Source organism: Rhinatrema bivittatum, chromosome 4 (genome assembly GCF_901001135.1).
Source record: "Rhinatrema bivittatum chromosome 4, aRhiBiv1.1, whole genome shotgun sequence".
Classification (NCBI taxonomy): Eukaryota; Metazoa; Chordata; class Amphibia; order Gymnophiona; family Rhinatrematidae; genus Rhinatrema; species Rhinatrema bivittatum.
Genome location: NC_042618.1, coordinates 148,931,692 through 149,003,780, shown reverse-complemented (window position 1 = coordinate 149,003,780; position 72,089 = coordinate 148,931,692). Strand labels below are relative to the sequence as shown.

General features: G+C 44.5%; 1 long non-coding RNA gene across 1 annotated transcript; it reads left to right on the top strand.

The window, feature by feature from the left end:
* Positions 1 to 30,287: 30,287 nt before the first annotated feature.
* Positions 30,288 to 63,601, top strand: LOC115089465. Its single transcript, XR_003856093.1, has 4 exons — positions 30,288 to 30,480; positions 32,316 to 32,427; positions 58,367 to 58,456; positions 61,202 to 63,601. It is a non-coding gene; the product is annotated as an uncharacterized LOC115089465 (long non-coding RNA).
* Positions 63,602 to 72,089: the final 8,488 nt, after the last annotated feature.

Here is a 72,089-nt window from a genome sequence, read left to right as displayed (position 1 = left end):
GCGAGCGCCGAGCCTATTTTGCATAGACCCGGCGACGCGCACAAGCCCCGGGATGCATGAATGTCCCGGAGCTTGAAAAAAGGGGCGGGGCGGGGGCATGGCCAGAGGCCTCCGTAGGGCCTCTAGGCCGGGGGATCATGCGCTGGCACTCGGCCGGAGCGGCCTCGGATGGAACAGGGAAAGCCATCGCGGCTCCCCTAGGGCTCGGCGCGCGCAAGGTGCACAAGTGTGCACCCCCTTGCACACGCCGACCCCAGATTTTATAACATGCGCGCGTATGTTATGCCGGGTTGCGCACACAAATCTACGCCCGCGCGTACCTCTTAAAATCCAGCCCATTGTGTTTTCACTAGAGTCACAGTACTTTAACTCTCTCGTGCTGCTGACTTGACTCTCTCCTGTGCTTCAAGAAGTTACTCAGACACCGAAACAAACTTTCAGGCAGATGCAGTATCATCGCATAAAAAATGTGCATCCAAACTGGGCGTACTTTTTTTCAATATACACACATCTACCTCTCCTGGGTGCTCGATGCAGCAGGCAAATGAGCTGCCATGCTAGAAGGGACATGCAATGGGTAATAATTTGTGCATCCCTAGCACCCTGCTTCAGGCACCCAGGAGATGTGGCTTTGCGCCCACAACAGTCTGGCCAGAGATCCCCCCTCCCCCAGCAGGGCTGTTATCGATTGGTCCTTTTCACTGACACTTGTCAGTGAAAAGGACCAATCCCCTTGAGGAACCACAGAAAGCCGATTTTTTTTTGTTGTTGTTGTTGAGCCCTTGAGCGTGGCATAATTCTGCGTTCCTATTAGTATTGTGGTTCCTCCCACTTAGTATCACAATACTAATAGGAGGAATCACAGAAAGCAGGATTTTTGTTTTTTCAGTGAGCCCTTGAGCACCTCATGCTTTAACGCCAGCTCCCAGGCAAGCATTAAATTTGCCATGTTAAAATGGGCGCCTTGGCCGCGTGGCAATTTTTGGCACCGCAAGATAATAGCTAATAGCCTCATCTATATGGAATTTGCATGTGATGAGCGCGATGAGCTTATGTGCTCAATTGGATGTGCATTTTGGATACACTAATCCCCGTATTGCATCGGGGATTAGTTTAGTGCGTCCAAAACGCTCGTCCAATAGAGTGTTGCCCGGTGCACTAGCCTGAGTGGAATATATTGCGTCAGCCTGTTTGTGCTGGTGGAACTCCACCATCTTGAAGGCACAGGAACCAATCCAAAGGCTTGCAAGAGGATAAAAAGAAAATTGAAACAGAAAATGCTTTATTCTACCAATCACAAGTAAGGCAAACATTCCCTTTGGAGAATTGCATAGCTCACTCTTCATTGCCAATGTTCAAAAGTAAAAGTAAAAAGACAAACTACAATGGGACCAAAAATGACTACTTATGTCCTCAAAAAAAACAAAAACGTGGCCAAAGGCACAAACAGAAAGGGAAAAAGGGGAGGAGATGAAGGGTATGAGGGGCAAGGCAAGAAGGTGAAAAAAAGGGGGAGGGGGAAGTGGAAGGAAAGGCAAAACACAGGCCTTGGGGGTCACACTTCAGGCTGATTATGCTTTCACAGGGTGCTGGAAACTTTAATTCCTAGTCAGAGGTAGTGTAAAGTTTCCAGGGCTAAGGTTAGCCTATAAGCGGAAGCTGGAGTTCTGCTGCTGGGACCTGTAGCTAGGATTTATGTGCACAAAAATGTTCTCAGTGCTAGAAACATATTTTGTGAACATAAACTAAACTTTATGGGCCTGATTTTAAAAAGCATTTACTCGAGTAAAAACCAGGTTTACTGGAGTAAATTCACTTTACTTGAGTAAGTGGGTTTTTGAAAATTGCTACAATATATGCCATTGACTTGTCTATAGGATTTACTCACATAAGTGCACTTTACTTGAGTAAATGGCTTTTGAAAATTGCTACAATAGTAGCTACATTTACGCATGTAACTCCTTTTGAAAATTACCCCCTATATGCAGAAAAAAACCCACAAACATGTTTTCTGTGCTTACAAAGAAGGGGAAAGTGGCTTTCCCTCTGCCTCATACTTTCTTTTCTTGCACTATGGGATCTTGTTTCTTCCCTATAAACTCTTTTCCTCTCCCCCTTTCTCAGTTAAAATGCATACTTAGCTTATGTAAAAAGATATGTGCACAATTTAACTTAGGTTTGCACACTTTTTAAACTTCTGATGTATTAGCATACCATTTACATTTTTTTTTTCCACGCTGAATTTCAGTGCACAGTTTTACCATTCATTTTATTACATCAGGCCTTTATGTGTCCTCATGAAAAGAATTCCATGCAGCGCTCCTCTGGAATTCAGTGTTACAGCTTCACTCTTGGGAGGATGCATGACTGAGGAACAATGCAGATGTGTTGAAATGATTTCCTTTTTGAAAGATGGCAAGGGCAATAACAAAAAAAAAAACTGTGGTAGTGATTCTAATTGCCCTAACCATCTTGCCATTGCGAAAAAAAAAAGAAATTTTCTGCTAAAATGGGCAATAAAAATTCCTTTAAAGTTTGCTAAAACTTTCATGCGTTCTCCTGTCATTTCTCATACTTTCCAAAGGCTCTGGGGTCTCGTACAGGGGTTCTTAACCCACTCCTTGGGACACACCTAAGCAGTCAGGCTTTCAGGATATCCACAATGAATACGTATGAAATAGATTTACATGTGCTGCCTCTTTGTATCCAAAGTTATTTCATACGTATTCATTGTGGATATCCTGAAAACCTGACTGGCTAGGTGAGTCCCAAGGACTGGTTTGAGGACTCTTAATCTAGACTATCCTCCAGAAGAATTCCTGAAACAGGGGTTCAAATCATACTTTGTTCTGTGTGCTTGGATAAGCCGCATATTACCTTGTGCCTCAGTTTCCTCACCTATAATGGGGGAAATAGGAATAATCACCTTTCTGCCCAGCAGAAAGTATCCTATATGTCAGAAAACCCCATGCTTCTTAAAGAGAGTCTCTTTAGATGTTTTTGCAACCTGCAACATAATGACTCCATATAGTGGTATGAAATATTTAATTTTACTCTTGGGAAGGAAAGGATAGCTCTACAGGGTTACAAGCAACTCTACCCAGCTGAATTGAATTTTAGAGCACACTTTGAGCAATTCGTTTTGAAAGCTGCATCCCGGTGAAGAATAGTCCCTGTTTTTCATCTCAGTAAAACGAGTTCTTCCGCACTGTCATCAGGGCAACAGAATCAAAACCTTCCTGGCTATGAGGCAGATATAGACTGGAGCAATATAAATTTGGGGCAATATAAACAAAGGCCCCTTTTGGCCCCAATCATTGTAGACTGTTTTCTGTAATTAGGAGTAGCCTAAGACATTCAGCCATCCAATGGTAATTTTTCTTGACACTACTGTTATTATCCCTCTCTGGGGGGTTTTGTGCACATCTGACTTTAGCAATAAGACTAAGTGAGGGGCAAAGATGTGATTAAAGAGTCTTTAATTATTCCTTAAGGTGGTAGTTACCGTCATGTCTCTGCCCACCCCTGTCACATAAAAGGACTGAGCTGCTTTTCCACAGCAGCTCTTCCAGGTCCCAGTACTGAATAGATATTAAGCAATGCAAAAATCAGCTTTTACTGTTCACTGGTAATCATGTATGTTTATACTGCTTACTCCCTAGCCTCACAATACACAATCAGGGCTATGAATCCCACTAATTGGGTGCTTTCTATGTCCAGCGGAGTCTGCAGAGGCAAACAAAAGAAGCCTTGAAAATGAGTTGTTTGTGGCAATTATTTTTTCAGCCAAATGCTTAACCCAGTCCAGAGAAGACCCTGGTTCACAAAGAAAGGAAGAAATAGAGCAATAAAGCTCTAAGTATCCAAGTTTATTAGTTGGCCAGAGAATAGCAAATTTACCTGAACCTTACATTGATTCAAGGCAGGGAGTGAAGCTGGAGGGGTTTTTTTTTCTTTATTAAATGATGATTATTACTACACCTTGGAAACACCTTATGGTGAATTTTCTTTAAAAAAAGAAAACAAAACTCTGTAATTCGTGATCCAGAGTAAATGAATGGGCTTTTCATTTGTGTTCAAAATCTGGGAATAATCAGATATTCTAGTTGTGTAGAACAAAAATCATATGTAGGCTTTGTTCTTGGTACTTGGGCTACTTAGGCAGAGGTAGGAAGGGACAGAAAGGGGAGACTGTATTATTTTTCATTAGACCAACCACAAGAAATTGTGTCAATAAGTTATAGTACTTTAGTTTTTGTGGCCTCAGTTGTTCCATCTGCAGAAAATAGGAAAGAAACTTTCAATCCTATATGAAATTTGGTCCTGCAGCTGTTTTGATGACAATTTTTTTTATTTTGAAATTTTGGATTCAAAATGATATGCCTCCAGTCTTGATATGGTATTAGACAGTATTTAATTGGATGCAACTAGAAAGACTAGGAGGTTGATAGTCAAAAGCCATTTAGACGGATAACTGAAAAGTTATCTGTCTAAATGGCTACCCGGCTATGTTCAAAGTCGTACGCGGCTAAATTCTAGCTGCATAAGTTGGGGGGTGTTCCAGCGGCAGGCAAGAGGCGTTTCTGGGTGGAGCAGAGTTAGTCACTTAACTTATGCGGCTAACTCTGGTCGCGCTGTAGGGTTGTCCTAAAGTTGGCCAGATATACTTATCCAGCTGACTTTAAGATAGCTTGGTATATTCAGCGGCACAGCTACACCACTGAATATCCCAGTTAGGTTAGCTGGATAGCTATATCCAGCTAACTTAACTAGCCGCCCCTCGGCTGAATATCTGCCCCTAAATGTTCTTTTTACACATCAGCTATTAGCTAAAGACTATATTTCCAGCTTGTTGTAAGCTTCCAAGTTCTCTCCCCCTGTTGATTGTAACTTTGACTTATTCCTACCTATTGTTATCTTTCGTTTACTTGAATTATTACTCTAGTTTTCCCTTTGTTAAACTGTAAACCGATCCGATATGGTTATTTACTATGAAGGTCGGTATAAAAAACTGTTAAATAAATAAATAAATAAAAATTTGTGCTTGTGAAAATTTTTATGATCTGCTACCCAAGTCGGTTCAAGATTTTGGGATATTTGGTTCAGCAGGCTTGATCCTGTGAAGCTACTTGTTATGTGAGTGTGGATGAATGGATGTCCTGTGGTGTGTTCATGCTTTGGTATCATCTGTTTTTCTAAATTTCAGACAGCTGAAATGTGTTTCATTCAGATACATTTACGGTTTGAATCTTATTAGTGCTGTGTGCTTTCTGAGTGGTTGCCAATGCATAATGTTACGAAGATTGTATTAAGCTACTGTTCTGTGTGTTTCACATCTTCATAAATAAAAAGAAAAAAATAAATGTTTAATTCATGCTAGAATAAAGAATACATACAGGAACTGCTATCTTTCTACCTCAATGTATCACAGTGTATAGAATACAGAATATACACAGGCATATCTGTCCTGTCTCTGTGCAAGAAAGTGATAGTCCTCCTGATACTTAACGTTTGGAAAAGCATTCATTACCAAAAAAAACTACCATATGAGATGTTCAAATACAGCAGTATAAAAGTCCAAGCAGCATTAGTATAAGGCCTCATTGGATCCTTACCTGGTGAATCTGTTTCTCTGTGTTGGTAAGTGGGTGCTAGTGGACTGAATCATGTTACTTAAATACTCCCATAAGTTGTGCTATACTTGTTCATTCCTTCAATGGATACAGTAATCCAAAGAAGGTTCTACAGTTAGTAGGAATCAGTAAGAACTAGAGAGAAAAAAGACCTCAGAAAGCACAAGAGCGATTGTGGGTCATCCTAGAAACTGAAGCTGCAAGGCTCAAAGAGGCTGTGCTTGCAGGCTTTTCTCCTATGTTGTGAAAATCAAGGTAGCAATGGAATCTGCCAAGCCAGAATCAACACTTACGATTCCAGAGTGTCCTTTCTTCACTGGCAAGAGAAATGCAACATCTCTACTGCTGAGACTGTGGTTTGCATGGCGCCTCTTACACAAACAGGAACCATTCACATGCAACATCTCTGCTGCTGGAAATAGAGAAGAAGGAGTCCTTGAGATAGAAGGGGGGGAAGGAAGGCTTGAGGAAGGAGTGAAAGATAGAGGCAGAGGGATAACAGAAAAGAGGGTAATGCATGTGGGAATCAAGGTATGAGGACCTGGATACAGAGGGGGGAAATGGGAGGTGAGTGTTGAGGAAGTGAGCACATGGGAGATTGGTGCAGGTAATTGCATTTGTGAGAGGGATGAGGGGTAGGGTTGGAGGACAGGTGAATGCAGGTGTGTAGGGGGTCTTGGTCCTTGACAAATTTGGTCCATCGTGGTGCCTAAATTTTGGAGGCAGTTGCTAGAACTGACCAAATTTATTCTGGCTTGATTTAACATGATTCTACATTCTGACCATTTTTCTGAGTCATAGTAACATAGTAGAAGATGATCCATTTAATTTGCCAAGCTGTCTTTCTCTCTGGTTCTCTACCACATTGGGTAGATAAGCATATAAATTCCATCCTTGGACCATCTCCAGTTAGTTTTCCCTTATTCTTTTACCCAGCTTCTCAACCCTAGTCCTACCACTGCACTCTGTATCTGTCCGAAACATGCTTAAATTATGTTACAGCACTCTTTTCCATTACCTCTGTTGATATGCTGGTGGTGGAGACTTGCACCGTAACAGGATCAGTGTAATGGAAACATGGTCAGAAGGATTATCTAATTGCACCAATCTACAAGCATGGGGATACCATAAATCAAAATAATTATACATGGATCTATGCCAACAGCAGTATTAATAAACCGTTTTGTAGTATTCTCAGTAAAAGAGTACTATAACGCCTAATGAACAGTAAAAGCCTGCACAGAATTCAGATTTTGTTCTTCCTCAAGCACTGATCCTTTGACCACATTTTGACCTCACAAAAACTAATTAATAAATATGGTTTTAAAAAAACACCACTTGGAGAAAATATTTGCATGTTTTATTGACTTTAAAAAAACCTACTTTGACACTATTTACTGCCCTGGCCTCAACCTAAAACTACTACAAACTGTAATTGGAGGCAGAGAGGAAAACCTTTAATATAATGTATTCTAATCTATATATTAATCCATCACTTGTAAGGTACTCAAGGTTTTATTTATTTATTTAATTTAAAGTCAAGTATTGTTTCAGAATATGTTCATATTACACCAGAGCTCCTGAAATTTCTAGGACCTCTAGTCCATGGTATACGTACATGCATTTCTTTGACACAAATGTGTAAAATTTCTTATTTATTTATTTATTTACTTACTTACTTATTTAAAAATATGTATATCCCACACAATTAGGCATTTACATGTCCGTCTAGGCAGTTTACAATCAAACAAGCACAATTTAAAACAAACTTAGCAAGACAAAATATGACAAATAAGTTCTATTTGTTGTATCCAAAACAAATGGATGTTGCCTCAGAAAATATCTGAAAATTTTCATTTCATTTGTTTTCAGATCCATTAAAGTCTGAGGCAAGCAAAAATGTATGGGGTTTTTTTCTCTTCAAGCCAGACATAGTGGGATCAGGATGAGAGGGAACAAGGAAGGAGCAAAACAAAACAGGGTAAAGCACCTTGTCATTTTTTTAACCTAAAACTGAAAGAAAACTTAATTTTTAGTAATCCCCAATTGGTTCATAGTCATTTCTCTGTTGGATTTCAGACAGAAAGGTTCTGACTTTCTTTGTCAGAGTGAAAGAAAACATTTATAAAAAGTTTAGATAAGAGAAAGCAAGGTAGGCTTTCACTTTTCGTCACTATTTCATAGAAGACACTGTATAATCTCTGTCTCTTGACTACTACAGGGTCTCAGTATCAACAGCGGTAAGAACACTGTAGACACTGTTTCACTGTGAGCAGTAGCATACAACAGTGATTGCGAAAGGCACACAGTAGCCTATGCTCGCTCTCTCTTTCTTTCTTTGTGTAAAAAGGAGTCCATTTACTTTGTGTGTGAATCTTCCGCAAAATGTCAGTTACTAATGTAAGTCTACATATAATAAGCAACCAGACAACAGTATGTAATACTGTGCTTTATTTCTAACAAAACTGACTGTATCTGGTCTGCTATCTGTGTGTGTCCACACTAGTACTGGGTGTATTGTAACACTATAAACCCCTAACCACTAGTGATTTATTTCAAATTCCACATTGCCACAGGTATCAAAAAGAGAGGAAGAGGGAACTGCTATTCCTCCACAGGGACCTAGGACCGGCATAAGCAGCACTTATGATAGTGATAGGATCAGGAGTCCCCCAACCAAGATATGGAGAGATGTTTTGAGGAGGGGAAGATCAGCTACAGGGGTAGGATTGGGTAATAAGCTGGAACAGCAGCTGCCTGCTCCCATCTCCACTGTTGCTATAGTGCAGGAGAAGAAGAAGGCAGAGTCAATGGAGGATATCAGCACCAATGGGGAGTAACTAGTAGTGGAGCAGCCATAACCAGCATAGTGCTCCGTACTGTTTCATCCTGAGCAACGCCTGTAGAAGATCTTTAGAGAAACTACTGATTCAAATGAATCATGTCTAGGATTTTCAGTTATGTAGAACTGAACTGGTGGAGTAAAATTCAGCTTTAAATAGTTGTAGAAGTAAATGTGATTGGTGTGCTATACATAACACTTGATATTTCAATTCAACAAAATGCAATGAAATTATGTAGAACATACAATTGTACTTTAAACTGATACTATCTTTAAATATCTTTACCAGAAGAGGCAATTTGAACTATGAAATAATTAGAACTGTTTCCCATAAAAGTTATAGAATTACTTCAGATAAGTATTAGTTTCTTATTGCCTGCTTCAGTTTTTTGTAAACCGGTGTGATTTGTGTCCACGAATATCGGTATAGTAAAAGTCCATAAATAAATAAATAAATAAATAGATAGATAGATAATTAGTTAATTAATTAATTAATATTCGTGCACACTGAAACATACGTGTGTACTTTCAGAGCACAACCACATGGTATTTTTATAAACTGTACATCTCCCACTGCACAGTTTATAAAATACTAGGATAAATCTCCACGTGTCCACTTATATATGAAATGCAGTACTGTGAATAGGCTTGAAAGTTAGAATGGGCTCTTCTGACACAGGCCATAGCTTTGGTGGCTAGCAGCAGAGCAGATTATCCTCCCCTAGCAAAAGTTTCAATCACTATCACAGAGGACATGGCCATAGATCCATTTACATATTGGGCACATAAGACTGCAGACTAACCAGACCTGGAAGGTGGCCCAGAATTTCCTTTCCTCCCACCAATCAGCAAGCAATGGGGTAGATTTTAATACATGCACGAACACACATGGATGCGCTGATTTTATAACATGCGTCGCCGGCGTGTGCATGTTATAAAATCATTGGGCTGCGCACATGCGTGGAGGATTTTGTAATCCACGTGCGCATGTGCGCGCAGCACCATAAGGGGGGGAATTATGCAAGTTTCACGTGGCAACGCATCGCGGCCTTCCCCAGTTCCCTCCCAGTCTGCTCCAGTTAAAGAGCGGACTGGGAGGGACCTTCCCTATCCCCTACCCTAACCTCCCTTCCCCTTCCCCTCTCCTCCTCACCCCCTAAACCCTTTCCCTTACATTTTTTTTTTTATTTTGTTGCTTACTGCTCCAACAGAGCAGTAGCAACTTACGCACGCCAGGATTCCCTTCCTCGGTACAGCGCTAGCTTTACCCCTTTTTCAGTAAGGGGTAATAGTGCGTCGAAAACGTGCATCCAAACCCCCACCCCCCCCCCCCCCCAAAAAAAAACTAATAGCGCCCACAACATGCAAATGTGGCCCTGTTAGGAATTCCCGCGCGATACAGAAAGCAAAATGTGCAGCAAAGCCGCACATTTTACTTTCAGAAATTAGTGCCTACCCAAAGGTAGGCGTTAATTTCTGCCGGCACCGGGAAAGTGCACAGAAAAGCAGTAAAAACTGTGCACTCTCCGACTTAATATCATGGCGATATTAAGTCGGAAGTCCCAAAAGTTAAAAATAATTTAAAAAAAAAAATTTAAAATCAGCACGCGGCTCACGGGTTGAAAACCGGACGCTCAATTTTGCCGGCATCCTGTTTCCGAACCCATGGCTGTCAGCGAGTTTGAGAACTGACGCCAGCAAAACTGAATGTCGGCTGTCAAACTCGCTGACAGCTGCTGCTCCTGTCAAAAAAGAGGCGCTAGGGACGCATTAGTGTCCCTGGTGCCTCTTTTTACCGCGGGCCCTAATTTGAATAATTTTTTTTCCGAATCGCGCACACAGGAGAGTGGCCTGTGCGCGTGCCGGGAGAGCGGGCGAGCGCCTGCTGTCCCGCGATTTTTACTGTATCGGCCTGTCTTTGCTTTGGGGTATTTATGCCACTGCTGATGCTATTTTGCCTCTTACACATGCCTTGGGGTATTCATTCGTCTGTTTGGGCTACTTTGTCCTTTTCACACTCTTTGCATATCAGGGTGTATTTGCCACTGTTTATTAGTGCCCTTTGACCCTCTTTAGGTGTCTTGGAGTCTTCATGCCACTGTAGTTGGTGCGCCCTTTACCCCTCTTGTGGATCCTCAGGTTGTCCTTGCCAGTCCTGGTCCTGCTTTGATCTTGTCACAGTACTTTTGAATGTGGATGTCTAAGTCTGGGATGCTTTCACTTGTTACGGTGCCTTCAGTTATTCAAGCCACTCTTAGTGCCATTTTACCTCACCTTTAGTGCTTGGAGTGCTCTTCCCTGTCTTACTAATGCCTGCCTGCAAGTTTCACTAACCTTGGTTAGAATACTTCAGTTTTTGAGCCCAACATAATATGCATTGCTTCCCCAATTGACTTTAATGGGAAACAAATAACCGAATGACACAAAAAAATGAATGTTTTTTGGACCCAAACCAAATGAAAGACGTCACTGAACCAAACAAACCAAATGAATGAATGAAATACAAAATTGCCCATTGCGAACAGGAGATAAAGTCTTCAGGACCCTTAAGGAAATAGGACTGACGGTCTTGCAAAAAAAAAAAAAAATCACTCTTTAAACATGGACTGATGTTCCCACAAACAAAAGGTTGACTGATTCAAAACGTATTAGTGATGGCTTGGCATAGTACACATTTTGGGGGGAGATCAATCCATATTGTATCAGAATTACAAGTCTCCAAAACATTCTACTGAATTTCCTAGTTCTAAAAGGCAGGCTCTTCTTTAGTGAATGGCTTTAGGGATTCCTGTATTCTGCAGGGCACCCCTTTGTATCTGATTTTCCAATGTGCAGACCTCCTTGAAACATTTTGTTGCTCCTCTTTTCCCTTTCTGATACTATCAGATGGGTACCTTCTCCTCCTTACTCCCTTTTTAAATCAGCACATGGTGGATGCCAACACATCAACTGGATTTGCTGAGTTAAAACAAATCCACAAAATGTTTAGCGCAACAGACAGTTTCTAGAGAATCCAATTCAAAAATAGGTCTTTCCCCTCTCAGAGATAAACCCAAAGAAAGGTGAACTGTTTTCTCTCCAGAAAGCCCACTTCAACCATTGCAGGAAGAGAGAACACAATCTCACCCTCCAAAATTCAACTCCTATTTCCTCTGGGCTGCCTATAGAAATCTCTAGGGATCATTATAGTAAAACTTTAGGAATGACACTTCCCATGAGGGAAGCATATGCTTCAGTCCACATTCACCTACTCTCACTAACCACCACATTTTCTTACTGGGTCTGATTTTAAAAAGCATTTACTTGCTTAAAATTGGTTTTACAAGTACAAATGCACTTTGGGGTAGATTTTCAAATACCGCGAATAGGCGTACTTTTGCTGGCGCATCAGGCGCAAGCAAAAGTACGCGGGATTTTAGTAGATACGCGCGTAGCCGCGCGTATCCGCTAAAATCCTGGATCGGCGCGCGCAAGGCTATCGATTTCGTATAGCCGGCACGCGCCGAGCCGCGCAGCCTACCCCCGTTCCCTCCGAGGCCGCTCCGAAATCGGAGCGGCCTCGGAGGGAATCCTCTAACGCCCTCCCCTCACCTTCCCCTCCCTTCCCCTACCTAACCCACCCGCCCGGCCCTGTCTAAACCCCCCCCCCCTTACCTTTGTTGGGGGATTTACGCCTCCCAGAGGGAGGCGTAAATCCCCGCGCGCCAGTGGGCCTCTTGCGCGCCGGGACGCGACCTGGGGGCGGGTACGGAGGGCGCGGCCACACCCCCGGACCGCCCCGGGCCGTAACCACGCCCCCGACACGCCCCCCTCAGAAAACCCCGGGACTTACGCGAGTCCCGGGGCTCTGCGCGCGCCGGTAGGCCTATGTAAAATAGGCTCACCGGCGCGCAGAGCCCTGCTCGCCTAAATCCGCCCAGATTTGGGCGGATTTAGGCGAGCAGGGCTCTTAAAATCCGCCCCTTTACGCGTGTAAGTAGGCTTTTGAAAATTGCTACAATATTGAATAGTCCACAGGAGATTGACCTGTAAGTGCACATTATGCACACAAATGGCTTTTTAAAATTGTTCTGATAGTATGTACATTTACATGTGTAACGCCTATTAAAATTACCTCCTTCATGTGTAACCCCTGGTAGAGGCACATAAAATAAGAATCCTGATACTGGGGTTAGTAACATAGTATTGTCAACAGAAAAAGGCCAAATGGTTCATCCAGTCTGCCCGGCAAGTTTCTAATAGTAGTAATTGCCATAAGAAACTTGCCGGGCAGACTGGATGGCACCAGCTCTGTAGGTTCACAAAAATGGCCTGCTAGGGTATTGGATTGGACCAGACTCAGAGGACAAAATATGATATCATTTTGAAGGACAAAAGAAAAGGAAAAAATGTCAACCTTTATCTGTCCTGTGAGTATCTAACAGCCCCCTAAATTGGAACTTATGCTTACCTCTCAGAACATCCATCATTGGCTGCTTCTTCATCAAACATCCACCCTGGGATCCAGTAAAGAATGATTCATACATTGACTTTAGAGTTCCAATTTATTAAACTTTTATTTACTGTTCTGGGGTACCAGCAGTAAAAAAATAACAGAATGAGTCACAGGATTCAAACTGAAGAAATCTTAACAGATACAGGGAAGATAACTTTCAGACAAATGCATGTAGCAGCATATACATGCAGATATGTCTGCGAGCAGATCTACGCTAGTATTTTATAACCTGTGCCTTTGATATATACATGTTTTATCAAATATACATATTTCTACCCCGCTACACATGTATGTATATAGGCTTACGTGTGAACACAAGCAGTGCATTGAATGCACATACTTTCTCCTAACTATTTAAAAAATATATGCATATATGTTTTGTATGCAAAAGCAAAGTAGGACTTACTAGGGTATGTCCCAATTTACACGTGTAAGTCAATTTTAAAACATGTGCACATAAATGAAATTACCAGTTCACCCAGTCCTTCTCCAGGTCATCAGAACATTCTTGGTTCTTCAGCTGAGTTCTCCCCAGCTCACCCAGACCTCCCACCCAGTCAATACTACACAATAAACATGTTTGACATAATTTAAGCAGATAATTAACAGATGTAAAAATATGCAAGCAAGTTGGCAAATGTACATGCATGTCTTTTAAAATAGCAACTTACGAGTGTAAGTGTTGACTCCACCCCAGCATGCCCTTAGACTGCCCCTTTTTTATGCACAAATATCTGCACGCAAAATGAAAAATACACACATATTTTCAACTTTTATAAAATACAGAATACGCAAGTAAAGGCTACTTATGTGCATATGCTAATTTTTAAGCCTTGATAGAAAAAGCCATTAGAGCCCCCATAGTTCCAGGACTTTACAAGAAAAGAATTCCAGCACTGACCCCATTGATAAGCTAGGTTGTTCTCACTAGTAGCCCTGAGGCTATCAGCAAAATGATCCTTATGGCAGGAAATTATTTTTACAGATAGCTGTGTCCATAATTTCCCCTAGTGCTCTTGATAAGAGGTAGACAAACATATAAAATGAAGCCTTAACTAAAGCCCTAAGCAAGGGGCCAAGATGGCGTCTTGATTAGACGTGCTGTTCGGAGCTCTCATTTGCCAATGCATTTTTTTCCTGATTTTCCCATTGTTTCCTCTGGAACTATGATCAAACAATGAGTGAAACTGAAGGCAAGTTCCTCTCCTCACTCTTGGCTCCCCTGCCTGAGTTCTTGCAGGCTCCTCTGTCGTTGTCAGTGGTGGTTCCCAGTGCTGCTGACATTGAGGGAGCAATTCAACAGCTGAGACAAGATGCTGAAGTGTCCCTGAGCCCCGACTCTAGATATCTCCCTGCTCCTCCTTCACCCGCATTGACATTTGTGAGATGTAACCCGGGTCATGTTGGAACTGACCTGGATGGATTCACGAGAGGGTCGCAGACGCTGAGAGACTGCGGCAGCAGAAGGACTTCAGCATGCTTTGGCTTCACCAGCAATGGCCTTTTTGGGAGCTTCTATGCTGGATAAGAGATCACCTGCAGAAATTAACACATTTTCTGCTCTTCAGACTCTCCCCAGTTTGTTGCCCCTGGTAAGACGTATTGCTAAACCTTCTCCTATTACTCTAGAAAGCATTTGGCTACTTTTTTCATCAATGGAATAGTCATTAGCATCTTTAAGTGCTTCTACGAACACTATTTTTTCGCATATGCAATCATAAGGGGCTGTTGTGTCTGTACATACTAAAGAGATCCAGGATCTTAAAGAGGCAGCTGAAAATTTTTCCAAAATTCAAGACTATTTGCTTTAAGATAAGATTACTACTACTTGAAGGATTGAGAATTTGGAGAATTGTGAGAGCTGCAAATCTGCGTGTAGTCAAGTTTCCTGTAGTTCCCATCATCTGTCTTTCAGAATTACTTAAATCACATATGTATGAGGTTTTGGGCAGCTCTAATGAATTTCCTCCATCTATTGTGAAAGCAAACTATCTCCCTACAAGAGTTAATTGTATTACTACTGACAAAATCATTTGAGTACATCAGTACCAGTGGACTTAAACAGTTCTGCCTTTTTGGAGCCAACTGTAGTGGATGAAGATCATAGGGCCACTTTATTGGTGTCTTTTGCTTCAGTTATGGAACATGATTTTGTTCTTAAACTTAATTTTCATTTTGCTCAATTGCCTTTTATGGATTTGAAGTGTGGGTATTTCCTGACTTATCCAGGGTGACCCAAGTGAGAAGGAAAACCTTTTTGACTATGCATAATAAAGTAATTGATTTGGGTGCACATTTTTTTACTTCAATTTCCATGTAAATCACACACATGCTCTCTCTCACACTTACACACAAGCACAGTCACACATATGTTTTCTCTCATTCATATGTTCTCTTACACTTACATACATATGCACTCAATCATACACACACTCTCTTCACTTACACACATGCTCTCAATCACACACATGGTCTCTCTCTCATTTACACACATGCTTGTTCACTCTGTCTCTCATTCACTCCCCCCACCCCACCCCCAGAGCACAAATGGCAGCTGCAGCAGCCTCCCCCTCCAGCCCCTGCATTCCAAGAAAGAAGAATCCCATTGGCCACGGGGCCTAATGCTGCTCTCATTGCTGATTGCCAGCTGCTCCTCCTCACTTCCTCTTCCAGACCGCAGGGGCAGGAAGAAAAAAAGACCATGCCGCAGTTGCTTGCTTCCTCTAAAACCGCTGCTGTTCCAGTCCGGGCTTGAATGTGCTGATAGCCTGGGAGGCAATGGCAGTAGTGGAAGAATGTGTATCTCTTGCTGGGATGGAAGAAAGGGAGGGAAGAGCAGCTGGGCCAGCAGAAGACTGGGAAGCATGCGACACACATGCTGATGCTTGGCGACACACTGATTGAGAATCACTGTTCTAGACGTCATCTCCCTCAGCACATTCATTTAAAGGAAGTCAAATAAAGGTTAACTTGAACTGCAGAATTATCCACCCAATTTGAGTAATCATAGAGCTTAAACAATAGATGTGAAGTGCAATTAAAGGCATACCCACAACTGTCCAATTTAGACCAGGACTAAATACATGAGCCATATGTTCCTGGTAGGAATTGATATGTATGCCTGAGCTTGAGACCAACATGGAGGCGGCAACTGACCCAGAATCCTCTGCTATCTTAGCTTTTCTGGCTATGTGAACTTTAAATGCCCTACTGAGCCTGACCTGGAGAAATTCCAAAGACATCTGGACAGCAGTTGAAGCTGGCGACAATTTGTGATGCCTAATTATAGGATCACAAGAGCAGAAGGCAACGGTCAGAACCTCAGGCTAGAATGCCATTACAGGGGCATCTGTATCAGGGGCATCTGTAAACACAGCCTAAGATGTAATGAATGCCCTGAACAGCAAGATTTTAACACTATGATGCCTATTATGATGGTCTAATGACATCACGTCCAATAATAGCGGGGTAAATAGGAAAGAGTGTCCCTTTATGATTGTTGAAGAACAAAAATAACCCATTTGTAGGCTATCTCATAAATACCAAATAAACAGAAAGGTAGACAGAGTTGGACTGAGACAGATCACAATTCACAAACCATTCACTAGTGAACTCAAATACATTTAAATCATTCATGGTTCAGCTCAAATTGCAAGTCACCTAGTATGCATCTTTTTTATCTATTCCTCTTATTTCAGTCTATCATTATCCATAGAATAAAGAACATATCAGATTTTTAAATTAGTTTTAATATGCATTTATATTTGACTTTCAGATTTCTGTCATATTTATTTTATTTGCAAGGATGTATGTTCTAGGCGGCTCACAGTATATATTGTACATACAATTGTGGTTTGTGCCCATGGAAAAGGAAATATTTACTACCAGGCCGATACAGTACAGTGCGCTCCGATGGAGCGCACTGTTAGCCTGCTATTGGACGCGCGTTTTCCCTTACCCCTTATTCAGTAAGGGGAGGAAAACATGAGTCCAACCCGCGGCACCTAATAGCGCCCTAAACATGCAAATGCATGCTGATGGCCCTATTAGGTATGCGCGCGGGATACAGAAAGTAAAATGTGCAGCCAAGCCGCACATTTTACTTTCAGAAATTAGCGTTGACCCAAAGGTTGGCGCTAATTTCTTCCAACACCGGGAAAGTGCACAGAAAAGCAGTAAAAACTGCTTTTCTGTGCACCCTCTGACTTAATATCATAGCGCTATTAAGTCGGAGGTCCCGAAGAGTAAAAAAAGTAAAAAAAAAATAAAATTTGAATTCAGCCCGCGGCTGTCGGGCCGAAAACCGGACGCTCAATTTTGCAGGGATCCGGTTTCCAAGCCCGTGGCTGTCAGCGGGCTCGAGAACCGATGCCGGCAAAATTGAGCGTCGGCTGTCAAACCCACTGACAGCCGCCGCTCCTATCAAAAAGGAGGCGCTAGGGATGCGCTAGTGTCCCTAGTGCCTCCTTTTACCCGGATCTACCGCCGGACCTAATTTAAATACTGAATCGCGCGCACCGGCGAGTGGCCAGTGCGTGCGCCGGGAGAGCGGGCATTCGCCCGCTCTCCCGCAGACTTTACTGTATCTGCCCGTACGTTAGCAAATTTACTATCACATTGTTAAAGATAAGTAGCTTTCTTGACACAGGCTAATGAAGATATTTTCTGGCTGTGAAATGCAGTGAAGAGCATCTCCAAGGTTATTTCTTTCTGCCTGTTAATTCATTCATACTTCATCTGCACTGGTGGGGGGTCGTGTTAGCACTGCCGGCCGCGGCAGGCCGCGACTGGGACCGGGTGTCATGGCCACCGGCCATGGCGGCCCGCAACTGAGGCCGGGCCAGCAGGTGCGCAGTAAATAGCTTACCCGGGATGCCGGGTAGTGCCTAGGGTTCCTGCGGGAGCAGGCAGCCCCTTCCTTCCTTTTGACGGCCGCCGCCACTGCTGGGATCGGCGGCGTGGCTCCGCGGTGATCCAGCTCCTCCTCCCCTGCTCCTAGGAGCCGTGCGCGTGGCTGATGGGTATTCTTAAAGGAGCCATGACAGGAAGTGTCATGGCTCCCCCTGAGACTCCTCCCCTGGCTTCCTGTACTTAAGGCAAGGGCTGAGCATTCAGTCCTTGCCTTGGTATTGAGGTTCCTGCCTGAGTGTGTTCCTGTGTTCCTGGTTCTTCGTTCTTCGTCCCGTTCTGCTCCCCTGCTCCGTGGATTGATTCTTGGCTGCTGACTTCTGGACTGGTGGACGTGTCTTCTCCTGGCTTGATCCTGGTATGGCTTTGGACCCTTCTCCTGCTTAGACTGTGGACTAGACTCGGACCCCGCCTGTGTATTGAACCTCGGAACGGCTTTGGACTCTTCTACGACTCCGTCCTCAGACTGCTACAACCTGCTGGAGGCGCCAGCCGTCTGGAACCCATGACCTGCAGGAGGCGCCTGAATCCAGACCTTTCTACAGACTTCAGAGGAGTCGCCTAAATCCCAGCGGCCGGACCCCTACAGGCTCCTCCTGGGGGGGGGGGGGTTGCGTGCTTCCAGGGTGAAGTCCTCTCCAGTCCGAGCGGCCTTGCCCTTCGATGGTAGCTATCTACCTCGAAACAGGGGTCCACTTTCATAACAGGTCGGGGGTTAGGTTTCGGTACGTCATTAAACTTAGAGAGTATAAAATGGTTTAAGCAAAATTATCACATTTGTTAAACAGGAACATGGAAAATGCAGATGGGCCAATACCGTATTTATCTGTATGCAACTGTATTCATCATATGCCTGAGCTCAGACAAAAGCTTCCCAGCTTATTTCATATTGGTTACAGAAAGCCTTTTGCCCCTTTTTCTTTCCTTTGAATCTTTTAGTGTTGCTGACACAGTGATCTGATGCACGCCCCGGGACTTCACTTCACGTCGTTAGGCTCCCTGCTGTAGATGCTCAAAAGGCATATTAACCGGACCACGGTTTCAGTGACCTCTTCCCCTTCACCCCTCCTCTATCAGCCCCAACAGTATACAGTTATCAGTTTCACGTGTGGGCTCTGCTGAAGCACTCCATATTGTCTAAGCAATACTACAGGAAAGAAAAGAGGGCAGAAGCTGAAAAGGAAAAGGAGGAGTTATGGCCAGACTATAGCATCAAAGACAACATTAGATAGGGAGAGGTGAAGCTCGTACTTCCTTCTCATTTCTGCCAATAAGTGCAGGCTTGTCAACACATTTCTCAAAGTCTACTAGCTAAAAGCTACTTGTTTCCTAAGATAGATTTTCTTAATGACACATCAGAGCTGGGCTCACATGAATCATGAATCATCTATGAGCTTTCACTAGATCCTAATTTCTTCCCTAAATATGTCCTCCATGCAAGATGAGAGTCTGGGGCAACCCCTCCATTTTCTAGCATAAATTTTTCTTCATGGTTCAGGTACTGTCAAACACACCCAGAGCTTCTTGTAACATCACAGAACACCAGGTTACAGTATGTAAGTATTGGGGTAAGGTCTTTTTTTCTTGCGTCAACTCATCAACAACTGTTTGTAAGGAACCGAGCCAAAAGTTGAGCGCTCAGACATTACATTAGATTAGAAACTACCATATGCACAATTGATCAACATCTATGCAACCACATGATCGATGGTATATGTTTGACACATATTATTCTCACTATTTGGTACACAATTTAGAAACCCGGATTGTCTCTGCCAACTGTAAACAAAAGTATTAAACCACACTATGACCTGAAGTGTCTTGAAACTATGACAGGGTTTACGCATTGTTTTACATTTTGGGGTAGATTTTCAAAATGTACGCGAGCGTCCATGTGCGCGCGCTACCCAGCGCGCACACATAGATGTGCAATTTTAATAGCGCACACATGTTATAAAATTTTAGGTCAGCGCGCGCAAGGGGGGGTCTAATTCTGCAAATACGTGCGGCAAAGCATCGGGCCTTCCCCAGTTCCCTCCCAGTCCACTCCAATTAAGGTGCGGACTGGGAGGAAACTTCCCAACCCCCTACCCTAACCTCCCTTTCCCTTCCCCTATCCTGCCTTCCTCCTATCCCTATCCTAACTACCGCAGTTTTTTTTGTTTTACCTTTTGCTCCTGCCAAGGAGCAGGAGCAAGTTGTGTGTGTTGGCACCCTGCTGGCAGGCGATCCCCCAGCATAGTGACAAATGGCCGATGTGCCGGGTTCCTCTAGCCCCGCCCTGCCCCCCCAGACCGCCCCATCTTAAAGCCCCAGCACTTACATGCGTCTTGGGGTTTATGCACGTGGTCGGGTCTGTTTGAAAATTGGCCCAGGGCGTGTAAGGCCCAGCCACGCGTGTAAACCCGGGGATTTATGCGCGCCAGGCTTTTAAAATCTACCCCTTTTCTTAGATTTAAAATTTTTGCATTGCCTCATTAATATTTTTACCTGTCCATTGTAGTCTGAGTGTCATCAGAATGTATCCCCCCTTAGCCAAACAAACTCAGTCTTTTATCCGCCTACATTTGTGGTTATGTATCTTGCAATTCCACCTTTGTTCCAGTTTTTCTTGCTTGCATAGAAATCATAGAACATACGCTGACAGCCTTAAAAGCAATCCCAGTGTAAACAGTGTTGGATTTTGAGGTACAGAACCAGAATTCCCTTCTGAGTGATTGTATTATAAACATCCTGATAGTAACTCAGTCAATCAGGGGAAATGAGTAAAGCATGAATGAGAACTAATTGTATCACAGAATAGCAAGGCCACGAAAAGGCTCTACTGGCTAAAAAAGACTCAGGGAGATACAAGAACATGCCTAATAGCACTGACAGTACACAATTAGATTTAATGAAATCAATAGTATGCAAAGGACCAATTGTATTTGCAACAGTCTTGCTCTAATTTGAAGGCTGCTGTCATTCGATCACAAAGTTTAAACAAAAGATGTAATTGGAATGGTGACTTTTAATGGATTAATTATAAGTGTTAGGGCTGGCAAGGTATTTCATGTTTTCTATTTTTTATTTAATAGATGAAGTAAAAATAGTAGTTAACAAGGGTCCTTGAACTTTTTGTGCTTAGAGAAACATAATTGTTCTGGCACACTGGCGAAAAATGTGTATTCAACAGTGTACACCATTCACAAGAACTCAATAGTTATCATAATACATAAAATAACATAGATGTCATTAAATCTCTCAGGAAGCCCCCAAATACCCTTTCCCTGTACCAGAATTCCCACAGAAGTATGTCGAGGTGCACAGTATGAAAATGTGCTACTAGGACAGTTCTGGTAGCTAAATGAATCTAGGTGAAAATAGGAATCTTAGTAGAGTGTGATATATTTTATTGTACAAACAAGCTCTTCTAGTACATGAGTTACTAAAACTCCAAGTATTGAGTTAGACATCAACTTCGGAAGAAGATAATAAAGTTTTAACTATAAGTTATGTCTGTGAAATTTGGCGTTTAGTGCATGCTTATATTTTAGTTGTTCAGCAGTTAGATTTCCCAGATTTTGTCAATGTGTGTTGCCTAACATCAACATGTCCCCATCTTTCAATTTAACGGTTATTATAAATGAGCAGTACTCCTTCTTCTTACAGCATATAGCAAGATAGATGGCTTCACTTTATCATTCTTTTTGTCTGCTCTTCAGTTGCTTAATATGACGGGAATCTGAATTTATTCCATTTCTCTGCCTTGTAGAATAGAGGGGGGCTGTAACCTACTCATTTTAGGCTTTCTTTCTCTCTCAAGCTGTTCGTTTTGTCAGTATCTAGGACTGTCAATCCTTTCTGAAGTAACTTTTTCCTTCTTCTCCACACATTCTCCTTGTGTTTTAGTGTTTATCTTTCTTGCCATGACTCATCTTTTGTATTTTTCTTTCTTTCCTACTGAGTATTTCTGAAACAAAATATGATCCTGTAGTTTTTGAATAATGAGTCCATGGAGGAAGAGATGGAAACAATGTTGCTGCAGAATCATCATTGCATGAAAAAGGCAGCTATATTGAAAACACCTGGTAGTGGCTTTCCTATTTTCAATAGTCCCAGTCAAGCCATGGCAAGTGAGGTACAGGGAGTGGCAACCTGGGCTGAAGTGGAAGAAATGACAGATTCTCTCCTTTCATTTGGCACCTCTAGTTTCTCCTGTTTCCATTTTCCATCACCCTTCCAGCCCCCCCCCCCCCCCCCCCCCCACCACCACCATTTTTTTTCTCACTTTCCTATCACTTCTCATATGTCTTCTAAGTTTCTCCCTGCAAAACCTGTTCAGTTCTCTCCCTCCTCTGCATCTTTTCTCATTCCTTCAACTCTCTCTCCATCTCCCGATCCACCTCTTCCTCTCCATCTCCCAATCCACCTCTTCCTCTCCATCTCCCGATCCATCTCTTCCTCTCATTATGTCGTCTTTCCTCTCTTTGTCCTCTCTTCTCTCCATATTCTTCTCTTCTTCCCTCTCCCCATTCATATTTTTCTTCTCTGTCTCTCTCTTTCCATGTTTCTTTGCTCTGTTCACCCCACTCTTCATGCCTCCTCACCCAAAACCTGCCCCATCTCCCCCATAAGCACGCTTTCTTTCAAAACAGGAAACATGCAAGAAGGGGAAGTGGCCTCAAGGAATGAGACCGCTTAATCTCACTCTGTCCCCAAGCTTGAAACATTGACACACACAAGATGTTAGCAGATAAGGACCACTTAGTCTGTCCATTTGTGCCAGCTTACAGATCTTACTTGATCTGTTGTTTGCTTCCTCTCTTCCTGTTATGCTGTCCGAGGAGATGTGGACCCCTTGCCCAAGGGGGAGTTGGCACTACCTGAGGGAGTGAACTTCCACAGACCTCCACCATCGGGAGGCAAGACAGAACTGGAACAAGGGCCGGCTGGAGCTTCACCACTACCAGCCCCGTTCCCTGCAGGTTGAGCCCTTGGGTGCGTAGGGCCGGCTGGACTTAGGTGGGCCCTTGGGAAGATGAAGGATTCGTTGATGTCCCGTCTGAGGTCAGAAGCCAGAGAGTTGCCAATCACCGGTCCAAGGTCAGAAGTCAGAGGGTTGCCAATAGCCAGTCCAAGGTCAGAAGCCAGAGAGTTGTCAATCGCTGGTCCGATGTCAGCAGCCAGAAAATCAGTCCAGGAGCTGCAGAGGGGATGACAGGAACAGGACTCAGAAGGACGGGAACAAGGCTCAGAAGGCAGGACTCGGAAAGGCAGGAACAAGAGCACCAGAGGCACAGACAGGCTTACCAAAGCAAGCAGACTCATTGCCAAGTCAAGGAACAGGAAGAGGAGGCTCCCATAAGTAGTACCCAGGTCCTGACGTCATCTGGTAGGCTGGGCTTAATCAAGGCGGCCTGCTCCTTTAAGAGGAGCTCCAAAGGCGAGGCCCAGCATCTAGGGGGCGTCCTGCCCGACGTGAGCCACGGTAGAGGAGGGACGCGGCCTGCTGCCGTGAAAAGTAGGACCAGGAGACATCCCAGCCACTGAGAAGTGCTGGATAGGTGCTGTGGCATGGCCTGCAGGCGAGGGGGAGGCCTGATGCCTGCGGCGGAAGTTGCTCCCCGTCGCAACGCTGCTGCCGATGGCGGGGCTAAAGGTAGGAGGGGCCGATTGTGGGCGCCCGCAGCATCCAACAGTACCCCCCTCTTTAGGGCGACTCCCTGGGGGTTTTGGTTTGGAAGAATGGGAATGGTGGAACTGAGCAAGAAGATCCCGGTCCAAGATGTTGACAAGAGGCTCCCAAGTATTTTCTTCCAGTCCGAATCCTTCCCAGGCTAGCAGATATTCCCACCTCCTCCTGCGTTTTCTGACATCCAGCACTTCTCGGACTTGATAGGTGGAGTCATCCTCGGAGGAGAGAGGCTGTGGTTCAGGTGGTATTCTTGACGGCCATGTCAACACCAGAGGTTTCAAAAGTGACACGTGAAAGCTGTTGTGAATTTTGAGGGATGGAGGAAGCTGAAGTTGATAGGCTAGGGAATGGACCGATGAAACAAGGAGCAAGTCAGTTAGATGGCAGCTTCAATTGGATAAACCGTGTACTTAGCCAAACCTTCTGACCAGGTCTAAGAGGTAGACTAGGTCTCCGATGACAGTCAGAGAACCTTTTGGCTGCTTGATTGTCTTTGATCAGAGCTTGCCGGGTGGAGGCCCAAAGGCGATGTAATTCTTCAGTGGATAACCGTGCTGCTGGTGACGGAATGGTCACAAGAACAGGCAGAGATGGAAGAGGTTCCTTGCCGTAGACCTCTTGGAAGGATGAAGAGCCTGTGGCTGTCGAAGGCTGAGAAATGAGGGCGAACTCGGCCCAGGGGAGTAGGTCCACCCAATCGTCTTGTTTGTTATTAATGTAGGCACGTAGGAATTGGTTGAGAGACCGGCTAGTTCTCTCCACCAGACCATTGATTTGTGGGTGATATGCCAAAGTATACTCTAGGGTGACGTCAAACGTTTGACAGAGAGATCTCCAAAATTTGGCGGTAAACTGGGGTCCTCGATCAGACAAGATGACCTTGGGTAGGCCATGCAATCGGAAGACATAGAGCATGAATAGCTGGGCTAGCTGAGGTGCTGAAGGTAAACCAGGTAGCGGCACAAAATGGGCCATTTTAGAGAACCAGTCGATGATGACCCAGATAGTGGTATTGCCTTTGGATGGGGTAAATCAACGATGAAGTCAGTCAAGATATGTATCCAAGGTTCGTTGGGGACTGGCAGGGGTTGGAGCAAACCCCGGGGCAACCCTGGGGGATTCTTGTGATGGGCGCACGAGTGGCAGGATTCGACGTAGGATTGAACATCTTTAGGCATCCCAGGCCACCAGTAATACCGACAGAGTGCGACCAGAGTCCGGTGTTGTCCCAGGTGTCCCGAGCTGCGTGAGTCATGGGCCCAAGCCAAAATCTGATTTTGTAGGCCTGGGGGTATGAATGTTCTCCTGGGTAGATCGGGCGTGGTGGCCGCCAGAAGTACCGGGAAGGGTCAGTGATGAAGCTAGGAGGTTCGGGCACATCCGTGGTGTCAAAGGCTTGAGAGAGCGCGTCGGCTTTCAAATTCTTGTTGGTAGGATGATATCGTAGAGGTCGAATCTTGCAAAGAATAGAACCCAATGGGCTTGCCGGGGGTTGAGCCGTTGTGCCTAATGCAGATATTCTAAATTCTTATGATCGGTGTAGACCGTAATCTGGTGTTGTGTACCTTCTAACCAAGGGAGCCATTCCTCAAAGGCAATTTTGATGGTGAGGAGCTCTTTATTGCCAATGGTGTAGTTACACTCTGCTGGAGAGAATTGACGGGAGAGGAAGGAGCAGGGATGTAACATCTGATTGGCAGAGTGCTGGCTGAGAACAGCTCCAACCCCTTCAGCCGAGGCATTCACCTCAACGATAAATGGACGTCGTAGGTCGGGGTGATGAAGGCAAGGCTCCAGGAGAAATGCTTCCTTGAGGCGAAGGAAGGCGGCTATTGCCTCAGGCAGCCAGTGCTTGGGGTCAGCGCCTTTACGGATCAGAGCAGTCAGTGGTGCCACCATAGAGGCATAGTTGGAAATAAAGGAGCGGTAGTAGTTAGCGAAACCTAGAAATCGCTGTAGGGATTTCATTCCAAATGGTTGGGGCCAATCTTGAATGCCTTTAGATTCTGTGGATCCATGCGAAATCCTTGTTTGGAAACGAAGTAGCCCAGAAAGGGGAGGGCTTCTCTTTCAAAGAGGCATTTTTCTAGTTTCGCATAGAGTTCATTTTCTCTGAGACACTGTAGTATCTGGGAGAAGTTTTGGTGGTGAGCAGTGAGAGACTTGGAGAAGACTAAAATATCGTCGAGGTAGATGACTACGCACTGATATAATAAGTCTCGAAAGATTTCATTCATTAAGTTTTGAAATATGGCTGGGGCGTTACAAAGGCCAAAAGGCATAACTAGATATTCATAGTGCCTGTCTCTGGTTTTAAACTCCATCTTCCACTCGTCACCCTCCTTGATACAAATTAAGTTATAGCTCTCCTGAGGTCCAATTTGGTGAAAACTTGCGCACCTTGGAGATGGTCAAAGAGTTCCGATATTAAGGGAAGTGGGTAGCGGTCCTTCAGGGTTATGCCTTTCAATCCCCATCCTTTTTACCCATGAAGAAGAACCCAGCCCCTGCTGGTGAGGTTGATTTGCAGATGAATCCTCAGTTCAGGTTTTCCTGGATGTAGCATGACATGGCCTGAGTCTTGGAGGATGAAAAGGCAAGGGTGCATCCTCAGGGAGCCTCGGTACCCGGGAGCAGGATGATTGCACAGTCAAAGGGTCAATGGGGTAGTAGCGTCTCAGTTTTTCGTTTAGAAAAAACATCTACGTAAGAAGCATATGGTAACGGTAGGTCCTGAGGAAGGGTGGTCGTGGTCAAGCACTGTACTGGAACTACCGAATCGAGACAGAAGTCTTGGCAGGCCGATCCCCATTGAACCAATTGTAGGGTTTTCCAGTCGAACTGGGGGCAATGCGTTTGAAGCCAGGGGAGTCCCAGCACGATGGGTTGTATAGATCGGTCAAGGACATGGAAGGAAAGTTGTTCTACATGAAGCAATCCTGTAGGGGTGTGCATTCGTTTTCGATGTATTGTGAATCCGCAACGTATATGCCATATTTGTTGTATTCGTGGGGGTTCCAAAACGTATGGCGAACCCCCACGAATACAACGGATAACCAACGAATAGGCCCCCCACCCTCCTGACCCCCCCCCCTCCCAAGACTTTCCAAAAGTGCCTGGTGGTCCAGTGGGGTTCCTGGAGCGATCTCCTGCACTCGGGCTATCGGCTGCCGGTATTCAAAATGGCACCGATAGCCCCTGTAATATAGTAAGGGCAAAGGCTATCGGCGCCATTTTGAATACCGGCAGCTGATGACCCACATGCAGGAGATCGCTCCCGGACCCCCCCTGGACCACCAGGGACATTTGGCTTGGGGGGGACTTGGGGGGGACTCCTGACAAGTCTTTTGGCAAGTCTTGGGGGGTGGTCCAGCGCGGGATAGGCCGTGAACCTGGAGGATGGAATGAGAAGAGCTGGAGCGTAGAGGTACTCACAGAGTAGCAGTGTTGATAACTTCCTTCGGTAGTTGAATGAAGCAGGGGACCAGAGGTCCAGGGTGCAGGATACCCTGAGTAGAATAGGCCCTCGAGGAGCGAGTACCTAGGAGCACCGAGGGTTCCTGAAAGAAAGCAGACAGGACCCCCGAGGAGCAGGTGTCCTTAAGGTTAGGCAGCTTAGCCCCGGAGAGCAAGTAGAAGCGAGATGCCCCCGAGGAGCGGGTACCTGGAGCTTTCGTGAGAGCAAGATACCCCAAAGGGCAGTGAGGGATCCAAGCGAGCAGCTTAGAAGTGGTCAGAGTAGCAAAACCGTAGTCCTTGCTAACTCATTGAATTGGAGTGGAGCAGAGGTTTAAATACCCGGAGGTACTGACATCATGTGGTGGGGCCGCCCCCAAGGTTCCTGCCATGATGTATTCAAAAACATAGGCAGTGTGCGCGCGCGTGCCCTAGGAGGCCTCAGGAAGAAGCATGGTGGATGGGGATGCCCATGCTGGCTTGGAGACGCCGAGGGTTTCAGCAGGCAGCAGCTGAGGCAGTCATCCTTCCAAGGGAGGAGGAAAAGGGTAGAAGAGAGGTGAGGCAGAGCGATCGCAGCTGTCTGCGCCCAACAGATGCAACAGATTTTAAAAACTCCAAAAACAAAAAACATCCCTAATGTAAATGCTATTTTATCTATCTTGAGGTACATCCATACTTGCAGTAAGGCACGTACATTTTACTGGAGGAAAAAGGGGTGATCTACAGGTGTTCCAGGGTGAGTTTCATAAGTATTTATTTTATTTATTTAAATTTTATTATTAACTGCTTCCCCAATTGTAAACAGAACTGTCCGAAGTGGCATACAAACTAAATATGCATAATAAAATTACAAAACTAAAATAATTTAAAACGAACAATTTTATAAAACATAAGGCTGAGAATTATATTATAATAAAAGATCAGCCATCCCCTTTTCATCCAATATTGTCCATTAGTAAAACATTTCACATGCTACTGTTTTCATAAGAAGATAACCGTTAAGACTCTTGTTGACCATTACTTAAGAAAATAACCAGTTGCCATTTTCTAAGAGGTATGCATGCATACATTACCACACACATCCAAACATTTTTACACCTGCTAATGGACTTGGGCAATTGAAATCCGACATGACACTTGTCGTCAGTTTTTGAGTGGCAGGTCTAGATGAATTGGTGGGAGTTCCTGGTGAAATGGTAGACACTCTAGATGTAATGGAGAAGGGTGCACTGGTAGAGGTATCAGCAAACTGGTGAGTCCAAGTTCGTGTATAATTAAATATTTTCAGAACAGTATACGTACCTACTTTATAATATGTGTGTCTTCCCATTTAAATTAGGGTTATCAGGTGGACATGTTATATATTTTTACATACCTAAAATATTTGCACATAGATCTATAAACTAGGTAGAGAAAGTATTTTCTGGCATTGGAAATATATGCATTTATTGTTGCGGACTGAGAGATGGACCCTTGGGCTGGCCTGGCGGAACCAGGAGCTCCACTGAAGATAGGCCGGGAGGCGGAACCAAGACTGAAGCACAGGAGAAGCTTTCACCCTGGAAGTCCTAGATCCCCCCAGGAGGAGCCCGTAGGGATCTGGACCGCTGGAACTTAGGAGACAACAGCGAGAAGAGTAATGGAAGCGAAGATTTCACCCTGGAAGTCCTAGATCCCCCCAGGAGGAGCCCGTAGGGATCTGGACCACTGGGACTTAGGAGACAACAGCGAGACGAGACAAGATGAGAATCCAGGGGTCGAGGCAGGCGGCAGGCACGGCATGTCAGAAGCAAACCGGGGTCAGGAGCCAGAAATCCACAGAGGGAGAAGATCAGCCAGAGCTGGAGCTGGAACAGGAACAATGGAAGTGGAAGGCAGGAACAGCAGGAACGGATGGCAGGATCAGCAGGAACGGAAAGCAAACACCAATGCAGGAATAAGGAAGGCAACTAGACACTCCAAGGAGAGACCTCGTTGCAAGGCCGTGTTCAGCAGTCAGACACCGGCTTAAATACTTTGCCGGCGTCTGACATCATCCAGGGGGCTGTCCAGCACTTCCGGGTGCTGGACCTTTAAAGGCTCTTCCTTCGCACGCGCGCGTAGGAGTGTGGGGGCGGAGCCAACATCGGGCCTCGGCGGCGTCTCACTCATGGAGACGCCGCAGCCATGCGGCCTAGAAGGCCTCGAACCCAGCGGTTTTGGCGTGGTCCGGAGCGAAGGTAAGCGGCCACGGACCCGGTCGCGAGGGTGGCTACCGGGACCACAACATTTATTACAATATACATGTCTACTTCCTGGGCAGAAATATGTGGCATTTTATAAAAGGAGCTTCTAGTTTTAGTTGTTTATAAGTTGTAAATTTAGATGTTTATTTTCCAGCTAATTAGGAGTTCTTTCCAGGTACCAAAATTCGGTGTTTATTGGTGTTTTTACAGCACAAGTACTAATGTTGTGTACCTTTTCTGGTTAAATCAAATATATACATTTGCACAGCTGAGGAATCATTAGCATGGAAAAGGCACATAAAGAAATCATAGGATCCAGGAAAGGCAAAGGACAGGTGAGAGAATATTAGAAGAAATAGTATTTCTCCAGTGTTTATCTAATAAACACTTGTTTTGTTGTTTTCACATTGCGGATTTTTATCAGGCTTTATTGGTTAAAACCTAAAATCAGAAGCCCTATTTATAAACTATGTGGCACCCAGCACACAGCTTACAAAATGCTTGCATAAATATCCAAACATCCCCTTATGTCCGCAAATTGTATACCATGCACAGTTTTGAAAGCTCAGCTCAGTAAGACAATGTTTTCCAACCCTTTCCTGGAGGCAGAGCTAACCTATCAGGTTCTTTGGATTTCCATAATGAATATGCATGAGATAGATTTGCACACATTGGAGACCCAGGGTATGCAAATCTATCTCATTCATATCCATTGTAGTAATCCTGAAACTCAACTGGATAGGTGTGACTCCAGGAGAGAGATGAGAAACACAGCGGTAAGCTCAGCAACATGAATACGCTTGAAGGAAGCTGCAGTAGATTGTCATCCAACTATCTTTTCAGATAAATGTCATTCAGTTTCTTTTGAGCCATACAAATTCAAGTCGTAGGAGAGGTGTGATGTGAATTCAGGGTAGAACTGCAAGGATGACATCTGCTGGTCAACTCAGATTGGCAGCTAATGAATACTTTCAAGAGGCAGTGCCCATAGTTTATAAACCAGGAAATGAGTGGACTGGGAGAATAACAAATGAAAACAGAGAAAAGAAGTGTGAAATCCTGCTGGCTACTGACAACACTTCCTTCACATCTCTTCTTAACTCTTCTGCTGGCAGCTGGATTCCATGGACGTCTGTGTAACCATGCAAGTGAATGGACTTTGCTGTGGATGCTAACAGCTCTCCTGCAAGAATCTGCAGCTCTTTCATGATCTGCCACTCTATCTGGGGCTAGCATAAGAGGTACAGGCCACGGCTGGCAAGGAGTGTGGAAGAAGAGGACAAGAGTGGGGGAAGAGCAATTAATACAAAAATGTTTTTTAAGTTGCCTTCCTGTGTCCTTGTATTTTGTCTTTCCCCCCAGTGCCCCCTCCTTTTCAGGCTTTTGTATTGCTTTAGAAGGACAGCGAAGCATACTGGGAGTTAATGTTTTGCTTGATAAAGGTTATGGATTAAGCTCAGCTGGTTTCTCTGGCTGAAACAGAGTTCACGATGAAAAGAATGAAAACAAACACAAATTGAAAAAATGTCAGTAATCTTTATTGGGCCCTGAGAATCCCTGAGCCTGCATGACAGGACACTTTCCTGTTTTCAGCAGGATAAAGGAGATTGAAACAAAACAGCACGGATCTTGGCTATTTACATCTCTTAATGAATGCTCTTCACGTCTGCGGCCCTTTGTCAATCTCCTAGTTCTGAAGGGTTTAGCTGTGAAAAGTGAGGATGGTATCACACACTCTTGTAAAGCATGCAGCAGACATCTGTCTAGCATGCTTTTTCCTCCAAATTATGCTTGGTGTAAAGGACCCATTTTAAGCTTCATTTACAGTGGCACATGTACAAGGTATCCAATTATCCAGTCAGAGTGCTTGCCAGCAGAGCGACTGAATTACAAAATAAAAAGTTTCTAGTAAAACTGTTTCTTTTATTTATATTGAGCTCATGGTTCGGCATTCTTCCAAATTCATGCAATAGTTTGGTTTCTGCTAGGAACCTGCTTCTTTTTCTTGGTATTATGGTTAGAAACAGGTTGCCTCAGGAGTTTCATGCTCTTTTGCTATTTCTTCCTTCTCTCTTTGCTTCCCAAAGACAGAAGGGAGCAATAGCAAATAGAAAGGGTGTGCACAGACTTTTATTTTATTTTATTTTATTTTTCATATTGTTCTTTTGTTGCATTTTTCATTTCATTTGTTGTTTGTTTTGCTTCATTTCATTTATTTAAAATGGAAAATAAAAGCAAATATCCCCTCACATATCCTTACCATATTTTCCTTTTCTTCACACGCAGGCGCGATCCTTGGTTGCTTCTGCCCTGCCAGTGGTAAGGTTAGAATTGGCATCAGCAGACTGAGACCACCATCATAATTAATTTCTTCCATACAAAATGGCACTGGCCTGTGTCTGGGCATGGCTGACACTATTTTGTATGGAATAAAATAACAATAGTCTGCCGGCACCATTTCTAAGCATACCACCAGTGAAGCAGGAGGAACCAGGGACTGCTTTTGCCCCGTGGAGAAAGAAAAATATGAAATGAGGCTTGTGGATTGGGGAAGATCAGAGTGGGGACCTGGAAGGGGATGTTTTTCGGTGGCAGTGGTCGTGGTGAACCAAAAATTTAAAACAAATGAAATTTTGTTTTTCTTTTTCTTTCATTTTGAAAACAAATTGAAACAAAATGGAATTTTTTTAAATATTTCCTATTCCATTTCAAATGAATACATATCCTTAGCAAACAGAAAGGTGCAGTTGCTATAAGTCATCCTCCCTCCCCACACCCCAAATGATAGTGCTAGTGACCCGGTTGCCACAGAACATGATCATAGAAAGAGCATGTGATACAAACTGAGCTAGGAAGATTCTCGCTTTTTTTTTTTTATAAAACTGGGCTGCAAAAATCTAAAAGAGACAAGAATCTCTCATTTTTTTTAAATAGGATTTCTTAGGAATGTGCATTTGTTTGAAATGAATGGACAATTCTAAATGAAAAGTCCATTTTTGGTTTGTTTCATTGTAAATGAAATGAATGGACAGGGTCTCAAAAAAGTTTAAGAATTTTCATTTCCATCTGTTTTCAGATCCTTTAAAGCGCATGGGGCAGCCAAAACTGCAGGTATTTTCTACTCAAGCCAGACGGCCCAGAGCTGAGATGGGAAGGGACAAAGAAGGAGCAGAACCAATCAAGGTGAAGTAAGTTTTCAGTCAGCCTACCCCAGCATCACTTCATAATCTTTTATCCTGAAACTGAAAGGAATACTGAACTTTGAGCTGTCACCATTTTGTTCAGAGTGTCTGTTGGATTGCAGAGAGGCAAGAGATTCTGAAGCTCTTTGTAGGAGTAAAATGAAAGTTACTAAAAGATTGAGATAGCAGAAAGTAAGGTAGACTGTTGGCAACTGGTGTCTTTTTCATTATGTCATAGGAGACATAATAAAAATCTCTGACTATTACAGTATGTCAACAGGGATAACAGTGCTGCAGTGCAGACAGAAAAACAATACATTGTCTGGACTCTGCAGTACATAGGAGAGATCTGTGTTCACTGTGAATCTGATAGAAAGGTGTATACAATCAGCAACCTTTCCTTTTTCAGCATTTATGTGTGTTACTTCATGTAAGCAAACAAACTCACAGCACTGATGGCAGAATAGTGTGTGCTTTGCTTCATAACAAATATAATTGTCTGCTATCTATGTGTCTACACTACAGGGTTTATTGTAACACTAGAAACCCCTAGTCAGTGTCACTGTTGATCTGTTTGAAATTCTATCATTCTGAAATTCTATCATTCTAAAACAATCACAAATTCCCCCACAAGTAATAATAGCTCTTGTTTTTCAAATAACAATGGTGAATACTATTCAATGAGCATTCATAATAGGCAACACTACAGGCCTCTAAAAGCCTTCAGTGCCTTATTCTTAATCATTGGTCAACATGTGCTGAATACATTTTTATGCTTTCTTTTGAAAAAAAAAAGACTTAGCTTTAGTGCTTGAATAGACCATCATCCTACAGAAGTTACCCAAACATGGTCTGTATTTTGTAGATCTGCATCAGGGGGTGTGCGGATGGAATGAGAAGAAGAGACAGAAGACTCTTCTATCTATCTGGCGAGTTGGGAACCATCAGGTGGACGGTGGCCTTGTCCTTATCTTGGGCCACCCTGTGGGTTGGGATCCGCTGGGTGGCCCCGCAGCCTTATCCTTATCTTGGCTGCCCAGTGGGTTGGCCTCTTTCTTATCTCAACGCCTGGTGGATTGGGGTCCTCTGGTGGTGGCATTCTCTTCATCTCAGTTACCGGCCCTGTGGCCTTCTCTTGACTTAGGCCCGAGGAAGTCCATATTCAGATGCATTTAGCTAGACAACTCAGAAGTTATCTGGCTAAATGAATATTTAGGCATTTATCCAGCCAAAATCTATCTGGATAACTTTTTATCATGCTAAAATTTGACAGGATTAGTCAGGGGAGTTCTGGGGGTATAACTAGAAGGAGCTAACAGGGTCATTCTTTATTGTGTGATGTGCCAGTATCGCAGCGAAATTATTAAAATTAAGGGAAGGGGAGGAGTGTGGGTGGGGTTTGGTCGGAGTTATCTCCCGGCAGCGCTGCGGGCGATAATGTTTTTCACATTATTGCCAGTAGCACCACGAGAAATAACTACACCTTTTCCCATTGTGCTATGGGGTTGATAGTGTGTGGTGCGGCTGCACCAAAGCAGGCAAAACTGCACCTCTGCGATGCGGCCAGCTGGCCACTATCATCCCCCCCCGCTACCTTCCATATTCAGGAGCAATGAAAACCCTGCTGACATCATCAATGACGTTTTCACAGCAGCCTAGTCATTATATTTCACCATCGGGGCCTTTTGAAAACCCTAGCCAATCCTCACCTCCGTTCACTCCCTTTTTCTAGCAGCAATGAGCCATCAAAACAGGATGGAGGACCTACCTGATCTTTGAAGTCAGCGGCGGAAGGACCATTGGGCCTTTGCGATCACGGCATCATGACTGTAGCTAGGCATGGGAGTAAGATGCCACTGGCAGTGGCAGTGATTTTCAATACCACATGTCATTGCTGGCTGGCCAATCTCTCCCACGCTTGCCTTCTTAACTCACGGTATCAGCAGTAGCAGCAGGATGTTGGGGAGGTACCCGTAATGGAGAAGGTTTTCATGGGTAATGATTCAGATGGACTGAATCAAATCACGGTGAACCTAGAAGATGTGGTAGGCCTGATTGACAAACTGAAGAGTAGTAAATCACCTGGACCGGATGGTATACACCCCAGAGTTCTGAAGGAACTAAAAAATGAAATTTCAGACCTATTAGTAAAAATTTGTAACTTATCATTAAAATCATCCATTGTACCTGAAGACTGGAGGATAGCAAATGTAACCCCAATATTTAAAAAGGGCTCCAGGGGCGATCCGGGAAACTACAGACTGGTTAGCCTGACTTCGGTGCCAGGAAAAATAGTGGAAAGTGTTCTAAACATCAAAATCACAGAACATATAGAAAGACATGGTTTAATGGAACAAAGTCAGCATGGCTTTACCCAGGGCAAGTCTTGCCTCACAAATCTGCTTCACTTTTTTGAAGGAGTTAATAAACATGTGGATAAAGGTGAACCGGTAGATATAGTATACTTGGATTTTCAGAAGGCGTTTGACAAAGTTCCTCATGAGAGGCTTCTAGGAAAAGTAAAAAGTCATGGGATAAGTGGCGATGTCCTTTCGTGGATTGCAAACTGGCTAAAAGACAGGAAACAGAGAGTAGGATTAAATGGGCAATTTTCTCAGTGGAAGGGAGTGGACAGTGGAGTGCCTCAGGGATCTGTATTGGGACCCTTACTGTTCAATATATTTATAAATGATCTGGAAAGAAATACGACGAGTGAGATAATCAAATTTGCAGATGACACAAAATTGTTCAGAGTAGTTAAATCACAAGCAGATTGTGATAAATTGCAGGAAGACCTTGTGAGACTGGAAAATTGGGCATCCAAATGGCAGATGAAATTTAATGTGGATAAGTGCAAGGTGATGCATATAGGGAAAAATAACCCATGCTATAATTACACAATGTTGGGTTCCATATTAGGTGCTACAACCCAAGAAAGAGATCTAGGTGTCATAGTGGATAACACACTGAAATCGTCGGTGCAGTGTGCTGCGGCAGTCAAAAAAGCAAACAGAATGTTGGGAATTATTAGAAAAGGAATGGTGAATAAAACGGAAAATGTCATAATGCCTCTGTATCGCTCCATGGTGAGACCGCACCTTGAATACTGTGTACAATTCTGGTCGCCGCATCTCAAAAAAGATATAATTGCAATGGAGAAGGTACAGAGAAGGGCTACCAAAATGATAAGGGGAATGGAACAACTCCCCTATGAGGAAAGACTAAAGAGGTTAGGACTTTTCAGCTTGGAGAAGAGACGACTGAGGGGGGATATGATAGAGGTATTTAAAATCATGAGAGGTCTAGAACGGGTAGATGTGAATCGGTTATTTACTCTTTCGGATAGTAGAAAGACTATGGGGCACTCCATGAAGTTAGCATGGGGCACATTTAAAACTAATCGGAGAAAGTTCTTTTTTACTCAACGCACAATTAAACTCTGGAATTTGTTGCCAGAGAATGTGGTTAGTGCAGTTAGTACAGTTAGTATAGCTGTGTTTAAAAAAGGATTGGATAAGTTCTTGGAGGAGAAGTCCATTACCTGCTATTAAGTTCACTTAGAGAATAGCCACTGCCATTAGCAATGGTTACATGGAATAGACTTAGTTTTTGGGTACTTGCCAGGTTCTTATGGCCTGGATTGGCCACTGTTGGAAACAGGATGCTGGGCTTGATGGACCCTTGGTCTGACCCAGTATGGCATTTTCTTATGTTCTTATGTTCTTAACCTGGTGCGACACTGAAACAAACAAGAAAACAAACAAACAAACCAGTTCTCTGGATGTGCCACGCCAATCCGATCGGGCCCCTCTCCCTCACAACTGGTCCCATTTGGCTTTTATAGTCTCCTGCCCTGCTAGAGGGCGCAAGAAAAAACAAACAAAACTTTCCCTCTTGTCTGCACCAACGCAGACATCACACTCGTGGCTTTCCCTTCAGTAAGCCTCAGACATCGGGGCACACAAAAAAAAAAATCTCAGTCTGCACCAAGGCAAACTCAGCTCCTCTCCTTTCATCTCCTCTTAAAAAAAAAATGCAGCGGTCCCCTTGGCAAAGAGAAAACCAGCAGGATCAAACCTAGGCCAATGGTGATCCAAATCAGCCCACAAATGAGGAAAAAAAACTTTTATGTTTCCAAAGCCCTGCTCCAGCAGCCTCAGGTAATTATTCATTCTGTTTATTTATTTATTTATTTATTTATCTTGTAATTCCACTATTACATTTGCAAATGCTCTCATAATGTCAGTCTCATCGAGCTCAAGTCTCAAATCATCATTCCATTTTTTGGCCAGACCTTCCATGCTTGTGGACGTCGTTTGCTCCGACAGAAAACGAACCCAGGTGCCTATTTTGTTGAAGCAGGGAATAGTTTCTAAAAATGTTTCCTCCTCATCTGAAAGAGAAATAAGCACTTCGCATTCCTATTGCTGATTTCCATAGCATTGTGCCTAATTTGTAAATAAGCAAAGACATTCTCTCTGGGTATGTCCCACTACTCCTGGAGCTGCTGAAATGACCATAACCTACGCTCTTCAGGATCCACAATATTTGCAAGGCAAGACAAACCCCTTTCCCTCCAAGCGTGAAACATTGAAAGTTCAAGGCCCACAGGGAAATCCCTGTTGCCAGTAAAAGGCAAGAAAGGAGTCACTATAGTGGATTTATGAAGAAGTTCCTACCACCATTTCCATGCCTTGTGCAAGGCCCCAAACCAAAATGTATTTATTTTTTGATACCTAATTGAAGACTTAGGAAGGTAAAGCAAATACATCCCCTGATGGGGCTGGCCCATTCTTCCAGCAACCCCTCATCATCATATTTTTTTTATGGAAAGAAACCCAATCCTGTATGTATCGCGTAAGACAAGCAACATTATTTAAGCGCAGATCTGAGTCTGCCAGTCCCCCTTTCCTTTTTTCCTGCATTAAGATGTCTAGTCGAATTCTGGGTCTTTTTCCATTCCATATAAAGTGGAAAAGCTATGGATCTGAATTTTAGTACTTAAGATCGTTTGAGCCAGATAGGGAGCATCTGAATGGGGTAACATGATTATCTTCACCACTGCACATTGTCCTATCAGGGACAATGGGAAAGTTCTCCATCTCTCAAGCAGTTCCTGAACTTTTTCCAAGATGGCTACGACATTTTTTTTTAAATACATACCTGGTACAGTGCAAGTGATATGGATTCACAGGTTTCTCATTCCTCCCACAAGCCATTTAAGAGGAAAAACACCTCTCCATCTACCAGGCAGTTCAGTATCTAAAGGAAAAACAGCTGAATTCTCATAATTGATTTTTAAACCTGAAAAAGAGCATACATGTTGATACACTCCATAATGGCATCTAAGCAGTCTTGTGAATTACTAATAAATAGCAGCATGTCATCGGCAAACATGCTTAATTTAATCATTTTTCTACAGATCTGTAAACCCAGAAAGGTGACTATATTACACAGTAAGGGGTTCAATTGCAAGAACTTAGAGCAATTGAGACGGTGGACACCCTTGGCGCATTCCACTCTCCAACAACAAGGGGGAGGATAACAAGTCGTTAACCAGGATTTGTGCTCTAGGAGTTTTTATCCACTTTACGAACTGTTCATCAAAATTAAACTGCTCAAGCATCCACCACATATAGGGTCATTCCACTCAATCGAATGCTTTTTCTGCGTCCAGCCCTACAAACATGCCATCTCCCCTTGGATGCATACTTAACATTAATACTATTAAAGCTTTTAGCTGTTTGAGGAGTTCCTATTAGAAATTAAATCTGTCTGAACTTTTAACACTATAGTTTTTATGATCTTATTAACTCGAGCAACCAACATAGCTGACAGGATCTTAACATCTTGATTTAATAAGGAAATTGGTCAATAGGACCCAGTAGCTGCTGGATCCCTTTCTGGTTTTGGAAGGAGGACTATCATAACCAAATTACTTTAAGGACTCATGCTACCAGTGTCCAGAGCCTCCAAAAACATCTCTCTTAAAGGCTCAAACACTCTTACCCCCAAAATTTTGAAAAATTCCGGGAGACTTACCCAATTAGAGTACCATTTTAATTTCCCCCAGTGAGATCTGCTCTTCCAATTTAGATTTATCCAGTTGTGACAATGTTGGAAACATTATTCCCTGAAATAGCCGCTGCCTATGAGGAATACATTGTGGTTCACTCTTATAAAGATCTCTAGAAACTTTCAAGGACTCTAAGGACCTCCTCTGTACCCCTCTATTCCTTACTGTGAAACTCCAACCTCGGAACAAAGGTTTTGGGACCACATTTTTAAGTAGTTGAGCTAACAACTTACCAGACTTGTTCCCCCATTGATAAAGTTTATACCTATACTACATTAGGTTTTGTCTTGCCTTGGATACCAGTAATGCATCTAGCTCCTTGCGGACCACCACCAGTGTTTTTTAATATCTGGTGTCATCAGTTTCACATGGGTGCATTTGAGATGAGCCATTTGTTTCAATAGGTCTAACATTTTTTTGTGCAGTTTGCCGTCTCTTTCTTACTTGATATGCTATAATATACCCCTAAGCACGGCCTTAGTAGCATTCCAGAAAGTAAGTGCTGACAGGCCCTGTGAGAAATGAAATTCTTTGTGTTCCTCCTATTTCATACACAGATATTTAATAAACGCTTTATTGTGGTAAAGCAATGCAGACATCTTTCACTGCGGCTTACGACCCCTGAAATCAGCCAAGGCAACCTTCAAACGATTAGGGAATAACCTGAAAAGGGAACATCATACATGTCACACAACTGCATCCTAGCAGACCAGAACTCCACTATTAAAATGTAATCAATTCTCATATACACTTTGGGGCGGATTTTAAAAGGAGCGCAAATAGCGCTGGATTTTAGTAGATACGCTGGCGCGCCGGGCCGCGACCTGGGGGCGGGTAAGGAGGGCACGGCCATGCCCCCGGACCACCCCGGGCCATAGCCACGCCCCCGTACCCGCCCCCAAACCGCTGCCAACACGCCCCCGAAACGCCGCGACGACCGGGCCCGCCCCCCGACACGCCCCCCTCGGAGAACCCCGGGACTTACGCGAGTCCCGGGGCTCTGCGCGCGCCACTAGGCCTATGTAAAATAGGCTTCCCGGCGCGCAGGGCCCTGCTCGCCTAAATCCGCCCGGTTTTGGGCGGATTTAGGTGAGCAGGGCTCTTAAAATCCGCCCCTTTATGCGCATGAGAGTAAAGGGAGTACTTCTTATCCTGTAGGTGCAACATATGCCAGCTGTCTACCATCTGAAATTCTTGGCAAAGAAAATCTATATCTGTGTTCGCCTGCACCTTCTTTGGAGTCTTTAACAGTAGACAATCCATTAGTGGGTTGCCATTACATTGAAATCACCCCCTACAACAAACATATAACCCTCCCAACATGATATCTTGACAACCATAGAGGAAAACAACTGATATGAATATTGATTTGGGGCATATACATTTGCAAAAACTATTTTAATACCATACAACATACCCACCAAGAGAAGAAACCTTCCCTTAGGATCAGAAATCTGTTTCTCAATCACAAAGGGAATATTTTTATTGAGAATAGCAACTCCTCTCTGCCTAGTGGAATAGGATGAGAAAAAAAACATTGTCCTACCCATTCTCTCCACAATTTGGTGTATTCAAGATCATCCAAATGCGTTTCCTGCAGAAAAGCTATGGACATCTTGCGTTTTTTGAGATCAGCCAATTTTTTTTTTTCTTTTGATCAGTATAACCCATCAACATTGAGAGAGCATGCCATGACATCAGCCATTGGGAAACCATGCCTGGTATTGTGATCAATTGAAAAACCCAGAGGTGAGCTCCCCAGCCTAGGCTCCCCACTATACTCAATGTCAGCAATACCTAGAGGCAGTAAAAAATGATCATTGTCCACAGATTCATAATCAGACCTTTCATTATTCCATTCCATTCATTATTCCATTCCATTCCATTCCAACCCATTGTCAAACCCATTCTAAAAAAACCCAACCTCGACCCCACAGAACCCTCTAATTTTCGACCTATCTCTAACCTCCCATTTCTAGCCAAAATCACAGAAAAAATAGTCAACATCCGTTTCTCGGAACACCTAGATAACCATAAAATGTTATCCTCATCTCAATTTGGCTTCCGTAAATTCTTCAGCACGGAAACTCTCCTACTAACACTCACTGACACCATCCTCAAAGGCATAGACAAGGGCACTCCTACCTCCTAGTAATGCTTGACATTTCATCCGCGTTTGACACCATCAGCCACAAAATACTGTTAAACCTTCTCTCTGATATCGGTATCAGTGGAACAGCACTACTACGGTTTAAATCCTACCTTGAAAATAGACAATTCAAGGTCAAACTGGGCAGCAACGAATCCGATCCTATTAAACTTCCCTGAGGCGTTCCTTAAGGCTCCTCTCTATCATCTATCCTCTTCAATATCTACATGTCACCCCTCTGCAAACTACTATCTAACCTAGGTATTACACATTTCGTATATGTGGATGACGTCCAAATCCTCATCCCCATCACTGACTCCTTACCTAACGCCTTAAAGACTTGGGACAACTGCCTCACCTCAATCAATCAACTCCTCACCAACATGCACATAGCGTTGAACACCTCCAAAACAGAACTACTTGTCATTTCTTCTGATGCCCACTCCTTGTCCCTCGCAGACTCCAACTCTTTGACCCCCCCCCCCCCCCCGCCTCATACCCACATACACGTAACCTGGGCATCACCATCGACACCCAACTAAATCTAAAAGCATTCATAAAATCCACTCTAAAAGAATGCTATTTCAAACTCCATGTTTTAAAGAAGCTAAGATCTCTCCTACATGGCAATGACTTCAGAACCGTCTTCCAGACCATAATCTTCTCCAAGATCGACTATTGTAACTCCCTCCTCCTAGGCCTACCCACCTCCACCATCAAACCCCTTCAACTGCTACAGAATGCAACTGCCAGAATTCTCACCAATACACGCAAGAATGATCACATCTCTCCCATCCTAAGTAATCTACATTGGCTCCCTATTTCCTCAAGAATTCGCTACAAAAGCCTCTCACTAATTCACAAGACCCTATACAATGAAAAAACACAATTGCTACATGATTTCCTCCACTTCCATACAACCAGCAGACCCACCAGAACCACCTATCAAGGAACACTCCACATACCATCCCCTAAACTTACTCATCTCTCCTCCACAAGGGAGCGAGCATTTTCAATAGCAGGTCCCACCATTTGGAATGCTATGCCACCCGACCTCTGCATAGAACCATCCACACAGAAGTTTAAGAAGAAGCTAAAAACATGGCTCTTCAAACAAGCCTTCGATTAAGCACCCTTCATGCCGCGTTAGTCTCCCCCCCCCCCCCCCCTTTATTGGACTTCCTACTTATATTTGCCTCTCCATAACCTTACCTCCCTCTCTTTCTCTGCTTCCCTGCCCCCCCTGTCCTCCTATATGTCCCTCTTGCCTTCACCCTAAACATGTGTTAAACATGGCTTGCAGCCTTAGTCTTCCTCCCTTTTCTACCTTCTTTCTTCCTTGTGCCCATTATAATTTTCTCTCCTTCTTCTCCTCGCCTCTTAACATGACTATAGCTTAGTGCAATACATATACATTGTGTTTCCCTTCATGCTACCAATGTCCTATGTAAATATAAATGTAAAATGTACTATGTAAATATATGTAAATATAAATGGTTTGCATTATATTTCAGTTATGCTAGACTTCCTTACCTCTTTGTTTCTTGCAATCCAATACTATATAATCACAATGTTTATTGTAAATATTTCATATGCTATATCTGTTTATGCGTTACCTTATATTCACAATGTTCCTTGTAACTCTATATGTATTAATCTCAATGTTCCCTGTAAACCGATACAATGTGTAAACGGTTATCGATATATAAAAACCACTAAATAAATTATAGATATAGAATTCGAAACAGGATATGAATATCTGCCATTCCTGAACACTGTCTCTCACTCTATCACATCCACACCCACACACACACATAATAATACACACCAGAACTCCTCCCATTGTCACTCCCCATATTCCCCAACCTACCACCCCACCCTCCCATGTAAATCCTGAGTCCCTGTGATGAAATCTGCCACATGTTCTTCCAGCACAAAGTGGTTCTTTCTCTCTGTGCTGAACCTGTAGCATTAGTCCCCACAGGTCTCCCAGGATCACTGGGACTTATTGAAGGAAGCAGCAGCAGTAACTGATTTGCCATGTCCCATTAACACCTGCTGGAAGCACCCCGTAGCAGCACCTTCTTCCCGAACAGTTCACATTGCAAGGAGGCTACATACACAGAAACAGCTGTGGGCAGATTGAAACCTGTGCTCTGTACAAAAGATTCCTCCAACTCAGAACGCCCTGATATGCTTGAAGTGCAGCCTTTCAGTCAGAGCACTTGATTAGCCTCCAACATCCTCGCTGTTCTAGTCAGAGATCCAAAAGGCCTATTAGTCCATCTGCTTCCTCTTCGAACCGCTAAACTGATGCAGAAAAGCCGACGCATGAAGTCCTTCAATCCACGCCGATCCACGCCATATAGAGAACTATCATAAAACTTTATTGAACATTGTTCATGTTTTTGAAAAGAGTCTTTATGCTCATCATCTTGAACTGGTGAAACTAACAAACACGATGCTATTACCTTCCGCCTCAAGAAAGAACAAGAGAAATATCGTGGTACATGCTTCTGGTTCTATGGACTTAGTATTGTGAACTCTAAGACTGTAATCCAAATAGGCATGTTATACAAACTGCTTTCAATGGACTCACAATAACATTAAATTGCACCAGTAAACAGACCAACAAGAAATACCCACTTAGAATATGAACTGGAACATTAGTCCTTTAATGAGTGGACGTTCAACTTTGCTTCATGCACTGTGGTGAACATCTTAGTTTCACCCTGGTGGAACATCTTTAATCTATCTGAGAATTCTAGGGAGAATTGCACCCCCTACCAGAATAGCTGCATGCGATATGGTGAGAATGCTCTCCGGGCAGCTTGCACTTTTGCCAAGAAATCTGGAAATAACAGCAATTTTGCCCTACTATACTTGAGCTCTGAAGTCTTCCTGTAGGCCATCAAAATTTTGGTTTTATCAGTGCAGTTAAGGAATTTGACAATAACTTGTCGTGATCTGTTGTCATCTGGCCCTCCTATTCCAAGCCTATGCACTCGTTCAACAAGAATTTTCCTGTCCTCAGTGGAGATTTGGAGTGCCTCTAGCAACCATTGTTCGCAGAATTTAATCAGCTCCTTTCCTTGAATATTTTCCAATAGCCCCACAATGCAAAGATTGTTGCGACGACTATGATTTTCCAAATCATTGAGTTTGTCCTCCAGCTGTTTGTTTTTTTCTCTAGGTTCCGCAGTTGTCGAGGTAAGGGATTCGATACGCTCGCCATGTTCACTCACTCTTTTATTAATTCCAACCAACGATATACTGTAATTTTCAACTTTGTCTCGCAGTTCCTCAACAAAAGCTTGCAGCTTCTGGAGCTGATCTGTTATTGCTGCCGACACAGCACGTGTAAAATCTTTTAGCACAGCATTAGATAGACCTCCATGACATTCTCAGCATCTGACACCATTTTGTCTTCAAGGCCTACTACATGATCGTTTTCCACTCCTCAATCTGTTAGACATCTTGCACTTTTTACTGATGGATGATATGTCAATGTATATCCCCGCCGGGAAATGCACAAATTTCATGCAAAAAGCTGCGATGAATAGATCAAGATCCCAAGAAAGTAAGACTTAGGAGCATCTGCTCAGCTTGATATCATTGCCATGCCCCTGCCCTTTATTATTTTGGTTACCCTTCTCTGTCCCTTTTCTAATTCCACTATATCTTTTTTGAGATGTGATGACCAGAACTGCACACAATACTCATGGTGCGGTCGCACCATAGAGCAATACATAGGCATTATGACACCTTCTATTTTATTCTCCATTCCTTTCCTCATAATTTCTCTTGACCACCACCGCACACTGAACAAAGGATTTCAACATGTTATCTACAAAGACACCTAGATCCTTTTCCTGGGTGGTGACTCCCAGTGTAGAACCTTGTATTGTGTAGCTATAATATGGGTTGCTCTTCCCTACATGCATCACTTTGTACTTGTCCACATTAAATGTTACCTGCCATTTGGATTACAGGCTTTCAAAGTCCTCCAGTAATTTCACAAAATCCTCTTGTGATTTAATAACTGAATAATTTTGTATATCAGCAAATTTGATCACCTCACTCGTTGTTCTCATCTCTATATATAAATAAATTAAAAGCAGTGGGCCCAGTACAGATTCCTGGGACACCCCACTATTCACCTTTCTCTATTGAGAAAATTGACCATTTAGCACTACTTTCTGTTTTCTATCTTTTAATCAGTTCTCACTCCAAAATAGAACATGGCCTCCTATCCCATGACTTTTTAATTTCCTCAAGAGTCTGTCATGAGGTACTTTGCTAAATGCATTCTGAAAATCCAGATACAATAGATCAACTGGCTCACTTTTATCCACATACACTCCCGAATTCTTTATAAAACCCTTTCCATCATCCACAAAAGTCTGTCGAATTCTAACCTTAATTGGATCAACCCCCCTCTCATCCCCCGTACCTCGAATAGACCCACACGTACAGCCCTCCAAGGAACCCTACGTGCCCAACCTATCAAATCTTTCAAATTATCATCCACCATAAGCAGAGCTTTCTCTATCGCCGGCCCCTCTTTATGGAACTCCCTGCCTCCCGATATACGCCTGGAAACATACACACCCGCTTTCAAAAAAAAAACTGAAAACATGGCTCTTCCAGCAAGCTTACCCCATGTCACCTTCCATTACATAACTCCCCACTGCTTGACTAAGAATCGCCTATATGCCTAAGAATCTATTTCTCAGAAGTCGCCTTACGCCTATCGATTTCGTACTTTGACTCTGCTATTAATGTTGTTAGCTATGTATATAGTTTGATTGTACGTATATAGTGATTTGCTATATCTATTTATTGATTTTATGGACTTTGCCCGGCATAGTCAGTTCTTTCCCGTATCCCTGTTTTAGCCTCATTGCTCTCAGTTACATGTAAGGGCCCTGCCCAAAAGTTAACTTGTATTTCTATGTTATATGTAAGGGCTCTGCCCAACTGTTCCTGTTTAATTGTAAACCGATGCGATGTGTGAACGGACGTCGGTATAAAAGAGACTTTAAATAAATAAATAATAAATAATAAATATTTATTCATGCCTTCAAAAAAATGTAGCAGATTCATGAAGCAAGGCTTCACTTGGCTAAATCCATGTTGGCTTTGTCTCATAAAACTATGGCTATCAATATGTTTAGTAATTGCGTTATTTATAATAGTTTCAACCATTTTGTCTGGAACTGGTCTGTAGTTTCCTGGATCACTCCTGGAACCCTTTTTAAAAACTGGGACTACATTGGTCACCCTCTAATCTTCAGGTACCATAGCTGATGTTAATGATAGTTTACAAATGATTAATAGTATGTCTGCTATTTCATTTTTCAGTTCTTTCAGCAGTCTGGGATGTACACTATCTGGTTCAGGTGATTTGCTAGTTTCTCAGTTGCCCTACTACATTTTCCAGGTTCAGTGAGATTTGTTTCAGTTCTTCTGAATCATCACCTGGTATCTGTCTTACATCTTCCTCACCTGCTCACAACTAACAGTAGACGTCGTTAACATCACTTACTGCTGAGCCTAGAGCATAGCAGCTGTTCAGCAGTCCACAGCATCATCACACACAGTAAACTTGATACAAACCAAATGGCTTTAGGAAAGTTGACCTGGTAAAAACAGGCGTTTTTGTTGGTCCAGGAAGGCCTGGTAGGCGGTATTATCACACGCCGTGATAATACCACATTCCACGATACTGGCTGCGATAATTACTTTTCGTCCCTTACTGCCAAGAAAAAAAAGTGTAGTTATTCCTGTGAAATAAACCCGCAATAACATGTGATAAGGATCACACGCAGCACTAGCAACCCCTAGTTTACACTAATCCCACCCACACTCCACCCACTTTAATATTAATGTGAAATTTGCATATGCAATTGGCGATGCGCTATTTATCGCAAAATGATCAATCACCCTGTAAGATTGTAAGCCCTCTGGGATAGGAAAATACCTACAGCAACTGAATGTAATCTGCTTTGAAGTGCCAAAAAACAGAATAATAAATAAATAAAAGGTGCCTTTTGCCCTCTTTTGATGCTTTGGGCTTTTGATGCTACTTTTCTTCCTGCCTTACCTCTCTCTCAATGTCTGGAGGTATTGATGCCACTGTGCTTCCAGCCTTGTTCTACACTCTATGCCTTGGGATGTGGAAGCCAGTCTTCTTGCTGCCTCACTCTGCATTCTGTGTCTTGTAGTGTTCATGGATGATTCCTTACTCTAATTCTATATCTGCACCTATGGTTTAGGGTTTTAACACCAGTGCTCCTGCTAATTTGTACCTCTCCAGGTACCTTTGCCTCTGCTCCTGATCTCTTGACTGTTCTTTTCTAATACCCTTATGGTACTTACTAACTATTGGTCTTTTCATACCAATCCAATGGTTTACGTAGTTGCTGCACCTTTCATGGTCCTTTGGGATGTTTATGCCACTGTTGGTTGCACTTTGCCTTTCTTTTGGTGCCTTGTGGTGTTGATGCCACTCTTCTTGCTGTCATACTCTGCACCCATGGTTTGGGTTTTATTTATTTATTTATTTATACCCATTTGATATTTCACCTTTTCGTAATGGTAGACCCAAGATAGATTACATAAAATAACAAGGCATGGAGTACTTAAGTATTGGGTTCATACATATATGATACAGATATGAGGTAGATTACAAGTAAAAAGATAAGAAGTAGGGTACATTAGGTAGAAATTGCACATATACATAGTTAAGAAGTAAGTTCAACACCAGCAGTGTGAGAAATATTAAAAACCAGTTAGATAAAGGTGGCCCAGAAGTGAGCAAATCTTGTGAAATTTGTGGTCAGAAAGACTATTAGGGGCGGATTTTAAGAGCCCTGCTCGCGTAAATCCACCCGGATTTACGCAAGCAGGGCCCTGTGCGCCGGTGCGTCTATGTTCAATAGGCCTACTGGTGCGTGCAGAGCCCCGGGACTCACGTAAGTCCCGGGGTTTTCCGAGGGGGGCGTGTCGGGGGCGGGGCCGAGCGGCGCGCTGTTTTCAGGGGCGGGATGCGGCGTTTCGGGGGCGGGCCCAGGGGCGTGGTTTCGGCCCGGGGCGGTCCGGGGGCGTGGCCGTGCCCTCCGGAACCGCCCCTGGGTCGTGTCTAGGCGCGCCAGCGGCCCGCTGGCGCGCGGGGATTTACTTCTCCCTCTGGGAGGCGTAAATCCCCCAACAAAGGTAGGGGGGGGTTTTAGACAGGGCCGGGGGGGTGGGTTAGGTAGAGGAAGGGAGGGGAAGGTGAGGGGAGGGCGTTAGCGAATTCCCTCCGAGGCCGCTCCGATTTCGGAGCGGCCTCGGAGGGAACGGAGGCAGGCTGCGCGGCTCGGCGCGTGCCGGCTACACGAAATCGGTAGCCTTGCGCGCGCCGATTCAGGATTTTAGCGGATACGCGCGGCTACGCGCGTATCTACTAAAATCCCGCGTACTTTTGTTTGCGCCTGGAGCACCAACAAAAGTACGCCAACGCGCCGTTTTTGAAAATCTACCCCCCCCAGTGAGCAAGAACTAGAGAATAAGTCACCCCTTCAATTGTGTTTGTCCAATGCTTAACATCTGTACTTCATTTTCCACCTCCAAAATTGTTTTCTGGTTATCATCTCCTTGTTTTTTAATCTCCCCTAAAGTACTATTTAGCGCTACTATTACCTCATTAATTTGTTCAAATTTCTTTTCAAGTGCGCTAACCACTGCCACAGTGACCTCTGCTACCAGCATGAATGAGTTCATTGAAGTGAGAGAATCTGTCGGCACCTCTGCGGGGCTTATTTGACCACAAAGTCTGTCACACTGTATAGGAATTGATGAATAGCTCAAACTCAGCATAAAATGTATAACTTTTTTGCGGAAAAATTGGGGAGGGCACCTGGAGCAGGCCAGCACTGCAGCTCACCCACCCATCGTGTCACGTGATATCCATGGCCCATGAAATTTAATGTGGAAAGTGCAAAGTGATACACATAGGGAAAAATAATCTCAACTACAGGTATATGATGCTGGATTCCGTATTGGGAGTCACTACCCAGGAAAAGGGCCTTGGAGTTCTCATGGACAATATGTTGAAAACCTCAGCTCAGTGCATGGCAGTGGTCAAAAAAAGCAAACAGAACGTTAGGAATGATCTGAAAAGGAATAGAGAATAAAATGTAAAATATCATATTGCCTCTGTATCGAGCTATGGTGCAACCGCACCAATGGATCTGGTTGCCCCATCTCATGAAAGACAGAGCAAAACTAGAAAAGGTACAGAGGAGGGCAACAAAAATGATAAAGAGAATGGAACATCTCTCTTATGATGAGAGGCTATGCAGGCAAGAGAAGGCACAGACAGAAGTTTCTAAAATCATGAGTGGAGTGGGACTGGTAAATAAAAAAATGGGTATGTACCCTTTCAAATAATACTACAACAAAGGGATACTCCATGAAATTAGCAAACAAAACATTCAAAACACATTGCAGAAAGTACTTTTTCACTCAGTGCACCATCAAGCTGTGGAATTGATTGCCAGAGGATGTGATCAAGGCAACAACATAAAGGGGGGTTTAAAAGAGGTTTGGACAAGTGTTGCAATTGGCGGTCAGTGGGCCCATGCCACAGACTGCCTCTCTTACCTCCAGCCCGGGCTTCCAGGGACATACCTCTGATGCGGCTGTCCTCCCGGCTCTGCCACTTCAGGCTGTTGCAGCACAGCTAGGCCAATGCCGCCACTGCCGCCAAGCCGACACCACCGCTAATACTGGGCAATCCCTTAGGCATGTGTGCGCTTGACCAGTGCAAATTTAAAGGGCCCACAGCAGGAATTCCCTGTGACACCCTCTCATGACATCATGGGCCACGAGTATTTAATAGAGATGTGAATCGTGTCCTCGATCGTCTTAACGATCGATTTCGGCTGGGAGGGGGAGGGAATCGTATTGTTGCCGTTTGGGTGTGTAAACTATCGTAAAAAATCGTTAAAATCGTGAGCCGGCACACTAAACCCCCCTAAAACCCACCCCGACCCTTTAAATTAAATCCCCCACCCTCCCGAACCCCCCCCAAATGCTTTAAATTACCTGGGGATCCGGCGGTGGTCCAGAACGGCGGCGGTCCGGAACGGTCCCCTCAATAGAATCGTGTTGTCTTCAGCCGGCGCCATTTTTCAAAATGGCCGCCGCAAAATGGCGGCGGCCATAGACAAAAACGATTCGACGGAGGAGGTCGTTCCGGACCCCCGCTGGACTTTTGGCAAGTCTTGTGGGGGTCAGGAGGCCCCCCCAAGCTGGCCAAAAGTTTCCTGGGAGTCCAGCGGGGTTCCGGGAGCGATTTCTTGCCGCGAATCGTTTTCGTACGGAAAATGGTGCCGGCAGGAGATCAACTGCAGGAGGTCGTTCAGCGGGGGTTCCGGACCGCCGCTGAACGACCTCCTGCACTCGATCTCCTGCCGGCGCCATTTTCCGTACGAAAACGATTCGCGGCAAGAAATCGCTCCCGGAACCCCACTGGACTCCCAGGAAACTTTTGGCCAGCTTGGGGGGGCCTCCTGACCCCCACAAGACTTGCCAAAAGTCCAGCGGGGGTCCGGAACGACCTCCTCCGTCGAATCATTTTTGTCTATGGCCGCCGCCATTTTGCGGCGGCCATTTTGAAAAATGGCGCCGGCTGAAGACAACACGATTCTATTGAGGGGGCCGTTCCGGACCGCCGCCGTTCTGGACCACCGCCGGATCCCCAGGTAATTTAAAGCATTGGGGGGGGTTCGGGAGGGTGGGGGATTTAATTTAAAGGGTCGGGGGTGGGTTTTAGGGGGTTTTAGTGTGCCGGTTTTCCTGCCCTCCCCCTTCCCCCGATTTACGATTTTTTAACGATAAATCGGGGGAATTGGTATTGTATCGTGGCCCTAATGATTTTTTGACGATTTAAAATATATCGGACGATATTTTAAATCGTCAAAAAACGATTCACATCCCTAGTATTTAAAGCCTGCCTGAATGCCTTTCCAGTGCCTCGGCAATAGGTCAACTCCTCCTGGAGTAAAGCTTTGGCTCTGCGTTCCTAGTTCCTGCTTCCTGGTTTCTGCTGTGTGACGTTCCTGTGCTCCTGTGTCCTGTTCCTGGCTCTTTGGAAGTTCACTTTGTCTCCTGAGTTCCTGTCTTTGAGGTCAGTCTTTCCTTAGTCTGTCTTCAGCTTCTCATCTTGCTCCTATGGTCCCTTGTCCTCCTCTACTCTTCACTCCTCAACTCTTCGGATTGAACTTCTGGCTTTGACTTCGGACCGGACTTCTGGCACCAACTTGGATTGGACTTCTGGTTTGACCTTAGATTGGACCTCAATGATGCTTAACCTCCACCTGCCCGTGACCAATACCTGCTTCCACTCCTGACTGAACTCCACCTGCCCAAACCTCTGCTTGAATCATGACACTGCGAATAGCTGCCTGCCTTTGACCACAGCCTGGACCTGACCCTCTTGACTGCTGCCTGTCCTGACTGTTACTTGTCCTGACTCTGCTTCCTGCTCTGTGCTGGCCTGCAATGACTTCATCATGATGGATCTTTATTGCTACAGAGGTCTGCACCTAAGACCAGCTGCCGCCGGCACCCAAGGGCTCAACCTAAGGGGAACGTGAGCAGGTATTAGTGAAGCTCCAGTTGAGCCTCTGCTACTGACAGCTCTGCCTGCCAAGGGTGGTGACCTACAGTGCTCCTCCCTGCAGGTTGCACCAACTCCCCCTTGGTCTAAGGGTCCATGTCTGCAACAAGTTCCTGAAGGAAATGTCCATAACACATTATTAACCAGGTATACTAAAGAAAGCTATCGCTATCCCAGGAATTAGAACTCCTTTATTGGATCTGCCAGGTACTTGCAACCTGGATTGGTCATTGTCAAGAGACAGAATGTAGACTCGATGGAACTTGTTCTGATCCAGTATGGCAATTCTTATGTTTCTATGTTATGTTCTTTTTTTGTCAGGTAACTGTTCTACTCCTTGAACATCTAAGTTAAAGTGGGCATGAAAGGACCTTTATCCAAGAACTATTTTCAATCTAAATAGGGTGTCATTTGCTATGCATTTTTCACATAGACACAGAATGGGAGAAAAGCCATGAACACACCACTTTTTGTTATCATTGTGTTAGTAACACTTTTTGATGAATCTAGCTAAGGTGAGAGAACATATATACATATGTGCACACAGTGAGGCCCTCCCCAGAGGTGCTCTCTCTCTCTCTCTCCCTCCCAGAAATGGCCAAAATGCTATTCCAAAAATTTATCACAAATTGCATTATGGTCATTTCAGGTATATCCCGCCCAAACTCCTCCCTGATCCCACCCAAAATTTCTGTTACAGTTTTTTTGCATGCATTAATACCATAGCGCATTTTGATGAATGACCCGGTTGGGCAGTCAGTGAAAGGAGGAAGATAGGCAGTTTTGGTGGTATACATCTAGCTAGTTGGGTTTTCAGGATTATCTAAGGGGATAATTTTCAAAAGGATTTACACATGTAAATGTAAATACTATTGTATCAATTTTCAAAAGCCATTTACCCACATAAATTGCACTTACACAGGTAAATCCTATGGACACTTCAATGATATGCATTGTAGCAATTTTCAAAAGCCCAGTTATTTGGGTAAAACCCATTTTTAAGCAAGTAAATGATTTCGAAAATCATGCCCATAATGAATATGCATGAGATAAATGTGAGAGTCTGGAATGTATGCAAATTTATCTCATGCATATTCATTATGGATATCCTGAAAACCCAACTGGTTAGGTGTGCCTCCAAGAGAGGTTGGGAAATACTGGTATATATGGTGCTTCCACGAGCAATGGGGAAGAAATTTTTTGATGAGTTTTAAGAGTTCATGTCTGGAGTTGTGTAAGTCAGTGGATTTCTCGCACTCTCCCTGGGAAGAGTTAAGGGCTAGAGTGTGGAAGACTTTGGATTTGCTGAAGGAGCAGAGAAATCTCCCTTCAGTACAGACTGGAGAGCCATCTAAGGATAAGGATCCTCAGACTAAAGGGACACCATCTTATCTTGCGGAAGACGACAACCTGAGATGTGACAAAGGAGAAATTTCATGCTTTTCACTGGGGCTTGAAGGAAGGAAAAAGCCTTAGTGGAGACCTAGAAAGAAAAGTCTTCTATAAGACTGTAATCACATATTACTTGGATATTTATGAAACTGACTACAAAGCTATTTTTTGTTAGGGGGGGGAGGTTTCATGCTTTTTGGACTGTGTACTTTGGGAGGAGGTTTTTTGGGGTTTTTTTGCTTTCTTCTGGACTGTGATCTCTTTTTGGATCTTAAAATAAATTCCTTTTTTCTGTTTTGGAACAAATCCTTCTTGGTGTGGACTGCTGTTCGGCGATGTGCAACTCTCTTGGGCCTTATAGCTTTTGTTGTCCCCCACTGGATGAATCCTGATCCAGAGGGAGCCTGGAGCAGACACTGCAGGCAGCGTGGAGGGAGAAACCGTAGGACAGGGACTGTGGCTGTGATTCCAGGATTTGGGATTCAACTGAGGGTAATATAGGGGAGCACAAGTCAAAGAGCTGTGACTATATGTGGGAGGAGGAAGAAGAGTGCTGAGGTCATCCCTTGAGTTTGGGGAGCAAGGGTGAGAGAGAGAGAACGAGAGAGTGGGGATTAGTGGGAGTGGGATGGGGTTGAAGAGAGAAAACTGATATGCATTCTGTCTCCCCATCCTCTCCTTCTTCCCTGACCAGCTAACAGCAGGCTCAGGGTGATCACAAAACAAAGAGGGCCAGTAGTAGGAGTATATTTGGTACTCTATGTGAATCTTTGGTCATGCAGCTGCCCCTCCCCCCTCCCCACCCCCACGTATCTACTTGCGTGCATACCATCAGTTTTCCGTGCCTACCTTCTGTTCGTGAGATATGCTCACACTGCCAAAATGAATGAATCAAATGGATCAACGAATGCACATCCCTAATATATTCCATGATTAGGTAAATGCCTTAGGTGCAGTCAAAAACATCAAACTGCGTGGCCATTGATATGCTGCTCTATACTGTGAATTTGCCATAAGAAGGGTCACATATCATTCTCCATGAAACTCAGGGGCACATATTATAATATATATATAATTTCTATGCATGCACCCAGTTCTACTCTTAAATTTACATTTGTATTTATGGACTTACCCATTACATTTTATAAAAATTCATATTTCTTCTCTCCACAGTGCCATTCCCAAATTCTCTAGCCCTGACTCTTACTCCAATTCTGTTAGAGAACTTTGTGGTAGCAAAAAAAAAAGTTCTTAGAGGGTTTTTTCCTCTTATGTGAAAAAACCTACTGCAGAAGGAAAGAATGCCTCAAGTATCACTGTTCGTGATCAGCAGTGGGATTATTTCAGATTGCTGCGTGACGGTATCCAGGATTCCAGATGGAACGATGACCTGAGCACATGCACCTGCATACAGATACAACACACAGCAACTAATTGTCTCTGGTTTAACCACACTAATTTTATGAAATTGGCTTATTACTTCATCCTTAATTTGCAACCTCAGTTGAATGAGCCTTACACTGTTTTCTTGTAGTCTTTTTTTTAATGCGCTTTTTTTTTTATCATTACTTCATTAAACCAGATGTTATCTTGTTTTCAAAGAGTAAGAACATCAGACTCCTTTAATACCATACAAGAGTTTTCGGTGTCATTTCTTCATTTTTTTACATGTAAAAATCTTAGCGTTAGTAAAAAGATTTAGATTCACAGAATTCAAGCATGATTGTGACAGAAACAGAGGGCAGAGGTAAGGGAAGGAGATGGTTGGAGATTGAGTAGGGTGCATAGTGAGTCCATATGCAGGGGTAAATGGGTAGTCGGGCAAGTCAAAGAGTCCTTTATCTCCTGACAATTATTATTTTACTATGTCTAACAACTTATTTACACAATGAAAAGTTGTAGCAGCCATGAGTCACCAACTAGAAGGTCAGGATAAAACAAGGGGAAAAAGACGAAACAGAAATACATTAAGGACAGGGATCTTAACTTTTTTCAACATTATACTGGAGCTAGTGACAATGAGATCGGAACTTGGGATTCCAGGTGTAACGGTTCTGTATAACCACTAGACTCAGTAGGCTTGAGAATACATTTTCAAAAGGGTTACGCATGGAAAACTAGCATCTACGTGCATGAGTTGGCTCATATTGGTGTGTACAGTACGCTGTGTATAAACATTAGACATGTGCATTTGTTTGCAACAAAATAGGATATACAGATGATATTTCCTATTTTGTTGCGTTTCGGGAGCCAACAAAAAAATAAGAAAACCCACGAAATTTTGTGTGGTTTTCTTACGTTTTTTTGGGGGGGGAGAAAGGGCACATTTAAAAAAAAAAAAATCAAACCCAACCCTTCAAATTTAATTAATTCCAACCCCCACCCTCCCTACCCCCCAGACTTGCCCGACCCCACCCACCAAGACTTACCGAAAATCCTTGGTGGTCCAGCGGGGTCCCGGAAGTGATCTCCCCCCTCGGGCTGTCGGCTGCCACTAATCAAAATGGCGCCAATGGCCCTTTCCCCTTACCATGTGACAGGGGCTATCGGTGCCATTGGTCGGCCTCGTCACATGGTAGGAGCAATGGATGGCCTGCCCCACACCAGTGTGGCAGCCAAATTTTACCACCGGGGACATCGCTTGTTTGGAGTCCCTGGTGGTACCTAATAAGGAAAGACTCTTTCCCTGCACTGGTGTGAGGTGAAATCTTAACCACAGCAGGCATGCCTGGGAGGACCTACAGCAGTGTTATAAATCTGCTGCTCAGAGTTAGCAATCTGTTATCAAGCTCCTCCTGAAGAGGGAGGAATTAGCAATCTGTTATCAATCCCTGCTGCTAGGAGTAGCAATCTGTAGAAACTGCTCCCCAGGGGCGGAGTTAGAATCTGTAATAAATCACCCCGCCACGGGGAGGTATTGGCAATCTGTTATAAGTCTGCCAGGGAGTTAGCAATCTGTTAATGATCACCCTGCCAAGGGGAAGAGCTAACAATTGTAATACTCCATAGGCAGAGTTAGTGTTCTGTAGTGGATTGGCTTCCCACAGAGTGGCAGTCGTATAATACTGCTCTAGTAGTGTAAGGAATGAACACTTGAGGTAAATTGGTGAATCCCTAGGCCGATGGCAGATGACAGCGCCCCCAGGAGGATATCCTGAGAGGGACCACCGGTTAGGCTGGAGTATGGAGACAAACACAGATAGTTCTTTATTAAACAGGAAGTAGAACCACCAGAGGTGGCAGAAGTGAGCTGATGTGCCCGGCAGAGCTGAAGTCTCTCAGATACTGGAATTGCGGTCTCTGGGTTACTGAGGTGTAGAGAGAGACTATAGGTAGTGAGTAGACAGGGTATGCTGGATACATAACCAGTAGTAGATGACACACTCACAATTGTAGATATCTGTAATGGCTTCTATGCAACAGAGAGTCTTCAGTATATTCAGGAACAGGAGCCGTAGGCGAGTGCTGGTTCCTATATGCAGTCTGGAATGAGAACTCACAATATCTGTGTATGAGATGGCTTATGGAATAGAAGAGAGACTTTGGAGGGTTTTAGGAACATAGGCTCTCGTGGAGCGAGTACCGGTTCCTATCTGCAATCTATAATAGTAATTCACAAAATATACATATATGATAACTTCTGATATAGAAGTGAGTTGAGAAGGGATTTAGTAACATGGGCCCTCGTGGAGCGAGTACCGGTTCCTATCTGCAATAATGACTCATGATCCCGTACCTGCGATAAAGTCTTAGACAGAAGGGAGTCTTCGGAGATTAGAAACATAGGCCCTTGTGGAGCAAGTACCGGTTCCTATCTGTAAAAGAACTCACTGTGTTCACATCTGCAATCGCTTCCAGGTAGTAAGGAGTCTTCTGAGCATTCAGGGACATAGGCCCTCGAGGAGTGAGTAGCGGATCCCGTCTTAGCAATCTGAAATCAAGAAGAGAGAACATAAGAACATAGGAAATTGCCATGCTGGGTCAGACCAAGGGTCCATCAAGCCCACATTCCTGTTTCCAACAGAGGCCAAACCAGGTCACAAGAACCTGGCAATTACCCAAACACTAAGAAGATCCCATGCTACTGATGCAATTAATAGCAGTAGCTATTCCCTAAGTAAACTTGATTAATAGCCCTTAATGGACTTCTCCTCCAAGAACTTATCCAAACCTTTTTTGAACCCATCTACACTAACTGCACTAACCACATCCTCTGGCAACAAATTCCAGAGCTTTATTGTGCGTTGAGTGAAAAAGAATTTTCTCCGATTAGTCTTAAATGTGCTACTTGCTAACTTCATGGAATGCCCCCTAGTCCTTCTATTATTCGAAAGTGTAAATAACCGAGTCACATCTACTCGTTCAAGACCTCTCATGATCTTAAAGACCTCTATCATATCCCCCCTCAGCCGTCTCTTCTCCAAGCTGAACAGTCCTAACCTCTTCAGCCTTTCCTCATAGGGGAGCTGTTCCATCCCCTTTATCATTTTGGTTGCCCTTCTCTGTACCTTTTCCATCGCAACTATATCTTTTTTGAGATGCGGCGACCAGAATTGTACACAGTATTCAAGGTGCGGTCTCACCATGGAGCGATATAGAGTCATTATGACATTTTCCATTCTATTAACCATTCTCTTCCTAATAATTCCTAACATTCTGTTTGCTTTTTTGACTGCTGCAGCACATGGAGCCGACGATTTTAAAGTATTATCCACTATGATGCCTAGATCTTCTTCCTGGGTGGTAGCTCCTAATATGGAATCTAACATCATGTAACTACAGCAAGGGGCCCCCGAGGAGTGGGTACCCCTAGGTAAGGTTGTGGAGGCAAAGCAGTGGAGAAAGAATTCCCCTTGCTAACTCGATTCGTAATTGCAAGCAAAGACCTTTTAAGGTGGAAGCGGATGACGTCACTACGGGGGGGCACCCCCGAGGTTCTCGCCCTTGCCGGTACAAACTCTGGAGCGCGCACGCGCCCTTACGTCATCAGGAACATGGCGGATCCGCAGCATCAGACCAGCCTGTGGATTCCAGGAAGAATGGCGAGGAGAAGCCGCGGCAGCATCTGTCCCGCAGACCCGAAGAGAGTCGCCACTAAGGTAGAGAGGGTGGAGCGAGGGTGAGAACAGGCACGAACGCAACAAGCATGCATTTAATAAGGGAACCTCCCACTGATGAGGGGGCACTAAGGGTGGGAAAGTAGTGCATTGGGGGCAGTAGTGGATGGGCATGGGGGAGGGCACTAGGGTGGCAGATTTGACCAAAATCTAGCACCAGAGTAAATATGTTTGCCTGTATAATGTTATATATATATATTAAAATATGCTTCTTAATGTTTATATATAGCCAGTTATACATTGTTAGGGCCTGTTGCATTGTTCATATTCCACAAACTTATCTCCTCTGTGTAAATGGATATTCTCGCTGTCTGCACTGCACAGCTACCTTATATTGACCTAGGATATTAGGGCTCTTCATGAAGACTGCCTGTCCAAGTAGGTGCAGGTGCCATCACATTACTTCTATGTGCAGTAATGGAGTACAAAAAAACATGCTACCCACTTTAGACATCAGTAGGATACATTATGACATATCATTATGGAAGCCCCTTTTACGTTATAATGCACACTCATCTTTTTCATCCTGTTCCTTCCCATAGATTGAGGACCTAAAAAAGAAGGCCCAATGGTTGCACGCTGTAAGAGGAGATGGCTGGACCAGTTTAGGGCTCGGTGGACTGGGGCTGGAGGTAAGATCTTTCTCTAGCCATCAAGGCCATATTCACATGGTCTAATTGGGTCCTGTTTCTATCAGCACACAAAGATAGGCCAACTGCTCTGCATGACCCTGCCTCTGCTTTCAGCTTACAAAAATCCTCATTCACACATACTTACATTGAGAATGTTCACAGGGCCACAGGCAGCACTGTCATGAGGTGTTCATTGAAATATACCATCTGGCTTAGCTGGGAAATCTTCAGATTTTTCACAACCATTCAAACATTTCTATGTATGCAAATTATATGGGCTCTATCCAACACAGCCTCATGGCCCTAGATGCCTTGCTATGTAGACCACTGCCCATCACTTCAAACCCTGTCACAGAGTCAAACATACAGCCTATTGTGTTACGAGCGCGCGCGGGCGCGGTCGTCTCGGGCGGGTGGTGAGCCCTTGGGCCACGGCAGGACCCCAGGAGGAGCCCAAGGCCACACCGTGGGAGGTGAGCTGAGCAGGCATGGTGAGCCAGGCAGGCAGGAACAGAAGCAGGGAGTCCGGCCCTCAGCCGGACCTGCATGCCCATGGTAGCCAACACGGGGAAGTTGACTAGTGAACGGTCCTCCGACTGTTCCCGGCCCTTTCGGACCCGCCGCAGGGAACGGCAATGGGCAGCAGGCCGGACAGAGGCGAGGGCAGACAGAGTCCTTAAACTGAAGACATCAGACGGGGCAGAAGCAAGACGAAGACATCAGGACAAGGGCTGAAGCGAGACACAGGAAAGGCCCAGGCGAGCAGGAACTCCGATGCTGGGATACTCACATCCGAAGCCCCCTCGGCTGGCAGAAGCTCAAGAGCCCGTGGGACGAATCCCTCCTGTTGGCCACTCCAGGGCCCAACAGGACAGAAGGCTCAGGAACCAGGTCAAGGCAGAGACAGGTAGACATCCGGACAAGGGCTGAAGCAGACACTGAAGACAAGGCTGGACGGGAACATTGCACTGTCCATCAGGGCGCCCTACTCAGCCCACCCGTGGGACTGAGTCGCGGACCACCCTGTCCCAGACGCGCCCTACACAGCCTAGGAAGGCTGGTCGCGGACCACGCTGAGAAGGAGGGCGCGGGGAAGACCCAGGCGAACAGGAACTCCGATGCTGGGATACTCACATCCGAAGTCCTTACGGCTGGCAGGCACAGGAACAAACATCTAGGCAGAGACACTGGACAGGGATCCATCAAAGCATAAGTGATCACGGAAGACCTGGATCAGCAAGTATACAGACGACTGTAGGACCTGATCCGCAGGCCGAAGACAAGCAGGAGTCGGAGTCACGGACCGGAGTCAAGGCAGGCTGAAGACAAGCAGGAGTCGGAGTCACGGACCGGAGTCAAAGCAGGAGTCGGAGTCACGGAGGACCTAGATCGGGAGAGGCCACAGGCAACTGTGTAACCCAATCCGAAGGCAGAAGACAAGCAGGAGTCGGAGTCACGGACCGGAGTCAAGGCAGGCTGAAGACAAGCAGGAGTCGGAGTCACGGACCGGAGTCAAGGCAGGCTGACGACAAGCAGGAGTCAGAGTCACAGAGGACCTGGATCAGGAGAGGCCACAGACAACTGTGTAACCCAATCCGAAGGCCGAAGACAAGCAGGAGTCGGAGTCACGGACCGGAGTCAAGGCAGGCTGAAGACAAGCAGGAGTCAGAGTCACGGACCGGAGTCAAGGCAGGCTGAAGACAAGCAGGAGGCGGAGTCACGGACCGGAGTCAAGGCAGGCTGACGACAAGCAGGAGTCGGAGTCACGGACCGGAGTCAAGGCAGGCTGAAGACAAGCAGGAGTTGGAGTCACGGACCGGAGTCAAGGCAGGCTGACGACAAGCAGGAGTCGGAGTCACGGACCGGAGTCAAGGCAGGCTGACGACAAGCAGGAGTCGTAGTCACGGAGGACCTGGATCGGGAGAGGCCACAGGCAACTGTGTAACCCAATCCGAAGGCCGAAGACAAGCAGGAGTCGGAGTCACGGACCAGAGTCAAGGCAGGCTGAAGACAAGCAGGAGTCGGAGTCACGGACCGGAGACAAGGCAGGCTGAAGACAAGCAGGAGTCAGAGTCACGGACCGGAGTCAAGGCAGGCTGAAGACAAGCAGGAGTCGGAGTCACAGACCAGAGTCAAGGCAGGCTGAAGACAAGCAGGAGTCGGAGCCACAGAGGACCTGGATCAGGAGAGGCCACAGGCAACTGTGTAACCCAATCCGAAGGCAAAGACACAGTGAACCGAAAGTCCTTAAATACTGGAGGTAGAAGGCAACTCCCTGGGAGGAGCTTGCCAGGACCGCCCACCGCTGGTCCTATAACTAGGGTAGAGAGCTGCGGGCCAGCCCCTAGGGAAGGGCGTCGCCCAACAGGAAGTCCAAACACTGAGGCTGCAAGCCACTGGCATGCCTCAGGAGCAGCTAGGCCTCTCAGGCCCTGGAGCAAGTCCTGGATGATGCGCAGGCGAGGCCCTGGCTTCAGAGCGGCCTCTGGAGGAAGGTAAGAGACCTCCTGCAGCGCAGCAGCAGGGGGGATCGCAACATATTGCACATGCAAGGCAGATTCAAACAGCCAGCTGAAATAGGTATTATGAATGTCAAAGGATTTTTCTGTCAGTTAGGCACCATGTATAGGATGACATAGCCTCATACCTAATAGCTTTTCCCTTGCCCTATACCTTCCCAACTAGAGCAATACCCTCTAACAGAATGGAAGCACATGACACACTATTGCTGCTCTCTCTTCACAGGTGACAACTTGCTGCTAGAGGAGGAAGAGGAGGAACAGGAAGAGATCGGCAACAACCCAGCCCCAGACCCCGCCGATGCGGCTGCCACTGCTGGAGAGAAGCAGGCTGCTCCTCCCCTATCCTTGCCACCATCAGAAGGAGAAGCTACAGCGGTAATGGTCCCCCACCTCCAAGAGGTATAGCCTGGATCACAGCACCCTCTCCCCATCCCAATAGGGCCTCCTCCCCTTTTGGGCCAAGGTAATAGGAACGCAGAGACCCAGACTGGCCAACCTTTACTGGCTGGGGGAGGCCCACATCACCCTTGACCTCTTCCACCTTCATCTGCCAGCCTGGCTGGAGAAGCAGCCAAGCTGGCAGATGTAAATCCTCGGCAGTTTGCCGAGGCTATGCAGATGATGCTGGAAGAGCATAGGGCAATACGAGCAGCCCTTGGGGTCTTGCTGTTGTAGCCATGTGCCAAGCTGAGGCCCAGAAGCACCAGAGCGTGGTACTGCTGGCCTTAGCTTGGTGCCAGAGTATGTTCCAGCTAGGCTCCTAAATATGCTGTCCCTGGCCTCCCTGGCCTCCCTACTGCCCCGACCCCTTTTTCTGTTCTTGTAAATAGTTTTGGTCCCTAGTTTTTCCCACCCCTGTCATTTTTTATGTAATGATCCCTTGGCCGCTTATCTTGCGGGGCATCCCTAGGTTCAGGACTGACTTGGCGGGATCCCCCTAAGGCAGACTCTGTTGGTCCTCGCATTCCTGGCCTCCATCTGGGGAAGAAGGTGTTAGTGGGTGGGATTTCCCTCCCTTCACTGCAGGAAAACAAATGAGACTGTGAACAAGGCTGGCAATATGTACAAATATAAACAGGTTTGTTAGACTATATGAATATATACACTTCTACATGACTCTGTACGTCACTAATAGGATATCAAACAGCACACTTATCTACTTGTGCTTAGTAGTCTCAGGCCATGCAACTATATATTAATGCGTGAATGCAATTAAAATGAAACTGATACATTACAAAATACTATCCTAGCCCCCTAGTTAACATGTATATGATGTTGTGTTGACCTAGAATATGATTGTTAAACTAGAATATGAATGTTGCTTTTGTAAACTGTGGTGATCTTCTTTTGGAACAACAGTATATTAAAAAAATGCTTAAATATATATATTTCTACAAGATAGCATGAACATTTAGTATTTGGCTATTTGGGGTTATTAGTCCCCCACAGTATACCACCATATAGAATAGGAGGGACCTCTTGCGTTCCCACTTAATCAAGTTAAATTTTTATCCTCCCCCTTTTATCCCAAGTCTCAACCATGTAAAAAGATACAACTGGGGCAGTCGGCAGTACTGGATGGGGAAAGGTCTGTTGTGTCTAAACCACTGCCATCCCTCCTGTACCACTTCAGCTCCGCTGACAGGTCCATGCCTTATTTAAAAGACTCAACTCTGCCACTGGAGTCCCTGCCCTCCTGGGAGGACCCAACTCCTCCACCTAGTTTACAACTGGGGGTTCTCCTTCCTCATGGGGGACCTGACTCCACCTCCTGCTCCACTATTGGGGGATGCCAAGGTCACCTCCCAATCTACCACTGGGGTCCCCTTCCTCATGGAGGGTGCAGGAACCTATCCCAATCCACCACTGTCCTTAGGCTCCTCTTCCTCAGTAGGAGGGCTTTTCCCTTGTTTGAGTTTATAGCTCCAAGCTCAAGGCTTGCCTATTGCTCAGTGATTCAGGCTCTTAACAGTCTCACTTTTCAGTGATTGCAGCTCAGCTAAACTCATGGCCAGTCATTTGCTGTTATCTAGCCTTCAGGGATATCTTCTCCTCTCAGCCAAAAGGCCAAGACCCAGGCAGGACTATGGAAAGAGAATATGTACAAGCCCTCCCATCCTCCCTGACCCTTCCTTTTTTTTTTTTTTTTTTTTTTAATTTTGCCAGATTCTCACCCCTTGTTAGTCAGGGTGAGAATCTGTTTGTTTTCTACGGCAGTTTTTCAGTACATTTTTCTCACCAATCCCTCTCATTCAGAATTCCGCAATGTAAGGCTTTCTCAGTCAACGCTCTGTAACTTAGAATTTTGCCATCCTTTGTTTTTAAAGTGATGTTTCACTGCAAGTTACCTGGAATAGGCAAGGGAGCTGTGATATGTAAATCCCCTATCTGAGTCTCTGACTCATCTATTCAATGGTCATTCAAGCACCTTCACAGTAAGAGGGCTGGCAACCTTTTTAAATCTCACACTGGTTTTTCTGGGTTGACAGCGCATGTTACATAGCTGCATTGCCCTCTTTGGTTCTGCTGCAGTTCATTTAAATGGTAGCATGCTCTTTACCACCTTCTCCCTCGGGAGGGGGGTTCATTTATTTTATTTATTCTAAATGTATGCAAATAGTTCTCTTTTAAAAATTGTATTTTAAAAAGTTTTATATTTGCAACTTTCTGTGTGTGTGTGTGTCCTTTTTTTTGTAGGGCTCGATTAATTGTGTTTGCTAGGTTGTCAGGGTTTATCTTGTTTGATCAAAAACACCTCTCCAATACTAACTGTGCCTGTGCACTGAGAGTCTCCCAGAAGTCAAGACTGATGCAATAATCATGGTGCTAATAAAATGGGCGCAGATTTTCACTGTACATTTTGTAACCCCAATATTATTTTGGGTAAACTCCCGATTGAATAAGCTAATGATATACTAATGCATCCAGAGTTTATAAATGGTAAGAAACTGTAAACTGTGCATTGGGCAAAAGAGAAATGTACATTTTAATTAGGGAAGAGGGTGGAGGCATCCCTGACAGGCTGTCTGGGTAAGTGATGGCTGCTGTCAATTATTATCCTGTTTAATGGGGGCGGCTGCCTGCACTGTGTTAGACTATTTTTTATCTTTGTGTTAACTTTTTGACTCTTTTTATAATAGCACTGCAAACTTAAACCCATCTGTAATCAGGGGTTAACTTTCCAGCACAAAATAAGGCATGCTGGCCAGATTCAGTCTCTCTGTTTCAGGGAGTAATGCTTAATGTCCTCATTGGAGGGCACTAAGCAGTATTCCTATTTGGAAACACACATTAAGTTAATGCATCAGCATTAACTTAATGTGCTCAGTGCGACTCACATAAAATAACACATAAAATAACACATATAACATACAAATAATTTAAAATCAGTACACATAAAACAACACTAGCACCAACCAATACATAGTTATTAACAATCTCCAAATGCCTCCTGGAAAAATATGGTTTTGATACTCTTTCTGAACGCTTTGACATATTTCTCCCGTCTAACATTCAATGGCAAATCATTCCATAAGGATGGAGCTACATGTGAAAATGTGAACAAAACAGAATTGAATTGGTGTCGGGGTGAACAAAATATTTATTGATCGTTTCACAGAAAGCCAGACTCGGGCCGAGTTTTGCCCATCAGCATGGGCTGCTTCAGGGGCTGTATTAATAATAAAATTAAAACTATACACATATATATATTTAATAGTTAGAGCATAAAGAAACATTTATGTTACATGATTTTATCACACGATGAGACGAATTCTCTTTCCATTTCGCTTAATGACATGCCCAAGCAAACTTTGAACACACTTTATATATGTTCCATTCGTGGGTGTGTAAAGGTTGTTCAACAGAATTTTGAACTTATACGCCGTGTTCTCCTACCGTGGCGGCATAAGGACTGCACTGGTATAAACACATGGAAAGAAAATTCATCTCATCGTGTGATAAAATCACATTTTGAAGTTTACAACACCAAGTTGCTCAGCCTGGATTGTATGATTTAGCGATGTGTTCAATCATCCTCTTACATTGAAGACACTCATCAACAATAGCCCCTGAGGCAGCTCCTATGTGAGCAAAACTCGGCCAGAGTCGGGCTTATTCTAATAAAGCCTGCTTTTTACCGATCATCTTGTTTCCCTTCGATCATGCAATAATTCACAGGTAACCCAATACAAATAATGCAACAATAGTCTAAATGCCCCAATACCAGGGCCTGAAGCACTGCTTGAAACATATTATCTGGGACCAAACATTTTATTGGCTTAAGCATTTTCAGCTTGCAAAAGGTCACTTTCACTAAATGCTTAATATGTGATTTCAGCATTAACTGGGAATCTAATAGCACTTCCAGACTTTTTATCTCTGATAGAATAGGTAAAAAACTCACCTTCAATATTCACAGGGGACAGTACTGATGCTATGGTTTTACTGACTATAGGATATCACTCTTTATCCAAATTAGTCTTGCCATCTTGGTGTTCCAATCAGATGGGAATATGAAAATAAGCCTCTGACAGATCCAAGGAAGTCAGAAATTCCACTGGCTGCACTGCCATTATCACAGAGCGTAAGGTTTCCATGCAAAAAATGAGTCACCTTCAAATGACGGTTGACCCTCTTGAGATCCAGGATGGGACGAAAGGAGCCCTCCTTCTTGAACACAACAAAATAAATGGAATATCACCCATACTTTCTTGAGATGTGGGCACCAGAACCACAGCCCTCAGCCTGGGGAGCCTTTGAAATGTGAACTCCACTGCCTGTTTCTTCTGTGGAGAGTAGAAAAGGACATCATGAATATGTCCCAAGGAACACTGTGAAATTCCAGCACAAATCCTTCTCATATCATCTCCAGGACCCACTGGTCCGACGTGTTCATGACCTACCCCTGATAAAAGAGAGGGAGACGTCCCCCCCTATCTCTTGTTCTGGAAGGTCGGTCGGCAAACCTTCATTGGGAAGCTTGGGAAGGTCCACCACCCGAGCCTGTTCCTCTCTTGGGCTGTTGAGGATGAAAGGACTCAGACCTACTGAAAGGCTGAGTCTGCTGAAAAGTCAACCCTCTGTAGGGACGAAACTGCCTGGAACCCCAGAAACAACCCCTCATACCAAAGGAGCACTGTAATTGCTACTTATCCTCCAGCAACCGAGGAACCAGAGACTCACCACTTACTAGCTAATTTCTCCAACTCACTCCCAAACACGAGCAAGCCTTTAAAGAGCATCTTGGTAAGGTTAGCTTTGGAGGCTGCATCAGCTGACCAATTTCACAACCAGAGTTGACCCTGGCTGCTATCACTGAAACCACTCCTCTGGCCGAGGTACAGACCAAATCACAGCCTGCATCTGCTAAAAAGGGGCAGCAGGTTCCAAAACCGCTCTGGAATTCCCTCCAGACTCATCAACCTCCTGAGAGAGAAGCAGACAAGATTGTGCCACAAGGGCACAACAGGAAGCAATCTGTAAAGTCATCACCACCACCTCAAAGGCTTGCTTAATAATAGCCTCAATCCTTCTATCATGTACATCCTTCAAGGCCTCTCTTCCGTCAATGGGGATAGTCGTCCGCTTAGAGACGGCACATACCAGTGAATCCACTTTGGGAAAACGCAAACTCTCTCTCAAAGCCGGATCCAGGAGGTACAGGTCTTCCAGTGTCTGACCCCCTTTAAAATTTACCTCTGGGGCATCCTATTCCAGATCAATAAATTCCTGAATGGCATCCATCACAGGAAAAAACAAGGGGCTTTACGTAAGGAAACCAAAATGGGATTCTTCCATGGCTCCGACATGGAATCCGAACCAGGGAAACCCAGCTGTTTCAAAGTCTGGGAAATCAGGGCTGCCTGTTCATCTCTATTAAGAACCGCAACATGGTTCAATACAGATCCAGTCCTTGAGGAATTTCCCATCTTCCAGGGAATCAGGATCAATCTCATCATCAGTGCCATCCGGATTCCTGTCGGAAACACCTGCACGGAACCAAGGACTGGAAGAGGGAGGAGCCACTGGCTGAGGGTCCGACCGGAAGAAAGGCTTGTAAGCCTTTGAAAAAATTCCACTCAAGAAAAAGCAGCTGGGTCCAGATCAAGCCCAAAAGGAACTGGAGCTGGTCCCACAGAACTGCCTTCACCAGCAAAGGAGCTCGTCAAGGGAGAACCAAGATCTGGTATCCCCCCAGTCAAGGCCATGACCAAATCATCATCAGAATGGGAGGAGCCAAGCTTAGCAAAATACGAGGAAGACAACTCTCCCTGAGCGTCTGAGCAGTGCTGACACAGGTTAGAAGCCAGGTCAGGCTGAGAAGCCCTAATATGACAGGCAACACAAATAGGAAGATGCTTAGGCTTCTTGCTTACTGGCGCCATTGCGGCAGTAAACGGGCATCTGAATGGCCTCGCGCTCAAAGGGGGAATGCACACAAAAAATAAGCGCCTAGAAGAAAGTACGCGAAGGCGCACACACAACTTGTGCACCAAGCTAAGCGAGTTAACAGTGAAAAATTTATGAGTGTAAAAGGCGGGCCCAAAAACCAAGCGAACAACGTGTGCGCAGAGCCAATGCTCTGCACACACTGTCGGCCTGTAGAGGGCAGCAGAGCATGCACAGGAATGTGTGAAAAATGCCGCAGCGTCCTACCACGTGGCATGCAAGAAAAACGCCTAAGTGCAGTGCCTAGCCCACCGGGGACGCTCAACCCACCAGACTACCCAGTTCCCCAACGTCAATGGAAGTGGGAATGAACGTCAGTATGGTGCGCCAAGCCCGGAGACCAGAGAAAGTCCTGAAACCGCTTTAACTGTCTCTGATTCAAAGGTAAAACTTCTCTTTTTTTTTTTAAATCTTACCTAAGCTCAGTGCTTACTGACTGAGTACAGAAACGGTCTCAGCTGTGGGGGCAGAGGGTATCTGCCGTCACCACCACGCTCGGCCTCCTGCACCCGCTGCCTTTTAGCTGAACTAGCAGCTAGGTCCACACCGGGAAACTCAGCTACCAGACCAAGGCAAACCTCAGAGAGACCACGGAAATCACCACAGGAATTCTCAACTGGGGAAGGGACCTTGAGAGTGGGGCTTTCTTTTCCTTAATTTAGAATTTCAAATTTCTCCTTCCAAAAAGCTCAAAGCAATCCCCGTAGAGAGATGCATGTCCACCATCTGCTGGAGACGGAGAATACTGGCAGGCTGGGGTCATTGCAGGGCTATATATACTGTGACGTCAGCTTGCTCCATCTCCATCTGTTAGCAGGGGAGCATAAACCTACTGGTCCTGGGTCCATGTGACTACACGCTAGGAAATTATATATATATATATACACTATTGTAACCAACTGATTGATGACATTAGTGAGACTTTCATATCTTGGGGCTAATATTCATTGCACCTACCTATTCCAGCAACTTACTTCTCAGTGCCTACAATTATAATCATAGGTGCACGGTGTCTTTATGTATTTTTTAGCTTTTTCTATTTGCATTTAAAAATAAAATGGAAATGGAACATTTATCTCAATTGAAATGACTTGTCTTTGTGCCTTCGTTCTATCTTGTAGATACAAAATGTTCACAAAATCCAAATATTACTTTCAATCAAATGAGCTACATCAGAAAAGCATTATATTAACATCTCAGAGAAAAGGATGTTTCAAACCTAGAGAACTGACATGACAAATAGCATTAAATAGATAACAATGGAAGAAATTTTGAATAGTAAATATATGAATTAATCATTCTAGTTTTCAAATTTATTTTAGAAATAATCCATTCCAAAAGAGAACATTTATGAAATACAAAAATACCAAACTTTTTTAAACATTAAAAACTCCTGTTTAAAAAAAAAAAAATTCAACTACTAAATATCAAAAAAATTGAACTCAATAGAGCATTTTACCTCTCTTGCTATGGCCAAGATAGAAAAAAGGAACAGAGTACAACCAAAAAATTATATAATGTTATGATCTCTTCCTGCCATTATTCTAATACTCTGTTCTTACAGTTGTTGTATAATGTAAAACCAAAGGCTAACCTTAAGTCATTATTATCTAAGAGATAACCTGCCAAACAGTATATAGGTTGTGTGCCTGTATGCTTGTAAATAGCATGTAAGCACCTAGGTGCCATTTTATAAACGTCAAGAGAATGTGCATTCTTCCATTTTCATGTATAAATGCTAACAGGAAATGAAGGAGTGGTCTGAGGTATTCCAGAGTATGGTTCAGAAGTATGCCTGCAAGTTGCTATTTTGTAAGCGATATACATGCATCTATTACTGAACTTGTCTAAACATATACACCTACTAATTAACTTGCACGAGTGGAATCGGATGTGTCTTTTTCTCTGGAGTTTTTGGCTTGAAGCTCCTGGTGAACTTGTGGTGGTTCAGGGTGACGCGCTGGAGGGTCTGGGTGAACTGGTGAAGGTCTGGCTGAACTGGTGGAGGTATTGGTGAACTAGTGATTCAATGTACACATGAAAGTAAGGATTTTCTGAAGCAGAGTACGTGCTCTGTGTTTAATTCTAGTTACCTTATTATGCACACGTTCTTACAATTATTTTGCATGTAAATTATATGCATACATTTTTATAAAATAGGTGAAGAATGTGTGTTCCTGAGTTGCAAATATACATGTGTTTTAAAACATTCTTGCATACTACTGAGGCAGAAATACATGATATTTTTTAAACTGTGTGGCTCCGCACACACAAGTAACTTCTAAAATTTAACATTGTACGTTAGTATGAATAAAGAAGTCTGCATTTATAAAACATTTATTTTACATGAAAAGAAGAATATGATACTGTTTGTACATTCTCATTTATCACTTTAACTTAATTTCCCACCTATCCAGTCCGGCTTGAGGCTGGTTACAGAAATATAAAAAAAAAAAATACAGTGCAAGAATTTAGATCAAAGCTTATAGTTTTTGCTCAAAAACAACAAAACTATTTACAACACAGGATATTCAAGAGAGAAAATAGAATCTAAAATATGCAAACCAAATTTCAACAATTTGTGCTACATTTTATAGATGATCTGTATTAGAAAGACTGGACATTCACATTTACTTTCCTTACTTTCAGTTTAGCAAATGTAAAAGCAAGTTTTTTCAAGTCAAGGTTTAGTGCAATTTCGTTTTCTATTGACAAGGTTGCTAGACCAACAAGTCTTGCATCATTGAGGAACGAATATGCTTTAATCCAGGGGTAGCAGAACACCTTTTTGGTTGGGGGAGGTGTGCAAATTTCCCTGAACTCCACCCCATATCCACCCCAACTATTACGCTCTTACATACATTGGGTTTGGGGAGGAAGGAGGGTAAGGGATCTGGGAATACGAAGCGAGGCGATCACAGAGGAGGGAAATGAAGGAAACCTAGGGAGAAGATGTAGGCAGATATGGGATGGAGGATGTCAGAGGGAGAGGGAGGAGACGATGCAGGATTCAGAGAGGATCAGGAAAGGGAATGCAAGGAAAAGAGGGAGGGGAGGTCAGGAATGGGATGGAGGAGGAAGGATCAGGAATGGGAAGCAAGGGGTATTGGGGATGGGGTGAATGAGAAGGAGGTAGGAAGATTGGATGGGATAGATAAGGAAGGAAGCCACAGTCCTCCATCAAACCTTCATCCCCTCTTTTCCTTATTCCTCGTTCCAAAGCCCCTTTGATCTCTCACACTCCTTTTTTCACTTTCTCCTCCCACCCAATCCATTAATTCATGCTGGTTCACTGCTTCCTCCCTCCCCACAAAACCCTCCCTCTCCCAGGTTCATTCCTGCCCTCATCCCATCTCTCTCTATCCCTCTCCCTGCTGCGATCCTCAGTTCACTCGATCCCTCCCTCCCCCCCCCCCCCAATCCAGTTTACTCTTTCCTGCCTTTGCCTCTATTCCCAGTTCATGGTGTCCCTTCCCCTAACCCCCTCCCCGTAATCAGTTCCCTATCTTCCTTACACACAATCCCCGGTTCACTTTGTCCCGCCCTCTCTCCCCCTGCAATCCCCAGTTCGCTCCCTCCCTTCCCTGCCCTTATCTTCAGTTTGCCCCCTTCCTCCCTCCCCTACAACTCAGTTTGCTCTCTCCCTCCTTTGTCTCCATTATGTCCCTTTCCCCTCGCCCGTGATCAGTTCACTACCTTCCTTACCCAATCCCCAGATTGCTCTCTCTCCCTGTGTTTCTAAGTTCACTCCTTCCCTTCTTTTCCCTATCCCCAGTTCAGTCCATTCCTCCTTCCCTTCGTCCCATCCCGAGTTCACTCCATCCCTCCTCCCTTCCTGATCCCCAGTGTGTTCTCCCCCTCCTGGTGTTGCCGAGTCACTCCCTCTATGAGCCCTTGGATCCGCTCCCTCACTGCTGATTAATTTAAACCAGAGGAGGAGGATGAGAGGGGAGCTTTGTAATGCCTCCTCCTCCCCCCGTTTCCAGGCCCCAGCATGACTCTGGCGTTTGGCATGGGAGGAGGAGGAGGAGAAGGTGGTGCCACAGAGCTCCTGTCTCTTCCTCCTCCTCCTGTTTAAGTTAATCAGCAGTGATCCGGGGCGACGGGTGGGAAAGGGGCAATGCTGCAAATGCCGTCGCATTGCCACAATGCATTTTACTTAAAAACGTCCCCCTCCCGCAGAAATTTGGTAAGTGGGAGGGGGAGGAGTCTGATGAATTTTGGAGGATACATGGTCCCCTGCGGCCTCCCTCTCTGCTGATGTCTATGTTCTAATCGTTTAGCAGGGTCATCATAATTCAAATCAATGTCACTTTCTTCTCCACGCCCTCTCAAATCTTGATTCTGTTGGACCTCACTTGTTTGATCTTCTGTATTCACAAGTTCCTCAAACTCTACTTCAGATTGTGAAACTGTAGGCAAAACAGTCATCTCTGCTTCAGTTTCAGACAGATCCCTTGAACTACCTTCATCTTGATGCTGTAGATGTAAATATTTAAAGAAGGAATCTTCTTGTTTTGCATGTTCTTTTTCCTTTTCAGCTCTCTGTTTATGATACTGTTCCCCAGACAAATTTTTTCCCATCTGCCATGACAGGTCAACTGGAAAATTACAATTTTGTACCAAATAGATATTTTTCCTAGAGAAACAGGATATTCAAA